We start from the raw sequence: 72,089 nt of genomic DNA, 5'->3' as shown, positions 1-72,089 counted from the left end.
ATTTGACAGAAATCACAAGTAGGCAGAGAAGCAGGCAGAGAGAGGGAGAAGCAGAGGCTTTAGGCAGAGGCTTTAAGACTGAGCCACCTAGGTGCCCCCAGACAGTGTTCTATATCGCCTGGAGCATCTGGGGTTTCATTTCTCTGAGTTAAAAGTTCCTAATCTGTAAACTGGGAATAAGAAAGTTTACCTCACCACGCTGATAGCAGGATTCAGTGAGACAGTCTGTAAAGTGACCTCTTAATGTCTTGCACAGAGGGCACCCACTCCCCAGGTGTCTCCTTCTGGTATACACACCGACACATACACACCACACACACAAGTACGCACACGCGCGCGCGCGCACACACACACACACACACACACACACACACCACAGTCACCAGATTCATCCCAGCCGGGCTCTTCTTCATTCTTTCACTTCCATCCATCGTTTTCTGATATTCCTTTAGTTTTCCCCCTCCTCCTATATTTTCTTCCTTCTTCTCTCCCCCTTTCTAGTGTCCTCACTTCATTTGGCTCCTTGACCTTATCCTTTTCATGAAGTTTACTCATCTGGGCTCTACTCAATGACAGTGAGTCATGTGGTCTGGGGCCAGTTAAGAAACTTCTTTGGGCAAGTGCCCCTCTTTCTTCAGAAGCACCTTTCCTAGCAGTGTTAGCCATGCCTGTGCCCTCCTCGGACCCCTGGCCCCTTGAGGTAGGGATTGTGGCTTAATGAGCTAGAACATAGGGGAGACTTGAAAAGGGTTGATGGGGGGGAAGGAAGGAAAGGAGGGAGGACGAGAAGAAGGAAGGTAGGAAGGAAGGATGGATGGACAGGAGAGAGGGAGGGAGGAAGGGCTCTTTTTATGATCCAAGGTGGTCAGTCCTATGAATTCCAGAGGCTTCACATGACTACCAGTAGCCTCTGCCTACCTTTATGCAAGTTCATAGAAGTGATTCTTGCCTCCAGCCAGGGGACTGGCTGCTGAATGCAGCTCAGGCTGGGTTTCAGACCTCGTTTGCCTCCTTGGCTATAGCTCAGGGCACATCGTATAGCCCGTGAGTCAGCCGCAAAAGGAATCGAGAATACAGCATAGGCTGCCCGGCACTGGTCTGACTCACGTTGTCAGTTGAAGTGGTTCAGACTTCTGTTAAAAGAAGTCCTTGCCATTGGCCTGCCCCATGGTCATATAGCTGTTTCGCACAGAGCTGCACTGGAGCACGGGGAGCTCCTTCCCAGTGTGACAGAGCTACATCAGGCTTCCTAGACATGCAGTCATTTGGCAATGGCTGCCACCCTCATGACGGTGGGAGAAAGGAGTGCCTCCTTCCCTCACGTACCCTGAAGTTTGCCCTCATTGGGTGGCCCTCCTTTAATATGACTGTAGACAATATGTACAGCTAATTTTATTAAGTGCCTATTCAATACTAGTTAATACTAAAGCTAGTGTAATGTTTTTTTACTCCTCACAGAGCTCCATGGAATAGGCAGAAATCTCCCCATTTCACAGACCTGGAAATGAGGTCTCAGAGAAGTAAGTGGTGGAAGTGAGGTAAGTAAGTATGTGGGTGGAAGACAGGTGAGTAAGTTGGTGGAAGACACTTTCCAGCACAATGTGATCTCATCTCTCCAGGGATGGGATCCGAGCTCCAGGGTCTCTGATCTGAGAGTTCTCTTGAGTGGCTGCCAGATGTCTTGGAAGAACCTAGCAGTAAGGTGGGAAAGGGCATCTCTGAGCTGGAGGGCAGATATGGTTCAAGGAACTGGCTAGGTGACAGCTTTGTTTGGCCAGAGCCCGGCCCATATCAAAACCACATGGACACTCCTCTTTTCTTCTTGCCAAAGAACAAAAGAAGAGATTAAAACGTTGAGCTCCCAGGAGGCGCACACATTTTGAGGGGCTTCTGCTAATATAGCCTGCAGGAATATGAAACACTTTTGTCACTTTTTAGAAGCAGAGGCGGCAGAAAAAGGTCATATTTTCATCTCTTCAAGTTTCTGGTCATAAAGTGAACTTTTTTTTCCCTTAATCTCCTCCCTTTCAATAAGTCTCGGTGCTCTCGAGTTACTCGTTTTTCCACAATTTCCTGAAATTTCAAGTCTCTCCTGCACTGAGACTTGGTGTTTGCCACAACCTCAGACTGTGTCTACTGGCAAGTGAGTTTTTAGATAAGTTTAAAAATCAAATCCATTAGGAATGGCAGCCTTGGGGGACTGTAGGTGAGGGGGGGTGTACAGAGAGCCTACTCCACAAATCTACACCAAAAACACAACAGAGACCTGAGTTCAGAAGGCTGTCCTGACCCTTGGGCAGCGATTCCTCCATCTCTCCGAGCCTTAGTTTTCACATCTGGAAAATGGCGGCAGCTGTAAGTGCCTCCCAGGGCTGCCTTAAGGAATGAATGAAGTGACGTGAGAAGGCATGGGGCAAGAGCTGCCCCTTGGTGGTCCCTCCCTAGACACTTACCATGTCCCCTCCAGTCATTCTAGCCATGTTGTTTCCCACTATTTCTGGCTCCCATGCAAACTTCTGTAACTTAGCTCTAGGCAGCTGCCGTGGGTTTTATGCCGGAATTATTCAGTTTTCATTTTGATTGGTTTTTCTCCGAGTCTGCACCACAAGTGGGCTTCCATCCGGGGTCAGTTTGCTTTGTATCTCTCCCACCAACATGGGCATCTTGGGTGTTGCATTGGGCTTTAAACTTGCAGCTGATAGGGAATGGACGCTCTGCTCCACTTTCTCTGGGTCTCATGCCATATGACCACTTGATGCACTTGTCGTTGAGCCACATAGGTCCAATGTAAACATTTGACAGGGGCAGTTTTGCTTTGTGGTTATGAGCAGTGAAGATGCCTCTGACCCGAGTACGTACCTGTTGACAAATCCCTCAGTCCCTCTGAGCTTCAGATTGTCATTGGTAAGATAGGGACAATGGAGAGCGTCTCTCAGGGCTAGTGTGGAGATTACATGAAATCACAGATGTAAAGAGAGAGGTCTATGCCTCTATAGAGTAATGGCCTAATATATTTGTGGTTGGTATTTTTATTCTTAATGTGTGAAGGCTATGTATTTATCTACCTACTTACCTCTGACCTGCCTGCCTACCTGTCTACTTCTTCTACTTATCCACCTATCTACCATCTATCATGTCAAATATTCCTGGTGATTTTCATTACAATCTCTCAAGAAATGATTCTTCACAAAATAATGGCTCCAAGGTTGAATTGAAATAGTGTTGCAACCACTTCACGGGGCATGGTCCCCCACACAGGTTATAGACTAAGTACATTTAATTTGCTTACTCCGCCTTTAAGAGAAATTGCTTAATGCCACTCAAATTTAGGATTTTTATCTGAACTTTGTAAAGCAAACAACATAATCAAATGTATTACTATAAGCACACATCTGATTAACCTTAAAAAGTGAGTTTATGCATGTGGTGATGATGATTGCTGTTCTTAAAAACAAAGGAGCTGTTGTTTCTTTGAGAAATTCTGTTAACTATCTAACTTCCTTGGGTCCAAGAATACATTGAAGAGGTTCTCATCTGTTCATTCTGTAAATACTTGCTGAATCACAGGATACGGAAAAGAATAAAAGATGGCTGGTTCCTGCCCTCCAAGAAGTCTCTGTCTGGTGGGGAGACCAGCCTAGGTCAGTACCCCTATGCTCCAGTAGAAGTAGACAGAGGGGTGTTCTGGAGGCAGAGGGAAGGAGTTTTCAGTCAGGACTGGTAGAGGAAAAAGGGGTACCCAAGGAGGCTCCATGGAGCAGCAGAGATATCTGACTTGGGAATTTCACAGAAGGGGGGAGGAGGTTCCATATATTGGGGAAGAAAGAATGAGTATGATGATGGGGCTGCAGAAGGGAGGGGAGACAGAGAGGCAGACGGGCTGAGCTTCAAGATGTTCACTGTGACCAGAGTCAAGCCAAGGAAGTATGGATAGGATCCCAAGAGCCGTAGGAGCGGGAGCGATGTGACCATGTTAGTGTGTTAGAGTACTGGGAATATGGAGGGCACGCTTGGGAGTCGGGGAGGCATTGTGCTGAAGCAGGGTTAGAGTCAGAGAATTACTTCCCTAGCATCTGCCCCACCTGGGAGCCTGTGAGAAATACAGATTCTTTATCTCCACTCTAGACCAACTGAGTCAGGGTCAGCATTTTAACAAGGCTCCAGGGCGATTGATATTCACCCGGCATTGGAAGACTCCTGAGAAGTTCGGGACTGAACTAGCATGGGCCTGCGGCATTAGTGATAGAAGGGGAAGAATTTGCATCCTGTGTGAGTCTCTGGTTCCACTGAAAAGTGGAATGACTTAGCAGAGAATAATTGAAGAATTTTTTGGCAAGTTCTCTCTAGAAGCTGCCGTGTAAATGTGCATTTTGTGCCATCAGATATGTAAATGAGTTAGCTGCCCAGAGTTTATTAAGAAGTCCTGAAATGTACTAAAAGAGACTGTGACAGATGAATTGCTTATGCAGGGCTGTGTTCAGAGAGGGTGCTAGATAAATACTATTTGAGTAGATAATTTAAAGTGAGGGGTCTTCCTTACCTTGTTGGAATTAGGGGCATGTAACATGTCTGGGGGTGGGCAGCAGCAACCATGGACAGACGAATGGTATTGGACCAGTGTATGGCTGGCTAGACCTGGGTGTGTATGGGGGTGACCTCTCTTTTAGAAAAACTCCATTCATTCAGACATTCATCTGCTGAATGTTATGTCAGACACTGGGAATACAGAGATGAGCCAGAGAGGGTTCACAAACTGAAGGTGTTTGAGTGGCCCTGTGCATGGATGTGAAGTGTTCAGCAAGGACAGAATGCTCAGCACCTTGCCAAGCTTTGGCACAGAGTAACATGCTGGAGCGCCTGGGTTCTGAGCCAGAGACCCCCAGATGCCAAACTCTTCCCTACCCTGAGCAAGTGCTGTGACCCTTTCGTGCCTCAGCTTCCACACTGCAAAGGGAGAAAGGTAATACTTCTTAGGGTGGTTGTCAGGAAGAGATGAGCGTCTGTGTGCAAAATGCTCAGTAAAGGGTAACAATCCTCCGTCATCACCACCACCACCACCACCATCATCATCATGGTTGTTACTGTATTATCCTTATCTTTGTTTTGACTCTTTCAAGAAATACAGAAGAAACACAAAACATATTCTCAGCTCTCAAGAAATTTCCTAGCTTGTTCAGAGGAGCCTGTGACTCTTGATCTCAGAATTGTGAGTTTGAACCCCATGTAGGGAGTTGAGATTACTTAAATAAATTCAACTTAAAAAAAAAAAAAAGAAAAGAAATTTTCTAGCTAGTTGGAGAAAGATTACATACCCATGGAAGAGGGATTGCCAATGACAAAAGTTGGTTCAGGCCCTTCCATGGGGTAGGGGGCTGTCGATTTTGAGAGGCTCTGCAGAAGGTGCCCTCTGTGGGCTGGGACTCCCAGGAAGATGCTGTTGAGACACGAGTGTCAGGGCAGAAGAGGCCACTGGGAGGACAAGAGCAGTGGAACCCTATGGATTTGGAGAGAGAAGGACCAACAACAGCCTTTTGCCCCAAGGCTCTTATTGTACACAAAGGAAGCAGATCAGAGAGGGTAGAAGTAGACGATTCTTCCTCCTGGTCACTCAGCTGAGGAGCAGTTGTACTGTGTCAGGAACCCCATCTTCTGCCCCTGAACTAATAGGCTATCTGCACAACACACCACAGGAGCTCACTGGTGCCAGGCTTGGCTGAACTGTGAGGCCAGGTATAATAGGGTGCACACAAAGGGGTTGGGGTTCTGAGTCTGGTCAAGGATGACATCCAGCCTCTGCCCCAGTCAGCAGAATCCCCTCTTACCTGGCTCTTCCAGTGGCTCCTTCTGTCCCCTCCCTCTCTTCCTTGCCTCCTCAGATATGTCCCCAGGGCAACATGCAAGGCCTTGTTGGAAACAGGACTGGGAGAGACTCACAATCTCTCAAGCAGCAGGGGTGGAGAAGGTATTTCACTGAGAATGGGACTCCACTGATTGACAGTGGCAGCCAGTGTTGTACTGAGAGCTCTGAGGCTCCACTGGGAGCCTGTGGGAAAGCATGCGATGATTGATTAGCAATGCCTGTCAAGGGTGCAAGAAGAGAAGAGTGGTTGCTCCAGGGTCTGTGTTTATTTCTCCAGAAACAAGGTCTGGACCTGGCGAATGTTTTCATTTCTGACTCACAACCCTACAATGTCATGATCACTAGTTCGTGCAATGATGCGATTTGGTACTAGAGATAAGAAGAAAAATCCACAAACTAACCAGCCCCAAACACAAACAACATACAATCCAACAAATAAGTAAACAAACAACCTTTCTTTGCCCTTAAGAATTCTTGGGGTCTTCAGAGCCCTAGACTATCCAAAGGGTAGCTGTGTTTAAGATACCCTCTATGTGAACCTTTGGAGCATTTTCTTCCCTTGAACCCACCAGCTGATCACTGGATTGCATGTTATATTTAAATAGGCCCAAGTTTCATAGGGTTTGTATCTGGAAACACCCTGCATGGTATTCGCTGTGGCCTCATCTCCAATCTAGCCCTGCCTTTTGGCCAGAGCCTGCACTCCTTTCCGTCCCCCACCACAGGAGACTGTGGAGTCAGTATGCCCCTTGAAAAGAGAGCACCCCGAGTAATGCAACCTTTACAAAGTAGGGTGAATGTGACATGTGGTTGTTCCTGGCCAATGCGTACTCAGGTATGGGAGCAGCTCTCTTTCTAAGTCACAGGTGTAGGAAGAAGGCCTGGGTCTACTTTGCTGACTTTTATAGAAGCACCCATAGTCTCGGAGCCTGGTTTCCCTTTGTTACCACAAGCATACGTCTGCAAGTTTCCTGGCTGCTCCTAGCTGTCCAGCCTTGACCTTGGATTAAAGCTAAGGCACCTGACCTTTATAGGAACCAGACTGAGGCCTTATTGAAAAGTAAGCCAATATATATGTGACAGTTACTATTAAGTTTGCTTTGAGTAAGAGGGACCCCAAATAGCAGTGCTTAAATAGATAGCAGTTACTCTCTGTACAGTTCTCATGTTTCTACTTTCTTTTAGTCACTTGTCCACTGTTCCCAAAGTTTGTCCCTTTCCTCATGGTCCAGTCTGATTGCATCCACATCCATGTTCTCGCAGAAGACTGGAGAAAGGTCTGAAAAACCACTGGCAAAGGGCATGAACTATCCATCACTTTCACATACTCCCACTTACATCCCATTGGTCAGAACTGAATCACATGGTCACACCCGGCTGCAAGGGAGCCTGGGAAATGCAGTCTTTATCCAGGGGGCCATGTGCCCTACCAAACATGTATTATTTATGGAAAGAGGGGAAGAATAAAATTTGGGGTCCAACCAAACCCTGCCCCAGTTTTTGAAACACTTAGAGCTGTGCTCGGCTAAATGATAAGTCCTCCCCTGTTTTTGCTCATTGCATGCATGGACTTAGGATGGCATGAGTGTGGGTTTTCCTTTCAGTCTGGTTTGCTACCAGCACATGTCACTCCTGGTACTGTTTTCTAAATTGACCACCCAAAGAATTTGTGCCAGAAGAGATTCCTTTTACTGCCTTCTTGCAAGGGGGCTGGTGAGTATTTGATGGGTAGGTTCCTTGCTTATAAGTTGACGAAGTTAGTTCATGTTTCCTCGAAAGTCAGAAACCTTTCAGTGACTTACACAGCCACCTTTGCATACCAGGGGGAGGCTGTGAAGGTGGAACCTTGGCATATCACACTGCAGATATGACTGATCCCCTCAGCCTTTCATTCTTTTAAGAAGAAAGACATGTATGGTACCCAGACCCTCCTTCTTTTGTGTTCTGGGGCTTAAAGTCATGTGGTAATGAGTCATTTTTACCAGTATTTACCCAGGGTGGGCAAGTGCCCATTGTGGGAGAATACATATTGCACTTGACCTCGTGGAGTTTTCAGTAGTTGGGAAGACAGATATTAGACACACTATTACCCAAATCATTCTTTAATTATAATAATGTCTAGAATTAATCTCTCTTAGTAACTAAAGAGTCATTTTCAATACCTGCTTGCTTCTCACCTGCCACATCTGAGTAGGCACTAGGTCCTGAGACTTCTTTCTTGGGATGGCTCTGACATGATTTGTCCCTTTCATCTCTCACTATTGCTGGCCTACCCCTGGTCTTCGTGATCTCTTCTGACTGCTAGGTTCATGTGGAATTTGAGTGTGTGGGCTCTGGAGGGAGGCTGCCTCCCCCACCACTTACTGGTGTCCTGGTACCCTGGGTTTATTTGACCTCTGGGTCTCCATTTCCTCTTCTTTAAAGTGAAATGATAACACACAGACTGTATTTGTTTGCTAGAGCTTCTGGAACAAAATACCACAAAGCGGATGGCTTAAACAACAGAAACAGATTGTCTCTCAGTTCTGGAGGCCAGAAGTCTGAGATCGTGGTCTCAGTGGAGAAGGTTCCATCCAAAGACAATGAGAAAATTTGATTCTGGGAGTTAGGACTTGAACATACAACTTTTTGATGGATACAATTCAACCCTTAACATTGGCTCTATACCACTGAGTTCAAATGTGTTATATATGTAAAGCACATAGAATAGGGTGTGGCACAAAGAAGGCCTCAGGATCAGGAACTATTGTTTTGAATTGTGACATCTTTCCAGCTGGTCCTCCAGCTCCAATTCCTGCTCTCCTGTGTAGCTGAAATGGTAGATCAGTCAATACAAATGTATCACATTATATCCCTGCTCAGACCCCAGTCCTTACCATGCCCTTCAAGCCTCTGTATAATCTGGCTCAAATTAACCCAACTCTTCTCCATCTCCCCACATTACATTTATAGCTTTATCATGTAATTTATCATCTGCTTTGCATGGCGCTTGGCTGTGAATGCTAGCAGCCTCCCAGGTGAGCTTCTTAGGGCCAGGACCATGATTACTCAATCTACTCTCCACTGTAGATCTCTTCACGTTCAGCTTAACTCTTGTGTCCATAACAGTGCCAGGGCTCCCCCCAGATTTTCTGCAGTGCTGACTGGTGCTCCGTGCTGCTGCTGTGTGTGTGTGTGTATGAGAGAGAGAGAGAGAGAGAGAGAGAGAGCGCAATGAGTGAGTTTGTCTTTCTCACCATTTTGGAGGCTGGAAAGTCCAAGATCAAGTTGTTAGTCCTTGGGTTCCTGGTGAGAGCTCTCTTGCAGATTGCCTTCTAGCCATGTCCTCACATGGAGGAGAGGTCATCTCTCTTGTGTCTCATAAGGGCACTAATCTCATTCACGAGGACTCCACTCTTAGGGCCTAATTATCTCCCAAAGGCCCCACCTTTAAACAGCATCACAGTGGGGATTAGGGTTTTAACATAATAATTGTGGGGTTGGGGGTGGACAGAGACATCCAGTGCTTGGCATGTACCACATCTGCTTCTTATCTGGCAAAGTGACCTTTGTCACACTGGGCTCACCTCCTGGACTCTTTTCTCAACTCTGGACCCAGCTAGTTCCCCTCCTATCCTCTCCCAGAACATCCTTCTCCTCCAGCCAAAGTCTGAAGTTGTTTGTGGGTAGAGAGGAAGTTCACTGGCAAGAGTGGCAGATGTCTGGAAGAAGAGGAGCCTGAGGCTCCAGGCAGGCTGGTGGTGGCTGTGAGATGCTGCAGCTGCTGTCCTCCTAGTTTGCCACTCTGGTTCCACCTCCTTGAGTGCTAGGTTCAGGCTCTATGTGTATTGTATTGTATTGTATTTTACCTCTTTCAGTGATGCCCTCGTCTTTTCTCAGGTATTTTGTGTCCTCATGCTCCTTGACCTATATCTAAACCTGTCTTGAGAAAGAAGACACTCTAAGATCTCCAGTCCTTAAGACAAACAGAAGTCACAGGATCCTACTTCTTAGTCTGGCTTCTGATGAGGGACTGGAAGGCTTTTTCCCTATGGAAGTGCGTGGGGGGAGAAGGCAGGAGTATAAGTAGAGGGAGTGTCTACCCTAGGCAGCAGCAAACCCTCCCTGGAGAAAGCACTTCCAGATCCAGCTCTCGGCACCTACCCTACTACTGCACTTCCAGGGATGTATTTCCTTTACTAGTGAGTCAGAAATGGCCCTTTGGGGTCAGCTCTGTAGAACTGTAAAGGGGCAAAAAGTGTGCTCTGGGACCTGAAGGCATGTATCCAGATCAATAGGCTGGGCAGACGTAGGAAATAGGAATGTTGGGGATGCACATGCCCCCTACATGCAGGAGACACGCATCAGTGCAGACTGCAGGCTGACCAAGGGGTTGAATGGAAGGCAGTGATTAGTTCTGGTAGGGGATTCTGGGAAGACTACCTGGAGAAGGTGGCAGAGGGACCAACCATGGCTGGAAGAAGAGAGTGGATGGTCAGGAGTGGTCCAAGAAGGGAGAAAGTTATGTATTGGAACTAGAAACTAGGAGTCTTGGTAGAGAGACATGTTTGGGGATGGGGAGAAGAGTCCAAAAGTCCACATCAAGGAAAAATGATAATGAAGCTTCTCAACGAATTTCCTTTGCCTTCCAGATCTCATTTGCCTTCCCCATGAGTCCTGCCTATGCAGGGCTTCTCTAGCCCACACAGAACCTCTGTGCAAGTTAAAAAAAAGTGTCTCCTTCTGGGCTGACCCAGCCCTGCAGGAACACAGTTTGACCAGAAGATGGCGCCTCTTTGTGGCTTGGGAAAGCCAAGGCTGATGGCGTGGTCAGCCTAGAACTGACTGAACTTTAGATTCCCTCATGGCTTTCAGCAGGGCCTCTTTGCGCAGGGAAACCTGGTCTACACCCCTTTAGCCTCTTGGACCCTCTGGACACATCTATAACTTTGTCAGGTGCCGTTCCTTCCACCTGTAAATTCCAACCCAACCCCCTCCCCCACAAACACTGCCAAAGATAGTGACACTGTCTGACTTTTTGAGGCACAGGGGATGATCTGTATTTTGAGTTTCTGCATGCAACACTGGGCTGGGCACTGCAGACCCACCAGCATATCCCAGACTGGTCCTGGCCACCCAACAGGGCACAGGAACGTCTATTGAGCGAGTAGGTGAATTGGGCCATATTCTTCAATGCATCTTCCTGTGTCGTCTCTATATTCTCTGCTACCAGAGAGGTGAGCTGGTTAAATACCATTAATTTCATTTCGTACAAACCAGACTGATGGTCACAGAGGGTCAGCAGCCTGCTGGAGGTCCCAATCTATCTCTGCACTCTTATTTCCTACAGGACCCCTACCCAACTTTCCTTGCAATGTGCTCCATCAAATCCAATTACTCCCTGCCTCTTGAAGAGGCTCTGTATTGCACTGCCAGTTCAAATACCATCTTCTCCATGGGGATACATGCAATCTCTGGGTTCTGAAGTCTGCTAGGCACCCGCTCAGTATTTGTACTATGCTTTGCCTGGTGGGCTTACGTCTCAGCTTTTCTGAAAGCTGAGAGTGCTCAGTTCTGGACCCCATTTGCTATTGTGTCTTTTGAACTGCTGGGGCAGTGTCTTCTGGATAACAGGATGCAGAAAGGGTTAAGGCAGCTTATTCTGAGGTAGTTAAATCAGTGACTCTCAAACTTTTCACCCAAGACCCACAGAAACAAATGCATTTGGTATAATGATCCTGTGTATTTATATGTATACATTCTTTTTTGAAACTAACTTTTCCAAAACAGCATCTCCCCTGGTAATGCACAACACAATCTTTTTCTCTCTTTTTAAAAAAATTTATTTTAAAAAAAGATTTTATTTATTTATTTGAGAGAGAGAGAGAGAGAGGGAGGGGGTACAGGGGCTGGGGGGAAGAGCAGGGGAGAGGGAAAAGCAAACTTCCAGCTGAGCAGAGAGCCTGACAAGGGGCTCGATCCTAGGACCCTGGGATCATGACCTAAGTCAAAGACAGATGCTTAACTGACTGAGCCACCCAGGCGCGCCCTAATATTTTCTGTCCAATGCCATTGTGCTTTTATTTTTTTTTTTTTAAGATTTTTTTTTTATTTATCTGACAGAGATCACAAGTAGGCAGAGAGGCAAGCAGAGAGAGAGGAGGAAGCAGGCTCCCTGCAGAGCAGAGAGCCCGATGTGGGGCTCGATCCCAGGACCCTGGGATCATGACCTGAGCCGAAGGCAGAGGCTTAACACTGAGCCACCCAGGTGCCCCGCCATTGTGCTTTTAAAACTGCTGGTTGTGACCTATTAAATTGAGTTCACAACCCACTAATGGATCATGAACCTCAGTTTGAAGACACTGATTGAAACTATCAAGAGGCAGGATTCCGAGAAAGCATTGGCCAGTGGGCTAACCTGAATTCTGTCCTTGGATAGGCATGGGAGGTAGTGGTGGAGGCTGAATTTAGTGAGGACGCATCTGGACCTGGAATCAGATTTGTTGCCCTTTTATGGCCATGGGCAAATGTCCTGACCTCTCATTCTGTTCCTTGTGTGGCACCCAGGACCCTCCTACTGCCTCCTGGAAGTCCCCCTTGATAACCAAAAATGGCAAGGCTCTTCCTCTCTACCTCTCCATGTCTATGTCACTCCTTCCACTATCCCAGCACTATTGTCCCTGTTTGTCCCCCAAGACAGAGGAGGGGAGAGAGTGTTTTGTCCATTCTTACACTCTAGGTGCTTGCAGCAACCCTGGCCTACAGGTACTCAGTGAATGTCGGCTAAAGAAATGGGTGAGTGAATAAAGAAATGGATGACTGTAGCATCAGGGTCCTGCTGAGTGGGGAGTCCCAGGGGTTGCCAGCTTAGATGCCCTCAAATCAAGATGTTGGCAGAGCTGGTTTCCTCTTGAGGCTCCAGGGTAGCATTGTTCCTTCCCTCTTCCAGCCCCTGGTGGCCGCTGGTGAGTTCCCTGCAGTGCAGCCATATCCCTCCTGTCTCTGACTCTGTGGTCACATGGCCCCTTCCTCTTCTGTATCAAATTGCCCCTTAGTTTCCCCCTAATGAGGATCCTTGTGATTATAGTTAGGGCCCACTCAGATTATCCAGGATAATCTTCCCATCTCAGCATCCTTAATCATATCTTCAAAGTCTTCTTGCCACATAAGGTGACATTCCTAGGTTCTGGGGTTAGAACCAGGATATCTCTGAGGATCATTCTTCCATCTACCATACCATGATTGAGCGGAGCAGATGGAGTTTTGAGCTAAGAGGAACCCCATTTTCTTCTGGCCTAATCTTCTTACTGTAGACACAGGAAAGGGAAGACTATATGGAGGAAACAACTTGCCTATGGTCATTGGCTGGTTAGGAGCAAGGCTAGGCTAGCATTTTGGGTTTTTGCCACTTCCATGACAGTTGCTGCTCTGAAGTATTCTGTGGTTCTGAGATAATATATATATATATATATATATATATATATATATACACACATACATACACATATATATACACACACACAAACATACACCACACACACACATATGCATATATATATATATATATATATATATATATATATATTTTTTTTTTTTTTTGGCAAGGTATTCTTGGCAGTGATATCTAAAATGCCAAAGATTCAGCACTTGTAGTTTCCACCCTAAAAGTCAGACATGTTGTCAGTTATTTAGGGAGTTTTGGAGTTGAACTAATAGATGAAAAGCTGGTGTTACTTTCCACAGAGGTGATGCATCCTTAAAGTCTTGAGGATTTTTAAAGCCCCCGTGAGCTGCCCGTGACACCTTAAAATAAATGTAGGTACTCCTTCTTCTTAATCCCATTAATTATTCATGTCTTACTTTCCATTCAAACTACTCATATCCCAAGTACTCCATACATTTTTTTTCCTGGTTGTAATCATGCAATTCAATAAATCCAAAGAAAGTTACAGCTCTTGTGTTCAGAGGGTCCAATTCCTTTAGTTCTGCATAGGGGGGGACTAGGAGATTTAAACTTTTCCTTCTAAATTGAACTCATGTCAGAAAGGAAATAGAAGAAGTAACTGAGGAAAAAGCATCAGGGAAGGTGTGATGGATCAGTTGGCCCCATGGGATCCCCAGCCCAATGTGACCCTGGATATATGTGAGGGAGAAGGGCCTTCCTAATGGTGTCTCTGAACACGCTCAGACATTCTGATCTACCCTTAAGAAACAAACATGGCTTCACCAATTTCTTTACAGGGAGTGAAAGAGGGAGAGAGAGAGAGGACTCTTTATACACCCTACATATATGTCTATATAAATGTACAGATATATGTATAGACACGTTTGTATGTGTGTGTGTTCTTGTACGACCCTCTTAGAATAATGCATTCCATAACTTTACCCTAAACAGCTCTGTGTAAAGTAGAACTTAATGCTTGGGTTTCCATCACTTTCCAAGGGGAATGATGTAAGTGGGAAGTCCATTATAATGTCCTGATGTGGGGAAGCACCTCTGTTTTCCTTTGTGGTTCTTGTTCTTAAGCTCATCTATTGACAAGGCAGATGAAGGCAGGCTATAACTCTTGGCACATGTCTGGATGGGACAGAGAACATCCTTACCAAGAGTTACGGGTTTGAAACACGTGTCTGGCTGTCCAGCTGATGAGGAAGATCTAAAATGTTTGGACTCCATTTCTGTAGAGAGCAGAACCAATCACACCCTTAAGGGTACCATTATTCCTTTGTGCATCTCATGCAGCCCTGATCACTTTGAACATTTGTGGTGATTGTGCCCTTACCTTTTCTTTCTGCTAATTTAGAAGCTCCACATCTGACTTACATCTGTTTCTCCAATCTAAGGACCTGGCATCCAGCACTCAACAAATATTTGTTGAGTACATGTTTTGGTTGAAATTTTTCTGTTTTGAGGTTTTTATGTTTTGTCTTTCACAGTAGTTTAACTTGGAGGCTTTCTGTAGCAGCAAATACTAAATAAATATCCATAAGAGCCAGTGTGACAAATCAACCTCGGTGAGGAGGTGGTGAAAGACAGCGGGGAGCACGGTGTCATGGGGCAACAGGCAGCCCTACTCAGCCTCAGCCTACGTGGACATTTGTGACTATGGACTCAGTATTTCTAGATCATCCCTTTTTTCCAAAATAAGCTGGGACATATGGATTTTAATATGAGACTGTCTGGCTGCATTGGGTCTGAGAACTTGCCTGTCCAGAGTTACTCTCTGACTAATGAAATGATCCATTCTGTGCATGGAATAGTCTAGTGAAACTGAACTAACGCTCTCTCTTTCTCTCTCTCTGCCTGTCCTTCTCCCCTTCAAAAATACTTCATTTTGTTCTAGGAATGTTAATTATTGAGTAATTTCCTTATGTTGTGCTACACTCATAAGTAGTTCTGGAATGACTTCATTTCTTGCGAAATCATCATTCAGGAGACTCAAGTGAAATAAAATTAGAAATAACATATCGCTTTGCTGTTACCTCAGTCAAATTTGCTGAATATTACTCTCTTTCTAGATGGATAGGTGGATTCTGCGCAGGACCCAAAGATGAGTGAAAGCGCCATTCTCATCCTCTATAACTAATGTTGCCTCAGACTCAGGGAAAAAGGCCCTGCCCTAGTCCTGTGCCTAGGACAGTGCTGCTTAGACTTCAAGTGTGCACAGAACGCCCAGGAAATCTTGTTAAAGGGCTCATTCTGATTCACGAGGTCTGGGCTGAGGCCGGAGATTTTGCATTTCTAATAACCTCCAGAATGAGGCTGATGTTACTGGGTTGAGTTACATTTTGAGTAAGAAAGCTTAGAGACTCTGATCTGGCCTGGTATTCCTCCTCACAAGGTCAAGAATCTTGTGGAGTCCAGGGGTAGTGCCTATGGGGAGACCATGCCTTCTACCTTCTTGGCCATATTCTGAGTGCTGGGACCCTGAGGTTTCCTCTTGAGTGGCTCCAAGCCCTCATTCAGGACCTGCATGATTTTCTTTTCTAGATCGTCCTCCCAAGGGTAGGCTGTACCACTCACCCTCAGGCCTGAGCATTAACTGAGGTGTTTATGGGAGGTGCAGAAGGGACTTGATGTGAGGCCTGAGGTGTCCACGTCATGCACACAAGGTCTAGCAGTCTGTTTTCCAAGCCCTCCAGGGGATTCTTCCACACATCCACTACTCTAGATGATGCAGGTCCAGAAGTAAAAACAAGCTGCTTGGAAATCCTACAACGTAATATGAGATCAGCAATCCTAAGACAGTATCATTCCTCTGGCAACATTAAGAGGAAACTTCCTCTGTCTTTTCCTGTTAACTGTACCACTGGCTTTGGACTGTGGACAAAATCATTCCCTTCTCTGAGCTTCCAAGTTTTTACCTGCAAAATAAGAGCTGGACTATAAATTCTTAAAGGGTTTCCGGGTCTAATTTTAGGATTTAGATCTTCCAGATCTAAAAGGCAGTGTATCTGAAAATATTTTCCTTAAAATCTGTGAAATAGCTTCAGTTTTTTTTTTTTAAAGATTTTATTTATTTATTTGACAGACAGAGATCACAAGCAGGCAGAGAGGCAGGCAGAGAGGCAGGCAGAGAGAGAGGAGGAAGCAGGCTCCCTGCCGAGCAGAGAGCCTGATGTGGGACTTGATCCCAGGACCCTGAGATCATGACCTGAGCCAAAGGAAGTGGCTTAACCCACTGAGCCACCCAGGCGCCCCTAGCTTCAGTTTTTATTCACATTCCAGTGTCACTGATTAATTTTGTAAACCTTTCTCTTTTAAAATATATCTACTCCTGAGTGAAATGAAGGGCAAAGAGCTTCCCAGGATAATTACTCTCTAGCAGGACACCTTAAACTTGTTCTTGTTAGAAATGCAGATTCTGGTTCCAGAAATCTGGGGTAGAGCCTGAGATTCTGCATTTACAGCAAGCCCTCCAGGTGATGTCCATGCTCCTGTTTGAGGGGGAGGGCACACTTCAGTAACAAGTTTCTGTAGTGTCAATAAGTTCATTCTGAACTTCCTTCTGAAGACCTGGGATTAGTCTGAAAGAGAAATGGTGCATTATCAAGGCAGGGAATAGAGGGAGAGTAGCACAAAAGCCTGCACAAAAGCCTGCCATTTGGTAGGTAATGTAATCAATGAACTGTAACTAGTTATAAACTAGAGAGAATGTGCCCCATTAAAGGGGGTGGATACTACTCAGCTCTAGCTGATTGGTCCCATGGAGCAGTGTGACCCAATGTGGCCAGATTTTCCAACTTTTTAAGAGGGTCACCAACTGAGTTCCATGCAGTATTTTGATTTTCAGATCCCATCAATTAGCTTACATTAAACTAACCAACTAAACCTCAAGTATTGAACTGACATCATGTAAGCCAAACAAAACTAGTATGAAGACCAAATGGTCTGTGAAAAGATAAATTCAAGGAGGGAAAGAAGTCCACCTTGGGCTTTGGGGTTGGGGGGAAAGTAGGGAAGGAACATCAGACAGTCAGAAGCCTGCCTGGGTCTAATCAGTGCAGAAGAAGGGGAGAAAAAGGTGAATGGTTGAAAAAAAAGGAAGTGAGAGAACTCAGAACAATTTGACTACGTTCAAAGATAAACCTACTTAAAAAAAAAAAAGATACACCTACTTTTTCTATCTCTTCTTCTTAGAGTTGCTGCAGAATTTCTCCCCCTGGAAATTGGGGTAGGGAAAAATTAGTGGAAAGGGGCTCATGGCTGAATCTGAATCATGAGTGATGTGTTTCAACTCCAATGTAGGTAGGGGCCCCAAACCTCTCCCACCCCCCTAGAAGCGATGCTGCGCAGTGAGCTCGCTGCTTCACTGGGGAGGCTCCATGACCACAGGTTGTCCAAGTCCTTGTGGGTAGATTTTTGGATGGGAAGATTCCAGAGGACATTCCCAAAGGAGACTTGGACACAATAAGTTGGAGAGACATCATCTGGTTCAAATTCTCATTTTGTCACATCTCACATCTCACTGAAGGCACAGACTAAAACCAAATCTTTCAAACTAAAGTTTCAGTGCCCTTTTCAACTTTGCCTCTGGGTTATTGAGAAGACTAAATGTGAACACATGTGAAAAGTGCTTTCTTTGTAAGCCATAAAGCATTGCAAATATGTTAGTGATTGTTGGGAAGAAGCAGAAAGCCAGTTAAGCCTGAGTTAGCATCCTTTGCTCTTACTATCTTTGTAAACAGTCAAGTGATTTAACTTTTCCAAACTCATCTCCCCACCTGTAAAATGGGAACAGGTAAAGCCTATCTCATAGAAGTCAGATTAGTAGCTGTAAAGCACCCACTGTTTTGTCTGATACAAAATAGTTGCTGCACAATTAATAGTAGCTAATATAATTAATAAGGGATTTGAATATATTCGGAATGATTATTATATTACTATAATAGAATTAATATAAAATATTATATTTATATTATATTATTATATTATAATAATATAATACAATATATTAATAATATATATTATATCTATAATATAATAATATTAATAATAAGATATATATTATATATATTAGATATATAAAAATATATATAATAGATATATTATATCTATAATATATATTATATATAAGATATTGATATTATATTATATATTATATATTATAATATTATTATAGTATTACAGATATTATTATATTATAGATATAATATATCTATTATATATATTTATATAATAATATCTAATATATATAATATAGATATTATATATAAGATATATATAAGATATATATATAGATATATAAGATATATAATATCTTATATATAAGATATTATGTATATCTAATATCTATAATATCTAATATCTTATATGCAATATAAGATATTATATATATAATAGATATATTATATCTATAATATAATATTATTAATATATAATATTATTAATGTTATTATTATTATAGATATAATATATCTATTCTATATATTTATATATAATATCTAATATCTATAATATCTAATATCTTATATATAATATATATTAATATTATAGATATTAGATATTATATATAAATATATAGAATAGATATATTATATCTATAATAATAATATTAATAATATTATATATTATAATATCTAAGATATTAGATATTATATATATCTAATATCTATATTAGATATTATAGATATTAGATATCTATTATATTTAATATCTATAATATCTATATAATATATATAAGATATAATATATATCTAATATCTATAATATCCATATATAATATCTAAGATATTAGATATATATTATAATATATCTATATATAAATATATATAATATATATAGATATTAGATATATATCTATATACTATATATCTATATATATCTATAGATCTATAGATAGATCTATAGATATATATATAGATATATATATCTATATAGATATATAGATCTATAGATAGATATATAGATATAGATATAGATCCATATCTATATATGGATATTATAGATATTAGATATATATTATATCTTATATATATTATATAGATATTATAGATATCCATATATAATATCTAAGATATTAGATATATATTATAATATATCTATATATAAATATATATAATATATATAGATATTAGATATATATCTATATACTATATATCTATATATATCTATAGATCTATAGATCTATAGATATATATCTAATATCTATATATATATATATATATTTATATATAGATATATTATAATATATATCTAATATCTTAGATATTATATATGGATATTATAGATATTAGATATATATTATATCTTATATATATTATATAGATATTATAGATATTAAATATTAGATATCTAATATATTAGATATTATATATGGATATTATAGATATTAGATATATATATAATATTTAGATATATATATAATATTAGATATTATGTATATAAATATACATAATAAATATATAGATATATATAATAGATATATAATAGATATAATATACAATAATAATAATAAATAATTATAATATAATATAATATAATTGTATTATAATTATTTATTATTATAATATTACTATAATAGAATTAATATAAATATAATATAAATATAATATATTTATATTAATTCTATTATAGTAATATAATAAATATTCCAAATATATTCAAATACCTTAAAATTCCTATTTCTACTTTGAAATGTTTTACAAATTTATTTAAGTATTTAAATTAATTTAATAAGTTTAATAAATTTAAATAAATAAATTTAAATAAATACTGATACATAAAAAGAAAATCAGGATGATTTCTATATCTGGAGGTTAATTGCTGATCCACCTCTAGAAATTCTTCTAGACTTTGGTATAAATATTCTTCTTGTAAAAATATAAATATAGTCTTTTGCAACTTTTAAATTGACTCAAAAATGTATTACAGGTGCCATCATTAATTATATTTTTACATCATTTAAGAGAGCTGCAGAGTACTTCTATTTCTGGGAAGATGGAGTAGATGAAGTCTTCCCTGTTCCATCCCTAAGTACAACCCAAAACCCTGAACATTATGCATAAAACATAAGAATACTCTGAAAGGTGGAAAGAAAAGGGACAAATCAGATCAAGGACTTCAGGACCCAAAGAACAATTCAGTGATGAAATTCCTGGGTTTTTGTTTTGCCTCAGATATCCCAGAATTGGAACTGGAGAAGCCAGCAACCTGAAAACACCAATGGGTGGACAAAAAAACAAAAAACAAAAGACTACTCTCAGTCAAAGACTACTCTCTCTAACCAAAGGATTAGGAAAGGGGCATCCTAGGAAGATTGAAAACTTTCAGACAGTAAACATTTTATTCTAGACTAATGCCACAGAAAAAAATTGTTTTCCTACCCACATCCATGCCTGGAAAGACCAAGTGGGGAACCTAGATTTATACCTTCACAAGGCCATAATGAAGCAGCCCAACACACAAACACAGTGGAGTGGTGTCAGGGAAGGTGAAGTAGGAAGGCAGGATTTTTATCTCTACCAGCGGGTAACAAGTTCCTCCCAATCCCTGCATGATGATGTTGGGGGAGACCACATGGTAAGCCTGGACTTCCATGACCACTTGACAGTAATGAGACCCTTCTCCCCCTCTCCACTGGTATGATAACAGAGGAGGCTTAGGAAATCAGAACTTTTCCCGTTACCCAGCGGTAATGAGGCTTTCCTCACTATGATGTTAGTGGGGACCATGTGGAGAGGTAGAACTCTCACCCTGCCCAGCAGGAAAGAGTGCTCTTTCCCTGTTGGTATTAAACAGAGGCCTGGTGGAGAACCTGAACTTCTACCATCATACTAGGAATAATGGAGTGTCCCTCCTCTTCTTCTTGGAGTGATGTCAGAGAAAACTAAATAAAATAGAAAATCTAAATATCTAGAGATTTATGTGATAATATAAAAATGTCCGGTTTTCAATGGAAAGTCACTTTTCATACCAAGAACAAGGAAGATCTCAAAATGAATAAAATAACATCAATAGGTACAAACACCAAAATGGCAGAGATAGCAGAACTATTTGACAAAGATTGCAAAGTCACCATGATAAAAATGCCTCAATGAGCAATTCTAAACATGTTGGAAACCAATGAAAAACCAGGAAACCTCAGAGAAGAAATGGAAAGTATCAACAAGTAAATAGGAGATATGAATAAAAACCAAAAGAACATTTTAGAACTAAAAAAATACAATAACCAATACAGGGAGCTCGGTGGTTGGGTTCAACAGCAGAATGGAGAGGGCAGAAGAAAGAATCAGTCAGATGAAACAAAGAATAGAGACTAACAAATCTGAACAGTAGAAAGAAAAAATAAACTTTGAAAAATCATCTCAGAGACCTCAAGACTATAACAGAAGATCTAACATTTATGTCATTGAAGTCCTGGAAGGAGAGGAGGTAAAGGATGGGCCTGAAAAAACTTGAAGAAACGGTGGCTAAAACATTCCAAATTTGGCAAGAAACCCAAACCAACAGATTCAAGCAGCTTAGTGAATCCCAAACAGAATAAATCCAAGAAATCTAGGGCACGACAAATTATAATTAAGCTTCTAAAAACTAAAAACAAAGAAAAAGTATTGAAAGCATCCAGGAAAAAAGGACACTTTGCCTATAAGGGGAAAATAATGACAGTGGCAGCTGATTCCTCCTTAGAAACCATACAGATCAGAAAGAAGTGGCACAATATTTTTCAGGTGCAAAGGAAAAGAACTCTGAACCCAGTGAGAGTGTTTTTCAAGAATGAAGGGAAGGGACGCCTGGGTGGCTCAGTTGGTTAAGCAGCTGCCTTCGGCTCAGGTCACGATCCCGGCGTCCCGGGATCGAGTCCCACGTCGGGCTCCTTGCTCAGCAGGGAGCCTGCTCCTCCCTCTGCCTCTGCCTGCCATTCTGTCTGCCTGTGCTCGCTCTCCCCCCGCCTCTCTGATAAATAAATAAAATCTTAAGAAAAAAAAGAATGAAGGGAAAATCAAGACATTGTGAGATGAAGAAAAACGAAGTAAACTCATTGCCAGCTGACCTACCCTGAGAGAATGGCTAAAGGAAGTGCTCCACAGAGAAGGGGAAAGGTAAAAGAAGGAACACTGAGTGCTTCTGGGTGGCTCAGTGGGTTAAAGCCTCTGCCTTTGGCTCAGGTCATGATCCCAGAGTCCTGGGATCGGTCCTGGGATTGAGCCCCGCACTGGGATCTCTGCCCAACAGGGAGCCTGCTTCCCTTCCTCTCTTTCTGCCTGCCTCTCTGCCTACTTGTGATCTCTCTCTGTCAAATAAATAAATAAAATCTTAATTTAAAAAAAAAAAAAAGAAGGAACACTGGAGTGTCAGTAAGAAGGAAAGGCTATAGTAAACAAAAACATGGGTAAATTCCAGAGACTTTTCTTCTCTTGGATTCTCTAAATTATGTTTGATGGTTGAAACAAAAATTATAACACTGCCTGATGTGGTTCTAAGTATATGTAGAAATATTTAGGACAATTATATTATGAATGGGGGAGGCTGAAGAGATTAAATGGAGATGAGATTTCTATATTTCACTTAAACTGGTAAAAATGTCATCGCCAGTAGATTGTGAGAGAATATAGATATGATGTGATATTTAGAGCAGCCAGACAAAACCTGTACAAAGAGTACATTTAAGAACCTACAGGTAAATCAAAATGGAATTCTAGAAGATGTTCATGTAAACCACAAAAAGGCAAAAAAAAAAAAAAAAGAGAGAGAGAGAAAAAGAAACAGAAGAGAAAGAAAACAGAAGAAGCAGAAAGCAAAAAATTAAAATGGTAGATTTAAACACTAACAAATCAGTTTATAAATTTCATGTAAATAGTCTGAAAACACCAATTAAAAGGCAGCAATTGACAGAATAGATTGGAAAGTATGGTCCACCTATCTGCTGCCTAAAAACAAACAAACAAACAAACAAACCCCACTTCAAATATAATGATATAAGCAGGTTGAAAGTAAAAAGATTGAAAAAGAGACATAATACAAACATTAATCAAAGGAAAGCAAAAGTGGCTATATAAATTTTAGATAAAGCAGATAAAATAGACTTCAGAATGAAGAAAATTGGGCGCCTGGGTGGCTCAGTGGGTTAAGCCGCTGCCTTCGGCTCAGGTCATGATCTCAGGGTCCTGGGATCGAGGCCCGCATCGGGCTCTCTGCTCAGCGGGGAGCCTGCTTCCCTCTCTCTCTCTCTCTCTCTCTGTCTGCCTCTCTGCCTACTTGTGATCTCTCTCTGTCAAATAAATAAATAAAATCTTTAAAAAAAAAAAAAAGAATGAAGAAAATTACCAGACAGAGAAAAACACTAGATAATGATGAAAAGGTGAATTTAACAAGAAGATGTAGTAATTCTAAATGAGGATACAAAAAACAAAAGAGCTGAAAAATATGTGGAGCCAAAACAGATGGAAGTGAAAGGAGAAATAGACAAATCCACAGTTATAGGTGGAGACTTCAACACTGTTATCTCAATAATTGATAGAACAACTAGACACAGAATTGGCAAGGATATAGAAGACTCAACAACACCATCAACCAACAGGATCACATTAGCATTTATAAAACACTCCATTCAACAATAGAAGAATATATATTCTTTCAACTGCCCGTGGAACATATGCCAAAATAGATCATACTTTGGGCCATAAAGCACCTCCACAAACTTAAAACAGTTGAAATCTTACAAAGTGTATTCTTTGATCACAATGGAATTAAAGTAGACACCAAAAACATAAAAATAGCAGGAAACTATCCAGGCATTTGGAAACTAAACAACACAATTCCAAATAATCCATAAATCAAGGAAGAAGTCTCAAAAGTGATGAAAAACACAAATCATAGAATTAAAATGAAAATACAAAATATCAAAATTTATACAATGGAGGTAAATCAGTGTTGAGAGGTAAATTTATGGCACTAAATGCATTCATTAGAGAAGAGTAAAGGTCCACAATTGATATATAAGCTCTCACTGCAAGAATCTAGATAAAGAAGAGCAAAACTAAACAAAACAAAAAAAAAAAAAAAGGAAAACTAAACCCAAATCAAACAAAAGGAAGGCAATAATAATGATAAGAACAGAAATCAATGAAGTAGAAAACAGAAAAGTAGAGAAAATGAAACAAAGAGTTGATTTTTTAAAAGATCAATAAAATTGACAAACCTGTAGCAAGAAAAAAAGAGAGGGCACAAATTATCAATATCAAGAATGAAACAGCAGAAATCACGACAGATTCTGCAGACATCCAAAGGATAATAAGAGAATGCTATGAACAGCTCTACCTACATAAATTTGACAAATTAAATGGATCACTTTCTCAAAAAATACAAACTATCACAATGTATCCAATATGAAATATATAATTTGAATAGCCCTGTACCTATTTTGGAAATTGAATTCATAATTTTAAAACTTTATAAAAGAAATCTCCAGGAGATTGTTTCACTGGAGAACTTTACAAAATGTTTAAAGAATAATTACTACCAGTTTTTACATATTCTCTTCCAGAAAATAGAAGGAGAAACACTTCAAATTTATTTTATGAAGTTAATATTTCTTAATATCCAAACCAGACAAACAAAGTATATTAAAAAAAACAAACAAACTACAGACCAATACCTCTCATGAATATAGGTGCAAACTCCTTGACAAAATATTGGCAAATAGAATTCAGCACTACATTTTTAAAAATTATAAACCATGGTCAAATTGTCTTTGAGAGGTACAGATTTATTCAATGTTCAAAATTCAGTCAATGTAATCCACCATGTTAATAGGTCAAGAAGAAAATCACTTGATTATATCAATTAGTGCAGAAAAGCATTTGACAAAATTCAGCTGATTTATGATAAAACTCTTAGAGACATAAAAATAGAAGAAAGTTCCTGAACTTGATAAAGAATGTTTATTTTTAAAAACCCTATAGGTTTTTTATAGGGTGGCTGGGCTCAATGGGGTAAAGCCTCTGCCTTCGGCTCAGATCATGATCCCAGGGTCTTGGGATTGAGCCCCACATCGGGTTCTCTGCTCAACGGGGAGCCTGCTTCCCCCTCTCTCTCTGCCTGCCTCTCTGCCTACTTGTGATCTCCGTCTGTCAAATGAATAAATAAAATTTTTTTTAAAAGCCCTATAAACAACATCATGGTTAGTCATGAAGGACTTACTATTTGCTCCCTAATATCATGAATAAGGTAAGGACATCAACTCTTACCACTCTTATTCAAGATAGTGCTAGAAGTTCTAGCTAGGGCAATGAAGCAAGAAAAGGAAATAAAGGCATACAGATTGAAAAGAAGAAACCAAACTGTCCCTATTTGCAGGTGACATGATTGTTTATACAGAAAATCTCAAGGAATATAAAACAGAACCAAAAATACTCTTTGAATTGATAAGTAAGTGCATTAAGGCCCCAGAACACAAAATCAACAAATGAAAATCTATTACACTTTTGTATACAAGCAATAAATATGTGGAAACTGAAATTAAAAAATATAATACCATTTACAATCACTCAAAACAATAGGTGTGACTCTAACAAAACATGTACATGACTTGTATACTGAAAGCTACACAACCATAGTGAAAGAAATTAAAAGAAATATGAATAAAGGAAGAGACATACTGTGTTCATGGATTGGAGGAGTTAACATAGTAAAGAAGAGATTTCTCCCCAAATTGTTAAATAGGTTTGTTGTAATTCCTATAAAATCTTGGCAAATATTTTTGTAGATATAGTTAAGATTATTCTAAAATTTATGTGGAAAGGCATAAGAACTAGAATAACTGAGACAATTTAAAAAAACAAAGAAGTTGGGAGAAATGAGACTACCTAATTTCAAGACTTATTATAGAGCTACAGAAATTAAGACTGCAGTATTGGCAGATGCATAGACACAGATCAACAGAACAGAATAAAGAACTCAGAAACAGACCCAGACAAATCTACTGAACTGATACTTGAGAAGGGTGTAAAAGCAATTCAATGGAAGAGTAGCCATTTCAACAAATAGTGCTGGGATAGTTGGCACTAAATCGATCTTTGACTCAAGTCTCACACCTCCTACAAAAATTCACTGATTATGGACTTAAATGTAAAACATAAAACTGTAATGCTTTTGTTTTAAAAAGCAAGGTAGCTTAATAAAATTGATTTTACTTATGAAAAAAAAACCAAGGTAGAATTTTCTGGATCTAGGACTAAGTAAAGGTTTCTTGATTCCAGAAACATGACACATAAAGAGAAGAAAATAGATAAATTGTACTTCATCAAAATTGAAAACTTCTGTGAAATACCCAATTAAGAGGATGAAAAGACAAGCTATAGAGTGAGAGAAATTATACGCAAACCACATATCCAACAAAGGGCTAGTGTGTAGAACATATAAAGGACTCTTAAAACTCAACAGTGAAAGAGTCCCAAAGAATCCAGTTAGAAACAGGACAAAGGACCTGAGCAGATACCTCATCAAAGAAAATATACAGATGGCAAAGAAGCATAAGAAAAGATGTTCAACATCCTCTGTCATTAGAGAAATGCAAATTAAAACAGCAATAAGATGCCTCCACACACCAATCAGAATGACTGAAATCTAGAACACTCACAACACCAAATTCTGGTGAAGATGTGGAGCCACAAGACATATCATTCATTGTCTGTAGGAATTCAAAAAATATAGCCACCTTGGAAGATAGTTTGGCAGTTTCTTACAAGACTAAACATAACTCTTACCATATGACCCAGCAATCAAGCCCACTGGTATTTACCCCAAAGAGTTGAAAACCTATTCCCCCAAAAAACCTGCATACATATGTATAACACATTTATTTGTAATTGCCAAAACTTGGAAGCAAACAGGATATCCCTCTTTTTTTTTTTTTAATTAAAGATTTTATTTATTTACTTGTCGGAGAGAGAGAGCACACAAAGCAAGAGCAGTGACAGGCAGCGCAGGCTGAGGAAGAAGCAGACTCCCCACTGAGCAAGGAGCCTGATGTGGAACTCAGTCCCTGGACCCTGGGATCATAACCTGAGCTGAATGAAGGCAGACGCTTAACAGACTGAGCCACAGAGGCATACCCGGGATATCCTTCTGTAGGTGAATGAATAAATAGACTGCATGTATCCAGACAATAGAGTATTAGTCAGCACTTAAAGAGCTAGTAAGTCATGAAAAGACATGAGGAAACTTAAATGCATGTTGCTAAATGGGCGAAGACAATCTGAAAAGACTGTACACTGTATGATTCCAACTATTCTGACTTTCTGGAAAAGGCAAAACTCTGGAGACAGTTAAAAAAAAAGTGTTTTCCAGGGCTTAGTGGGGAGAGGGACAGAAATCGGCAGAGCAAAGAGGATTTTTAGGGCATCAAAACTATTCTGTGTGAGAATATAATGGTGGGTGTGTGTCATTGTATATTTTTCAAAACCCATAGAATGTGCAATACAGGGAGTGAACTATGGACTTTGGACATGAACGATGTAATTTGAACTATGGGCTTTGGGTGATAATGTGTTAATGTAGGTTCATAGATTGTAACAAATGTATCACTCTGGTATGGGATGTGGATAGTGGGGGAAGCTGTACATAAATGGTAGTAGGGGATATATGGGAATGCTCTGTAATATGTGTATATATATATATAATATTTATTATATATATTCAACATCTAAATTAGCCATTAGGGATATATATATATATATATATATATATATATATATACACACACATACACACACACATATGTGTGTGTGTGTGTATTCATTCAACATTTATACGTTTGTGTATATATATATATTTTTTCAACATCTAAATTAGCCATTAGGGAATATGACAAATCATATGAAACTACAATGACATATCAGAATGGCTAAAATAAAAATTAATGACAACATCAAGTTCTGACAACGATGCAGAGAAAAATGGATCTTTCATATATTTGCTTGTGAGAATGTGAAATGGTACAGCGACTCTGGAAAACAGTTTGACAGTTCTTAAAAAACTAAACATGCAATTACCATACAACCCAATAATTCACCCCTGGGCCTTTATCCCTGAGAAATGAAGATGTATATGTTCACACAAAATCCTGCAGAGGAATGATTATAGCAGCTTTACTTGGAATAGCCCCAAACTGGCTACACCCCAGCTGTTCTTCGGTGGGTGAATTATTAAACAAACTTTGATACCATGGAATACTAGTCAACAGGCAAAAGGAACAAACTATTGGGATGCCTGGGTGGCTTGGTTGGTTAAGCGTCTGCCTTCGGCTCAGGTTATGATCCCAGGGTCCTGGGATGGAGCCCCACATCAGGCTTCCCGCTCAGCAGGGGGCCTCCTTCTCCCTCTCCTCCTGCCTGCCACTCTCCCTGCTTGTGGTCTCTCTCTCTCCCTAATAAATGAATAGATTCTTAAAAAAACAAACAAACAAACAAACAAACAAACTATTGATTCAATCTGGATGAGTCTCCAGAGAATGAAGCTGGGTGAAATAAGCAATCCCCAAAGATTGTATACTGTATAATCACATTTACATAACATTCTTAAAGTGACAAAATTATAGAAATGTAGAAAGAGACCAGTGGATGCCAAAGATTTCAGGAGGGGAAGGCGGTGGGAGGGTTGTAGGTGTGTCTTTAAAAAGGCAACATGAAATGTTTTTGTGGAAAACGTTCTGTATCTTGCCCTATTGTTCTCTAGCTTTGCAAGATGTTACTATTGAGGGAAGCTGGGTAAAGGGTATAGGAGCTCTCTCTGTATTATTTCTTACAGCTGCTTGTGAATCCACATTCTCTCAAAATAAAAAGTTTAATTAAAAACACAATTTGATATGTTAAAAAAAAAAGGACTGCAAACTATGGCATGCTATGAATGTATTGCAATTTATTCAGCCAGTTTCTTAGTGTCTTACATACAGGTTATTCTAATTTTCTTATTTCAGAAAGCAATGGTGTGAATGCCCTTGCTGTGAAAATTTGGCACATATCCTTACTCATTTTCTTACCAGGTATGCCTGGAAATGGAATTGCTGGTCAAGGACTATGTATTTTTTTAACCTTTCCGGACCTCTTTGCCTCCAAAGTATAGAAATATTCAGTATTTGGAAGCATTGAAGTTATGTGAGTATTCAAGATGTGAACGTGAGTATTCAAGATGTGAACAGAAGGAAACATTTTGAAAGATGCCAGCTGCCTTCGTGTTTGTCTTGAGCGGTCTAGGCATGAGAAGTTGCCAGTGTGCTATAACCACATTGTGATACACATTTCAAAAGGTTTTCATTTGGAAAGTGTGGATAATAATAATCTCTACCTTCTGCGGTTGTTGTGGCGGTTAAACACATGGAAAGGCCTTGGAGTAGTGCTTGGCACATAATAAAGTCTCAATAAATTTTAGCTGCCATTCTGATTATGCTATGATTGGAATTCAGAAGCGATGCCAGGATTCATACCCACTGGTAGCAGGAAGCCCTTTGCCTCCCATCCTTAGGATGTCTCTGTTGCTTTGAAGGAATTTTTATGTAGTATGGTTCTTAACTTGTACGTGGTGAAAATGTTTTTTATTAATTTGTTTGGCTTTTAATTCTTTAAAATATGTTTCTTGATACAAAAAGTTTGAAAAGTTTTAGGTAGTCATATTTACCAATAATTTCTTTATGGGTTTTGCTATTGATGGTATATGTCTATAATAACTTTTGTCATAAGAAACTGTTCAAATTTTTTTATTTAATTTAATTTTTGTTGAATCTTAGGTGCAAAGAATTGCTGGTCCATGACTTGCTGTTGTCATTGGTGCAAGTGTGGTCCTCTTTGATTTTAAGAATGTGATAAGCACCTATGAGCCCCCACCCAAAAACTAAGATCTTAAAGTAATTTACATTCTTCTATGGGTCCTGCCCCCAACTCTATCCTTTCCACTTGAGAAACCTAATATCTAATATCTCATTAAGACTAATCTCATAAAACTATCTTATAAAAACTAATATCTCATTCGGAAGTCTGTGTTTATCCTTTTCTTTTATTGGTGATTAGTCAATAAGACTATGTCTTGTTTTAATTTGACTGATGAATATATTCAGTTGTGTCCCTATACTACTGTGTTTTTCAGATAGTTCCCCGTTTATGAACATTTTAGGTAGCTATTATGCGTGGAACTGTTCTGAACACACACTTTTTTTTTTCTGGTGTACAGGCGAGAAGGTTTCAGTTGGGTATGCACTGGAGTAGAATTGCTGAATTATATGTGTCAAGCTGTTTTCCTTCCAGAAGCATTGTTTAAGAGATTTGTGGGACCACATCCTCTCCAACACTTGGTATTGCTCGACTTTTTTTCCCAGTTGACTAGTATAATGGTATCTGCAAAATAATATCCATATGGGTATTAGACATAAAATGGTATCTTATATCTTGGTTTTGTATGTCTCTGATTTGTTCTTCTATTTATTAGCTTATGTGTTTTCTCTGCCAAGATGCCTGTTTGCCATGTGTTCATTTTCTTTCCCCAGTTTTAATCCTTGCATGTAAATCTTTGGCAACAGTCCATTTATTTTCGCTTAAGGTGTGTGTTGACTTACCTTTATGACAAATGGCTAGTATGTTTTCACAACAATGATTTTATTTTGGAATATTCCTCAAGAAAGTTTACAGTTTTCTCCATGTGGTTTCCTCACAATCTTAAGTTTGTAATAAAAAGCTTAGGTTACACTGATGAGAATATAATTTTGTTCCTTCCTTGATGGAGCTGTCTTAACATTATACAAATTACCAGACAGTCTTGTCTGGGTGGATGCCCTGAGCACAGTTCTGCTGGAGGGCCCCTGCTAACTCAGGAGGAGACAATTTTACCTGCTGCACAACTAGCCCATGCCAGCCAGCCTGTCGGTTTCAGCTTCACAGACCTGGCATACGTCGGGAGCTTGGTAAATGCTTGTCAGTTAACATAAGATGAATAATTCAACAAATGATTCCACTAATTTCACCCAATTGCACGTCTTTTTCTCTGAGCTTGGTTGTGCAGCAAAACATTTGGGCCCTTCTTTACTGGAACATGGTCTCAATTTTCTACACAGTCTTGAAAGTACATCAAGTTAATTTTCTCCTTGAACAAGAGACCTCCATAGAAGATGGTAGATAATAACCCACACATGTATATGCATAATATTGGATGTTCTTATTTGTAAAAATCCATTTTGGCTTTGAGGGGCAAGATCAACCTTTGGACCCTGTGGTCTTTATCACCATGCAGGAAGGCCATGAAAAATGCTCTGTATTTGAAGGCCATGAAAGCCCTTGGCACCCTAGTGCTGACCAGCACTTTTGAGAGAAACAGCAGATCCAGGGAGCTGGTAATGTGTACTAATGAGCTCTGTATCCTGAAATCCATATTGCAGAAGGGATTGAAATCTACAGAAAGCTACATCTGTGTGCTCCTCGCCAGACCCCAGCAAGAAGCCTGAATACAGCATGTCATTATGATTAATTGTGGGTAATGAGGGTCTTATGAACCCAAGAAAGAGAAGCGTTTGTTTCTCTCTGCTACAGTTAGAGCCTCTGATTTGTTTTCAAGCACTCTACAGAAGGAAGCCAAAATAGAACTGGACTATTCTATAACCATTCCTTACTTTCTTGCCAGGCATTTCGTAAATTAACACACAAGAACCAGTTAGAAACTTTCTAAGCTCTTTCAGGGATGTGATTTTTAAAAGGGGGGGGGAGGGTTTCCTGGTTCAAAGAATTTTCATAAAATCAGGCTGCAGTAAATCTGCTGTGAGTTCCCAGAGAAGCTTAGTGGTGCTCTGGGTTCAGATAAAAATAGGACAATGTTCATAGAAGCAGCATGGAAAAAAAATTCTTTTATGGAAGCATCGGTATTTTCGTCATTCTCGAACCTACCAGAAGGTGGTGCAAATTCACTGCCATACAGTGAAAGAGGACGTGGCTTTCCGGAGCTGTTTTGAGAACGTACAGTAAAACAGAAAAACAAAACAAAACAAAACAAACAAACAAAAAAACCCAAACCAAAAAACAAACAAAAACAAAACAAAAAAAAAATAAAAATCCTCCTATTTAAAAAAAATAATAAAACAGACTGAAGATTTCATCTTAAAAAAATACAAATAATAATTCCCGTTCATGTCATATAACATCTGTCAACTTCTTTCCTGCTGGACTCAAGTTGATGTGGTATGTCCAGCTAACGAACAAAACAAAACAGGGATAGGATGAAGATTTGAGGAAGATAATTTTTAATATCTCAGTGTAAGAGAATTAACAAGGTGGGATTTGTAATGGCGTCAGACTAAGGAAATGGCCTTGTTGGAGATTCTAACAAACAGCAAAGAAGCAATTCATCAGACATACGTTTCATTCCATTTAAAAATATTTGTTATTGTATTTTAACGTTTCGACATTTAAAATTATCTTTAGGATGAAGCACTGTGATTTTCCTTTGGTGTGGCAGTTTGTGCATTTTTGAAATGACGAACTTTCCTTTATGAAGGTAATATAGGAGGCAGAAGACCCAACAAGAGTGTTTAAAAATTAAAAATAATAATAATAAAAAAGAAAGAAAACAAAACCCCACCATTAACAGCCAAAATAACAAAACCTTCTTTATCGGTGTGAGGCTAGCGCTGGAAGCAAGCCCTAGCTTGGAGCAACTTATCAGTGCGCTGATGCCCACTTTTCCAAAAGTTAAGAGCATTTTTAGAAATATGACATCCACCTGAGAGGGAGAAAGGTTTTTTTTAAAAAATTATTTATTATTGCAATAACATATCAATTGAAGCACTTTCCAAAAATCCTTTTCTAAATCCTACCAGTTTTCAAGACCAGCGGGGTCTAAACAGAGAGGGAGTATTTTTGAATAAAAACAAAACAAAACAAACAAACCCCAAAGCCCCAAACGTCTCTGTTTAGGAATCAAAACAAAGACCCAAAAGAAGGCTTGAACATTTTCAAATTAGAATTTCTAAAGACAACGCAGCCAGAGAGTGACCTCAGAGTTCTGGGTTAGTACAGATTTTTCAGCCCGAAATCAACCATAGTTTTAACAAATGTTACCAGAGAGAACAATGTATTTTTTTTTTCCTAACTAAAATCTTAAAAAATTAATTTGCTCTCCGCATTGCCGGATTACATTTTCATTTAACTTCGGTGCCGTGCCTTGCAATTAGTTTTTCTTGATCTGTTTCTTGGAAGAAGGGAAAAAAAAAAAGTAGAAAGAAAAAAAAAGGAATAAAATGCAAGCTTGTGGGTTGCAGTTAAAATATTTTCCTTTATCACGCCTGGAGGGGAAAGAACCAACAACATTGAACCCTGGGCGACGGAGGAGTCACAGGTCCCCAAGCCTCAACATCTTTTCTTAAAATCTTCGGAACTTAATGTGAAGCCAAGGGCGCTTGGCGTAGGAAGAGTCATTTGTGATTTATTTGGGAGAGGGACCGGGTCTTGGAAGGGAAAGCGGGGCTTTTCGGAGGACGGGTGGGTTTTCTTGAACAACTTCTTCTGCAAGGACAGGAGGGGAGTTGTCATCCCTCCCCGGGCTCACCTGGAAAGTCCCCCTCCTGGCACCCGCTTTGTTTGGCGTTTCCTGCGAAGCCTCGGGTTGGCAGAGAGACCCACAATGAAACAAATTCTCATTTTATGATGTCTTTCCCCCCCGCAGGAGTCCGAACAATGTTTGGGGGGCTCGGCACGCAGGGACATAAAGAGTTTTATTTTAAATGCGATACATGTCAGGATTAGACAGCGTTTCCTTTCAGCCAAACTACAGAGCGGATCTTCATTTCCTATTTCACTGCTTCCCCCGAAAGAAACTTTTCTTTTTCCTTTTTCTACCCCCCTCCAACCTCCACGCCCATGCCCATGGAGTCAGGGCGAAAAGTCCTCGGCACAAAGCTGGTTCCCCTAACCCCGGGAATCCCCGCGAAGTGCTGGTGGGTGCAAATCTCTGGGCAACGTGTAGGGAGCTGGGCCACCGGGGCCTCGGCGGCCGCGCCGGCTTTCGCTTTCTTCCGAGAAGCTGCGGACCGGCTCGCGCTGGCCTGAGCGGGAGCGCCGACACGGGCCGCGCTGCACACCCCCGGGCGGCCCTCGGCGGGGCGCGGGCTCTCCCCAGACCCCGAGAACCGGCGCTCGTGGCCGCGTCGGGCCGCCGGGTCACGGCCTCCAGGAAGGGGCAGGGCGGAGACGAGATGCCTCCGCTTCGGGGATCCCTTGCTTTTCCTTCTGCGGCCCCGGCCCCCCGGCGGCCCGGCCCCGAGAGCGCGCGGCGCGGGGCGCGGCCTTTGTCGGCGCGGGTCTCGGGGCCACCGGGCCCGGCGGCCACCCCCGCCCCTCCCGGCCGGGTCTCCTGGTTCCCGCGCAGACGGCCGAGAAAATGCGCGCAAACTGCATTTTGCACTTTTGCGCCACTTGAGCGGGAATCGGAGGAGCCCGGCCAGAAAACCCGAAAGGAGAGGCCGTTATTTATGGCCGGCGAGTTGGAGTCTGGCACCATATGGTGGGATTTATCAGGCCCCGGGCCGCCCCTGGCTCCCCGGCCCCCCCAACGTCGGGCAAACAGTGCCCGGCTGACAATGTCGCCGGCCCAGCCCGCGGGCTGGGAACGCCTCATGGGCTCCTTTCCCCTTCACACCCCCGCACATTTTTTTCCCCCCTCCAGAAGCTGGTATTACACTTGCTCATAGTTTTGTTTTGTTTTTCTTAAGTGGTATTCGTCATAATTAAACCAAAATGTAATTAGCGATCTTTGGGCATCAGCACTCAACAAGGACTAGTGGCACCCTCCCTTCCCTTTGGAGGAGGCCGCGGTGGGGGCTCCCTGGGCCAGGTGGAAGGTGGTGTAGGGTTAAGAAGCGTCAGACCTCGGAGAAGGGCCTCACTTCCTCTTCGTTTTGTAGCCCTTTGTGTTACATACGGGGGCAAGCAAGGTCTGCCAATCACTACCATTTCTCTTTCTTGTTCTATAAAGACAGGGTCGTCACAGCAACAGGGACATGACAGGCTGGTATCTCTCTCGAGCTCCAGGGGGCCCTTAATAGGATTGAAGCAAAAGATCAAGCGAATGGTTTCCTATTTTAGGCCGGTAATAACTCCCAACTGCTTGCATATACATGGGCCTTACAGTATTATGAGGCAATTTTTAATCCCAGCAAAGAGTAGCCTGTTTTCTAGCAGAGTCTATTTTAGAAAACCCTATGGGATCCACCCTCCCTCCCCACCCTCCATCCTCATATGCCCCTCTTGTCAGCATTTGAGGGGCGGGAAGGAAATCCACCCCCCCTTCCTGATTTCGCTTACCACCCCTCCCCCAGAATCTGAAGGTGCCACTTCCTTTCATTAATTCATTTTACCAGCTCAAAGTAAATACTCCGTTTAGAGGGAACAAAGACACCCCTTTTTGGTATTCAGTTGAAGTCCCCGGTGGGAACAGAAGTTTGCACATCTTTTGGAGAAATTGGCCTTGGATGTGGCTAACCCTCCATCGCACACACCTACACAAAACACAAAACAACCCAAGGAGGAATGAAAAGGTTTCTTTCCCCCAGGCCATTTATGTTAAAAATGCAAGGAAAAATCACACGCAGGTGGAGAGTGGGTGTGGTCAGTGGGTGTCCTCCCTGTGCTTGTGGAGCAGGGAGGACACAAATGCGTGGGATAAGCCGGCTGGTTTGTTTTCACCCCCAAGACCTGGGGAAACCCGTCAAACGAGACTGACTTCAAAAAACCAAGACTGCTTGGGAAATCTGAATGCAAACAGCCCTAGAATAATCAGCACCACCAACATCTGTCACCACAGCTGTTTCCTTTCTGGTTGGCGAGAGAACCTGTCTCTCTCCTCCTGGCTGACAGTGAACTCCAAGCAACGGGCCAGTCTTTCGCTTCCAAACAGCATCTTGCAGGTTTCTGGGCTCTTAGCCTCTTAGAGATAAAACACAGAGCAAAACAAACAAACATGACATCGCCGCCTTTTAGGGGAAAGTAAGGAACTTGGTAAAGTAACTTTGAGAAGCGCTTCCGTTATGTTGTCATGGGTAGGGAAACTGAGGCACAGGGGCAGCCAGTGAACTTTCCGATTCATACCTGGAGAATAATCAGAATTGATTAATTCAATCCCTAGCCTACTGGATTCTGCTGGGTGTCTTGGAAGGCACTGGGTAAAAAAATACAGAGAAGTGAGTGTTGTTTGTTTTCCTTCTCATTTGATCAAAATGCTTATTTTTCCTTTCATTTGATCAGAAGATAATTATTGAGCATCTAGAATGTGGAAGACAAAATACTTTGTTATGGAGGGGTGAAGAATGAAATCTGGTCCCTGCCCTAAGAGAACATGTCTTCTGGAAGGAGCACTGTGATAACCATGGGCATGGATACAGTGGCTTGGTCTGCGGTTACGGGAGGGAGGTCTGACAACGGAACCTGGAATGTCTGGCAAGGGGTTAAGCAGAAGAGACTTCACTGGAAGAAGTGGTCTTGGAGTTTCCAGGAAATGAAGGCTGGCTGAGGTTCTGATAGGTAGAGGGAGAAGGGGACATTGAAGATGCAGAGAAGAGCGTGTATTCACAGGCACAGCGGTCAAGCACATTTGTTGTTCTGGGGAGGAGATGAGGCAGGAAGGAGAAGACAGACTACCGCCGGGCTGAGACTTTTGGACTTTAGCCTGTGGACCCTGGGAGCCCTGAGATGATGGAGCTTGGGGTGCATTTGTGGAGGGTGAAGCCAGGGTGGATGCCCAGGCAGGGTTTGGGATTTGGGGAGGCTGTGGTAGGCCTGGAGTGGGAGGGCTGTTGCAGGACAGTGGCTTGGGGATGGAAAGAAAAAATGATGGTGCAAGAATTGGATAGACATAGGGCTCAGAGTCCAAAGGCAGGTCAGAGGTGACTGAGCCTTCAAGCTTGGGTGACCAGGGAAAAAAGACAGCCTCGTTATGTGCAAGGAATTAAAATAACATTTAAACCCAGCATTACATGCAGAGTGTTTAGAACATCGAGAGCTTCATGAAATCAGAGAAATTCAGATACTGACACTGATAAGCTTTTATCAGCAGTGGAGAGCTTTTCTTTGTCAAAGCCACACACTTGGTCTCATGGCTGAGCCTCAGCCAGACTTAGAGCCAGCATCTCAGAGCTTTTGTGCCTTTGGAGGGGGTGGACTGAGAAGCAGCCTGTTAAAAAAAAAAAAAGCGTATTTTCCCTAAGATACATTATTCTTCCTCAGAACTCATTTCAATTTTTATGCCATTATTGAGAAAGGAAGTTAGAGAAAGATATCTCAGAGGCATTTTCCTCTGCAACACCCAGGGACGAGGAAATGTTCAGGTGTTAAAACTGGTCCGGCATTTATTTACTTATTTTTCAGTTACATCCAATGTTTGCCTGAGAATCTTCCAGAGGGCAGATCCTTGCATCATCATGCAGCCAATACAGGCCAGAGGATGGAAAATAGGGAAAAGGCACTGGGCTGGGGCCTCTAGGTCTAGAATTCCCTTCGTGCTTATGCCAACAAGGTTGTTGTACTCTCTGTGCTCTCAAAAGAGCAGTACTCCCTGGACCAGATTTCTGCCCCCAGGAAATGAGGTGCTTGAAAGATCAGGAAGGTTCTTACATGTCCTTTCCAGCTCCAGGCCAGTGGATCACTGAAGCTATTCTTCCTCTGAAATTTCCTAGCAATTTCTTCCTTATTGTGTGTATTCTGGTTTGCAGGTGCAAACAGAAAGGATATTTATGTCGGATGATTTAGTCTTTATTCTGGATTTTAATAACTTCATTTGCATTGAACTGTATAAATATTTTGAAAGCAGAATGCCATCCGTTCTCACTCGATCCACAAAACTGCCATGCGAAGTGAGTAAGCCAGGGATTTTATCCCCCAATGTACAGCCAATGATAATCATTCCCTTTCATGCAGCGCCTACAGTGCCAACCTATGCCTTCCATTAAATGTCTCATTTACTCACCACAATACCTGTTAGACATTGTTATCCCCACTTTACAGATCAGAAAGCCAAGACTAACAGGAGCTGGGGGTTAGTGAAAGCCACCTGCTCATTGATGGCTGAGTCAGGATTCGACTCTGGGTCTGTCAGCACCAGCTGCAAGCTTTCTAAGGCCTGGGCAAACTATACAAAGGTTGCTGACTCTCTTCTTCTCCAACACAATATTCCTTGCCAATATTTATCATCTGTATGTTCAAAGGATGCTGTTAGCCAGTGTGGCCTTCCATGGTCCTGCCATGGGCAATATAAGGTTGTTGACAAATGTTTATGGAGCACCCAATACATGTCTAATATTCTACCACTGGCTTCGGGCCCCTGAAGAAATATTAGAAATGTCTCATTCCATGAGGATTTTACAATCGGAGATGATGAGACCAACAGAAATGTCAGCCAAATGTCAGTAAAGGGGCAGTATGCTGTATTATAATGGAAATGACCCAACTGTATAGACCATTCACTCTGCTCCCACTGTAGCCTAGAAATTAGGTGTGATTCTCATGCCAAGTCTATGCATTAGAACTCTTCATACCTCTTTCAGGGAGGCGAATGTTGAGCTAGAGAGTGAGCATGGTTCAGTCACCGCTGGAGGTCTCCACATTAGCAGGTGACAAAGCCAGGATTTCATCCAGGGCCTCTGACCACAAAGTGCTCTCTTCCTCCCTCTGCCATGTGGCTTCTCACTCTTGACACATTCACATTATGCATTAGGTCAAGGTGGTATATACAGACATCTGAAAATAGGAAAGTTCAGGGTCTAGAGATGTGATGAGACCACCTGCGATCAGGAGTAGGGTCCCCTGGTTTTATAGTCTTGCCTCGCAGTAGAAAAGAAATACCATAGGAAAATTTAGAAGTCCTGTGGGAGAGAGAAGAAATCGATGGGCATTGGGATTCGGGGAAGATGGGCTTTGGGTCTAAGGACTGGGTTCAGGTCTGGCTCCATGATTTACAAGGTGGAATTACTGTCTCTACACCTCAGTTTTCTTGTCTGTAAATAGGGTAATGGTATGTCTGTGTTTAGACTTACGATATGGCATTTGAAATGTCTGACAGGATGACTGGGCCCATGGCAGATGCTCAGGAAAATGACAGTTACCCGAGGCAGCGGCACAGTGAGAGCCTGTTGACGAAACCTACAAATAACATGTTGATTCAGAGCGAAGACAGTTGGAGAATTTGTTATTTAGCCAAGGGCTTCCTTATCCTGGATTTTGATTCATTTCCTGGTGGTTTTCATGCTGGAATTAATAGGTGAGCCAAGAAGACCCAGTTCTGGCTATCTATTACTGCATAATAAACCACCCAAATCAGTGGCTTAAGGCAACACTCATTTATTTTGCTTATGAATATGAGGGTTGACTGGGCTTAGCTAGGCAGTTCCTGCTTGGAGTTCCTCAGACAATTATCCTCAGATGGTTCCAGGGCGGGGGTCATCCAGAAAACTTCTTCACTCCTGTGTCTGAATCCTGGCCTGGAAGACTCAACAAGTTGGGTTTCTTTCCTTGGGCATCTCTCTCTAGGTGGTGTCCCCACGAGGTGTCTCTGTAAAAGTAGCGGAAGACCAGGGGGATTCTTCAGTGGCCTGCTCGGGTCCTGTGCCCATCCTTGAACCAATCACTGTGGCCTGAGGGAGACTGTGCTTGGATTGGCCGAACAGGGAATCACGTGCTTCTCCTGGACCAATGCCAGGAGACTGAGAGCTGTGGAAAATGACGAGCCACACCACTCCAGAGCAGTAGTCCTTATCGAGTGGTCTGGGGCACTACCTTTGGCTCTCAAAATGCCTCGACCAGACTTTTTGTCACCAGAGTGTGGGTCTAGGAGAGTCCAGAAATGAGCCCAGGTGGTGTCCTGGATGCCTGACCACCGCGAACAGTGGAAGCACCCAGGGGTGGTGGAGCAAGCCAGACATTCGGGTGCCAGGACCAGAATGCAGGTGATGTGGATGTGGGTGTCTCCGCAGGGGCTGGGGCTCCTCTGCCCCTTCTGGAACTCTGCTCACCCGTCTAGTGCTTTCCGCGTGCTCCCTGCCTGTACTCAGTTCTTTTTCTCAGCCATGGGAGGAAATTTGCACTCTTAACCATCCTGATTTGTTCCCCAGGAGGAAATAAAGCCTTCCTGGGTGACTGTCCCAGAGACACAACGGTGAAGTGGCCGATCTGCCCCTTTGGAAGACCTGCCACTGCTTCTGCCAAATCCCTCTGGATTGACTTTGCAGAGGGGCTACATTTATGCTCCTCCTAGTGCCTGTGCAGTCTGATGTATTCACTGAGAAGGGTGGTTCTAGGGCTGGCTTTTTTTTTTTTTTTAAGATTTTATTTATTTGACAGAGAGATCACAAGTAGGAAGACAGGCAGGCAGAGAGAAGAGGGGGAAGCAGGCTCCCCGCTGAGCAGAGAGCCCAATGCCAGTTGATCCCAGGTTCCCCCTAGGGCTGGCTTTTGGAATCAAAACTCCTTCAGGCTGGGCTGCAGTTTTTCCCACCCCTTTCCCTGCTCCTTCCCTACACGCTGACCCCTTTAGTCTTCCCTTTCTCCTTCCTCCTCTTTCTTTCTCACCTCCGCCTCCTCCTCCTTAGAAGATTTTGGAATCTTAGCAAGTGTTCTATAAGAGGATAGAATCTTCCCTTTCTAGGGTTAAAAGCATTGCTGTTCCCAGTGCAGAGATGTTCTGGGTAAAAGCCCGCACTGCCCCCACCATGTCTTCCTTGGCACCCTCACCCCAGAAATGGTCAAAAGCCACTCCATAAAGGGCAGCTCACCTCTCCCCTCCCCCTAGACTCTTGAAATATCACATTCAGAATCCACAGGGCTATGTTTCTACGCCCCACTCCATCCAAGGCAAACTGTCCATTACCCAGCCTTAGGGACTCAGGTGGGGGGCCAGGGAGCTATGGAGAAACCAGCTCATTGAAATCCGGATAATCCCTAAACCTCATTTTCCCTATTGCATATGACTGCCTCTCTGCCCTGCCCCCTTTTACAGGATCGCCAAGAAGCCACCAGACTGCTTTGCCTGGCACTCCTTTTATCTTTCTGGCCTGAGGGGGCCATGGGCTAATGATCAGTGAAATCGGGAAAGGCCAAGAGGCCCAGCTAATCCACAAATTGGATCATCCACCCCTGAATAATCAAGAGTTGCTGGCACAAAAGTTGGTTTCCCTCTTTGATCATCGGCACACTCAGAACACACCTACATTTGCTTCTTGTGGGAGTCCTCTGGTGAATTAAAGGCTAGTTCCGTTTGACCAAATAACATTCAGATGTAGGATGAAAAGAATCCCAGTGTCCCAGGGGGGACTGTTTCAATGCGATACCAGGGAGAGGATTGAAATTGAAAGAGGTCGTGTCAATTCACTAGATTTGATGGGTCAGTTCTACTTGGTGTGGATGCTTCTCCATCAGGAGGAGAGGGGGTTCAATTGTAGGTAAACCTTATCAAGCTGTAGCTACTGTTACGTATCTCAACAATGGTGACCTTGGGCAATGATGTTGACACCATAATTCAGGCAGCCGTTGCTTTAAGAAAACTCCATGTACAGAGATTAGAATTCTGGGGGAAGAAATTAGGAAGTCATTATTTTATATTACAAGATGAGTCTCTTTTCTTAATTAAGGATTTCTCTCCGGTTCTTTTAAATAGCAAGCCTGTCAACAATTTTCAAGTGATTTAATTGATAAAAATTGCATTTACCCATGAGTTGTCATAAACGGCTTTCTATACAACATGCTCCTGGACAACCAATGTTTAATGATTAGGAAGGAACGTTATATTTGATCTCGGCCAAAAAGCTAAAGGTAATAGATGTCCCTTTTTCATCCTGGGAAGTTCCCATGCACTATGGTATTATGAGGGTGGGTCCCAGAGCAAAGAAAAACCAAGAATTTTGTTGAATTCTTTGGTCTCAGAGAACTTTCTGAGAAAGAAACATTTCCGTGTTGGGTCCTGGCAATGGCATTTGCTCTGCACTCTGTTTGGAGTCAGATAGATAAGAGATTTAATTCTGACTGTGCTACTTACCGGCAATGTTATTTACTGTCCCTGACCCTCACTTGCCACCTGTATGTTCATATCCTGGTCAAAACACTCTGACATTTTCCTATCTCACCCCAAATAGTATCCAGAAGCTTCATTATGTCCTACAGGACTCTCATAATCCAGCTACTGTCTACCTCTTTGACCTCTTGCTCACCCAGCTCTAACAGCACAGACAAGCCACTGACTTCTGCTTCAGGACCTTTGCACATGATCTTTCTGACCCTGGAAAGCTATCCCCCTAGGCTTTGTAAGCTTCCCTCTCTGAAGAGGGACCCTCATTTAGGGTCTTTGGTCAAATGATCTAAAAGGGAAGGACACAGCCAGAGGGAATCCATGCCTAGGCACCTTCTGCTTTCTACCCATGAGGGGCCACATGGCACCCAGTGGTCCCCCAGCAACAAAGTATAATGATGGGAGTGTGACACTTCTATGCAAGGAAGCCAATGAGGGACTCAGTGCTCACAGCCCTTATTGGGTGCTGGTCACTCTGCCAAGCACAAACTAAAACTTCAGGCTCCCAAAGGAGAAAGCAAGTGTCCAAGAGACATAATATTGTTTCACAGGCTAGAGACAGTGAGCTGCTCTTCTAGGGAACATTTTCTCTCCATGTAAGGAACTTCTTACCAGCCAAGTTCCCAGCCGGCACCCCAGGGCCAACCCCACAAGCAGGCCTTTGTAAGGATAGCTATTTCGGACCTGCTATGCAAACTCTTGTACAATTATTAAGTGAGAAATGTTAAGCTTTTTATTATGGACTGTTCCAAACATATACACAGAAAAAGAAAATGCTAGAATGGACCTGTGTGTACCCATCACCTGGTTGCTGTAGCTAACCCGTGCCTTGATTGACTCATCTGTGTCCCCACACACATCCACTCCTGTCCTGAATTATTTTGAAGCAAATCATATTCCATCTGTAAGACTTCGGTAGGTGTGTCTAAGTGGTAAGGACTCTTTGAAAATGATCTGCAGTGCAAGCTGCCAATTTACAACCTTGGTCCTAGCCCCATGCAAGAACCACTGGGCACCTTGCCAGACTTCTTCCCCGCCTACTGCCAACGTCACTAGCACAGGGCCTTTGCACATTTATGGAGCCCCTTAGTGCCCCCGGTGGTCAGGGCCAAGCAGCCTGGCACTGAATTTTCACAGGATATTTCCTCTGCACAATGATTCTGGGGGCTGTTACTGTGTGGGATATGGGCTTCTTGGTCTGGATTGTATGTGCTGGATGGCCGTAGAGGGACCTGCTTCTAGTTGAACTGTGTTCAGGGAGGCCCACAAGAGGCTCTGTTTACAGAACCTGAGAGGTGACTCTGAGCCTCAGCGGAGCAAGGGAGAACAGAATAAAGTAGCCACTTCCTGTGAACTAAAAGACTTTATTTCTGCAGAGAGAGCCCTGTCTTGGTGCTGAGAGACTGGGTTGAGAGATTCCTGGGATGCTCTTCCTCGGCTAGCTGAGTGCTCTTGGCCAAGTCACTTTACTTCCTCAGCCATAGTTTTCTTGTTTGTGCAGGATTAGGGTCTTCATTCACTCACTTACTCACCCATTCATACACACACTCATTCATTCACTCACTCATCTATCCATCCATCCGTCCGTCTATCCATCCATTCATGCATGCATGCATGATTTCTATAAGCCGTATATAGTATGTACTGAGCTTGGGAGCTGGGGTATGAAGGTCAAAAAGTCTTCAAGGGACAATCCCTGCCCTCAAGGGGCTTACCTTCCAGTACAGAGTGTGTGTGTGCATACTCACATTCAGGCTAGATTACAAGAGTCATGTGTGACATGTCCTGAAGGAGAGATGTAGCGTATTGAGGAGTTGAGAGGGACACAGCATTTATTGAGTTCCCTCTGTGTATGAGTCCTGACTTTCTCAGACATCCCTAAACACATGGCTCTTCCTCGAGCTTCACAGTGCACCTGTCCAGGAGATACCCCTATTTCTAACTGTGTTTTTGTGTGAGGGCGGCCATAACAAATGCCACAGACTGGGTGGCTTAAGCTGAACAGAAGTTTATTTCCTCATAGTTCTGAAGGCCAGAAGTCCAAGAGTAAGGTGTTGGCAGGGTTGTTTTTTTCCTGAGTCCTCTTTCCTTGGCTTGCAGATGGTTACCTTTGCCCTGTGTCTTCTCTTGGCCTTCTGTCTGTGTGTGTCTGCATCTTCATCTCCTCTCCTTCTTCTTCTTTTTTAATATATTTATTTGACTGAGAGAGAGAGAGAGAGAGAACAAGCAGGGGGAATGACACCAGAGGGAGAGGAAGAAGTGGACTCCTGCTGAGTAAGGAACCCGATGCGGGGCTCAATCCCAGAATCCTAGGATCATGACCTGGGCTGAAGGCAGCCAATTAACCAACTGAGCCACCCAGGGACGCCTCATTTCTTCTTCTTATAAGGACACTAGTAATGTTGCATTATGACCTACCCTATGACCTCACTTTACCCTAATCACTTCTTTAAAGGCCCTCTGTCCACATACAATCACATTCTGAAGTACTGGGGATTTGGGCTTCAATGTATGAATTTAAGGGTACAGTTCAGCCCATGAAACCATCCTCCCTCTCCACAAACTGTAGAATGCACAATTAAATCTAACTGATGGCCTCCTAGGAGCTGGGGAGCAGGCCAGACCTAACTTTTGGCAAAGCCAGATTGTTTACTACACACCTCTATTCTTTCCATCCAAATCCTCCCAAACCCAGCTCTGGGCCTTCCTGCCTGTACCGTCGGAGCCCCTCCATCCTCTCATCGACCATGGCACGGACTCTTCTTAACACGTAGCTTCCCAGACAGGAGTGGTGGCTGAGAGCTTGGCCAGCTTTGGGACAGATACTTGGGTTCAAATGTAGGCCCTATTAGGGAACACCTGGGTGGCTTAGTCGGTTGGGCATTTGCCTTCTGCTCAGGTCGTGATCCCAGGGACCTGGGATTGAGCCTCACGTCTGGCTCCCTGTCCAGCAGGGAGCCTGCTTCTGCCTCTGCCTGCCACACCCCAGCTCGTGCGCTCTCTCCTTTCTCTGACAAATGAATATATAAAATCTTTGAAACAAACAAACAAATTCGGATTCTATTACTTACCAGCCATGTGACTTTGAGAAAATTACTTAACCTTTATGCACTTCCATAAATGCTAGCTATTTTTTAATTTAATTTTGGGGGGTAATAGATCCCATGTTATTGACAACTTATGTGGTTTGTATGATGGGCTGACCCTTTGTTTTATGCTATTGTTTACACCTCTTTATATCTTAATTTCTATGTTGCAAACTCTTTGAGGGGCAGGACTTTAGCACTCAGAAGGCAGATACAAAGGCATTGATGATCAGAATAAATGGCACATTTTTTATTCTATAGGAACTTCTGGTTTCCCAGTGGAGGGAGAAAGCAGATAGGTAGATTGACAATGTGACACAATGCAATTTGTTTGAAGATAGAGGTGAACTAAATATGTTTTGGGGACCATAGAGGAAGAAGAGAATCTAGTTTGGGGCTTAGGGAGAGGGGATGGCAGAGGTCAGAAAGACCCCATGAGAAAGGTGATGCTTTAGCTGGACTCTTGTTACGCTATGGTGGTCCGTAAATCATTGGCATGTGTTATAATCACCTGGGAAACTTGTTAAAAATATAGATATCAGGCCCCACTCCCACCTACTTACTGAGTGTGCAGGGATGGGGCCCAGTCATCTGTTTTTGTTTTTTGTTCTTTTAGGTTTTGTGTACCTGCCTGGTTTTTATAGATATTTGTGTTTTTGAGGCCAGCAAAGAATAGCAAATTTGTTTTGATAACCTCTTAGCTGAGACTAAGCATTTCACAGAACTTCCCTGGGCATCAGCAGAGCCTGTGCTAACCCAGGGAGGACTTCTCTCTGTTACCACAGTCCAGCTTCCAGGAGCACTGAGTCGATACCTACAATGGCCACCAAAAGGTCTAGGATGATGGTGGAGCTGGTGAGCTTTTGGGTCTAAACAAAGAAGGCGCACACCTGCTCAGGTGATGTTGGGTCCTAGGTCCATGGAGGGGTGATGGTGATTGGTTAGGTTTGGGATCGCGTTCTGCGGTAGTTGTTGCTTAAAGAAAACAGGGTAGGAATTCAGAGACCCAGGCCTCGAGTCGTGTGTCTCATGCTAACCTCATAATCTGGAACAAATGTCTTGACTCTATGGATCAACAAGGGCCACAAGGCAAGGACTGAAGTTTATTTGCAGCATGGAGCATGGCACCCAGCACGTTGGACATTTAGAGACCCGAGATAGCTGGGCTTAGGAGTGCTCTTGAGCTACCATTTGCGGTAGAAATAATCCCCACTTTTCCTCTCCAAGAATTGTCATTCCCAGTCCCAGCGTGGTCATTTTCTCTTTTCCTCACTCACTACCATGTCTCCTTACCCAGTCACTAAGGACACCCTCTCTCTCATTCATTCAGCTCTGTCCTTCTTTCCACTGAAGGGGTGATGGCTCTATGAATGAAAGAAGCATAGCGTACGGGAGGGAGAGAAGGTCTGTGTGGATTTTATCCAAGCATGCAGGATGCTGGTGGAAGAACGTGGCGGGCGGGTGGGGAGCAGTCTGCTGAGGCTGAGTGTGTCCTGCATGCTCACCAGTGGGCTGTGGCTGGACAAAGCTGTGCATACTCTAGCCAATAGGCTGCAGCATCACTCCACAAGCACCTCTGCTGATGTCCTAGGCACCCTGCACGGCAAGGAACAGAATATTAGATACCTTACCCTCCAAAGGAGTTCAGGTGCAAATAGTGAGATACACCAGAAGAGCTCTGTTACAGAAAGCAATCGTATGTGAGGGGCCCCATGAATGGAGAGGCTTAGCCTGGATCTAAAATCATGTGATCTGAGTAGCTTTGTGACTAGTCACCTGTGGTTGGGGACATAGAGATGAGGAGCACACAGGCATGCTATTGTCAGTGCTTGTGGAGGTGTGAGTTATTACTAAAAATAAGTACATGAAAGCAGAAGGGCACACATAGACCAATGCTGAGATTGTGACATGAACCAGGGGCCACAATTCATCTAAATCTGTGCATTGAGGCTGGACAAGGGGCAGGGGTAGGTCACAGAGAGCCCCTACGGATGTATAAAAGGATGTGGCCTTGAAAACAACAGAAGAGCCCTGCTGTAAATTGGGAGTGACATGTTGGATTTGCATGGTCTTCTCTTCTTTTTTTTTCTTCTTTTTACGTACTTTTCTTTTTTCTTTTTCTTTTCCTCTTTCTTTCTTTCTTTCTTTAGCTAGATCATTGTGATCACATGTAGGGGAATGATCAGAGGAACAGGACTAATTTGGGAAACTGTCACGGCAGGCTTCTAACTAGTGCATGATGGTCAGGGTGGAAGAAGGGAGACAGACTTGCGACGGAGCAGGAGGACCTTGGCAGGGCCCTGTATCTGACAGGGTGTACGAGGCTGAGGAGAGAGTAATGTTCAAAGCTTATGCCCAGGTTTGGTTTGATTTGGTTGTTCCTTGAGTTTTTATTCACCGCCCTAGCAGGAATTATTAACAAAGACTCAAGTTTCCTATGAACAATACTAACCCCCCCAAAATGATTTTGTTTCTCTAGGTGGTGGGGAAAGTATAATATTCTGAATTTTCACTTGGAATATGGCCTGAGTTAGAGGAACTCAGTCATATGCAAGCCTGTGTCCCACTGTCCAGAAGGAGCTCAGGACTTCCTAGGTAATTGGAACCCTGGGGAGAGAGACCAGAGCTTCCACATCTCACACAGGCTCTGGAGTTTCATTGTAATCTGCTCTTCTTTTCCTGCCCTTAAGAGCTGCCTTTCCCACAATGGGAAAGGAATGCCTCAGGTCTTGGTGCTCCGGGCCAAGGGCCCAGATGCTGGCTGTCTGACCCCCAGCTGAGGCCTCCTGGACTGCTGGCCCCAGCCAGAACCAACCCTGTGTGCCCTGGAAAGAAGCCCAGTCACCAGTGGTGTCCTGGAGCCCATGGAGGCCCCTACTGGAGCCTGTGGTCTGGGGAGCTTGGGAGAAGGTAGAGATGCTGCTGTCAGGCTGAGGACAGGTGGGGATGTGGTACTGGCCATGGATGGAGAGGCAGGTGAATGTGCCACTTTCAAGACCTCAGCACACTGAGGACCACTCAGGCCCCTCGGAAATAGACCCACCTCCACAGAAGCCACCTGGCAAAAGCAGTATCTCTTTGTGATGTCTTAGCCAATGTGTCCACCATGGGGAGTCAGCCTAGCTTGGGTGAAGGGATAGATTTTTAAAGCAACTGACTGAGCTAGAAAAACAGGAGGAGAGGTCAGATCAATGATAATAGATAGCATCTATGGAGCCCTCACTCTGTGCCAGGCACTGTGCTAAGAACTCAGTAAGTATAATTACACTTAGTTCTTGTGGGAATGCTTTATATCGCTTCCATTTTATAGATGGGAAAACCAAAGCTCTGAAAGTTAAGTTACTTGGTTAAGACCTCAAAGATTATCCATGGTTGTGGTGGCTTTGAATGAGTCAAGCAGAGAAAGTTAATAATCATATGGTTTCACTTATTTGTGGCACATAAAGAATAGCATGGAGGACATTAGGAGAAGAAAGGGAAAAATGAAGGGGGGTGTATCGGAGGGGGAGAAGAACCATGAGAAACTACGGACTCCAAGAAACAAACTGAGGGTTTTAGAGGGGAGGGGGATGGGGGTTAGGTGAGCCAACCCAACCCCCAACCCCCTCCCCTCTTAATGGGTATTTAGAAGGGCATGGATTAAGGTATTAAGAAGGATGGGTATTAAGATGGGTATTAAGAAGGGCATGGATGGGTATTAAGAAGGGCACGGATTGCATAGAGCACTGGGTGTTATACACAAACAGTGAATCAGGGAACACTACATCAAAAACCAATGATGTACTGTATGGTGACTAACATAACTTTAAAAAAAAAAAGAATGTGCTAACTTCACTGGGCTAAGAGAATGTCTCAAAGTTCTTGTTCTTGTATGTGAGTTAAGGTGAGCTTGTGGGAGATTTGGGTGGAAAGGAAGTGAGAGCCCTTTTGTGACTCACATGCATTATCTCTGACCTGCTGTCCCCTCATTGCTGGGAGGCCTGCATCCACATCACTGTCCCCTGAATCCTTCCTCTTCTTTCCCGACTCCTGGGCCATGTGTTTGTTTAGGTTGTCATAAAGGACTCTGAGTTCTGCCAGACACTCACGCATGAGGGTCAGGGGAAAAGTAGAGCAGACGTGAGTTTGAGTCCATCCAGCAGGCTCCGGCTTATACTTGTGGGTTCCTCCTCACTCTTCCTCTCCCTCCTCCCTTCCCAACTGCCTGCCCCACAGATGTCAAACACCAGCACCAGATGCAAAGACACATGTTAGCATTTTAGAGAGAAGCTCCCATAATTGTTTAAGGGCAATTTCCTATAAGAAGTTCCTTTGTGTAAGTATTTAGGGGTCCATAAACATCTATGGTATGTGTGTGTGTGTGTGGACACATATACACATGTGCATATCCTACAGGTTTATATATGCTGTATATCCAGAAAGATCTTCCAGTGGTTCTGCTTCTCTGGTTGAACCTTGACACGGTGATGCGACCAGCATCTGATCGAGTAGTTTTACTGCAGGACCCACAAACACACTCTCAACCACTCAGATTACATGGCAGTTGGTGGGAGGTGGCTTCCGCTTCGGACAGGCTGAGAGTGAGAGGCCTGTGGGATGTTTGCGTGGGCGAGTTGCGTGCTGTCGGGGGTGACTGAGAAGCCCCATGTGCAGTGGGTGATCAGGGAGGGAGGGAATCAGTGTGGGCCGGCTGGAATTGGAAACAAGTTTTATGGTGGTGAGACCTGATTTTAGTCTCAAAGGTAGACAGAAGCTGGTTACACAGACGGGAGGGGGTGGGCATTGTGGATGGGCAAATAGCACAGGAATGGACTGTACAAGATCAGCCTGGATGGCCCAGGAAGGGTGTATTGATTATACGGCCATTGCAATCTATACAGGCTGGTGAACTGCATCTCCCTGAGGACGTGGTAGGCTCTAGGCATTGTGTGTTGCCCTGGTAGAGTAAGTTTCTAGCTTCATTAATTTCCACTTGCCTGAAACGTTTTGCGAGCACCTACTACATGGCAGCATTGTGTTCAGTATAAATATGAATAAAACATGAGCTGCGTCCTGGAGAAATCTGTGGTCAGATTATAGATAGTGAATGTATTTTTGTTAGTTTGGATTGAATGGAAATCTGGGGCTAATAATCTTGGGCTGACTGTGGACGGCAGATTCCCTTTTGGACTAATTGTGTGTATGAAGTGTGAAACTCAGGTCAGTCTAACCACCCACCCCACCTCTCCCTCCATTCATCTGATGCCAACTTGCTCTGCCTACCTACCTAACTCTCTTTCATCTCTGTCTGCCAATCATCTGTTGTTTCTTCTTTTGTTAAGTGGAGGCAAGATCTGAGCAGTCTACAAAACTAGCCGTACACAAAATGACAATTAAAAGAAGCACATAAAAAGAAAGTGGGGAGAAACAGATGTTGGAGCGACAGTGATTGAATCAGTGTCACCGCTGAGTGTTGGATTTGGGTCAGGTTTAGTGGAAACTAAGGCAAAAAGAAGAAAGACAAGGTCGTCCAGTTGGTGATATCCAGAGAGAAGGAATGCAGGTAGGGAGCTAGACCCTCCCTGCATTGGGTAGAAGGTGAATATATTATGTCAGGGCTACGTCCGGACATCAGGGAGCATAATGGCCTCCATCTCCCCGTACAGGTCTAGAACAGCAGGGAGATTCTCCTCAAATGTTTCTCCTATCTACCCTCTACAAAGGCTAAGGGCATAATGTTAAATCTTATTTTGGCCAGGCCTTCCTCTGGTGAGCTAAGATAATAACATCTGCCACATTACATTCTGCTGATCAGACTCAGAACAGGGATGGAGCCTAGGGTACTGAGGTAACTATGGGGAGGCCCTTGGAGAATGGTACCTGGAGCTAGGGTCCAGGGCTGGTACCTTTCTCCACCAGCTTGTTGGCAGTGGGGCCGGTCCAGGGCACGGCCCATTCCCAGGTGGGCACCTGCAGCTCATGTGTCCAGTATGTGGACAGTATTAGGACAGTCTTGGCTGTCCTCATCCCCAGAATTTATCCCATGCTCAGGGCCAACCTTGGGGGAAGTGAGGTCCTGGAATTGTGAGTGGTCAAGTGAGTGCTCCAAGCATGAAGGTCACTTGGCCATGGTTCCAAGAAGAGCTGAGAGCACCTGCTGGATAAAACCTCTGAGTTTCAGGGACTGGCAGGAGAAGGAATACAGAAGAGGCAAAAGAAATGAAAGGGACGGGCCTGGGCCTTCAGGATTATTCAGAGGGGTCTAGAAAAGGCTGCATGCTGTCAAAAATGACAGCCCAATTACAAGTGCGCAGCCTTACACCTCAGACCGCCTCTGTGACTTTGAGCAAATCACAGAGCTCCTTTGCTCTCATTTTCCTCATCTTTATGAAGCAGGAAAAGCAAGACCTCTCCAACTTTACTGGGTGGAGGGGAGAGAAAGAGAAGACTACAAGTATGAAAGTGCACTGAGAAATAAAAACGGGCCACACAGAAATGCAAGTTGATGCCTTCGTTAACATAATTAACCATAGTGATTTCAAAACAGAACCTACGAACTAGAACTGAGCGGCTGTGGCTTCCAGGGTTAGACCTGGCCGATGATGCCAGGTTGAGTGGGGGGGTCCCCTCCCAGGAGGCGGCCCTCCCCTCCCCTTCCTCCCCAAAAGGTTCTCAGGCAATTACCATCCTCCATCCGCCTTCATTTGTGCCTCTCTAGACTCCCACGCACATTGTCCCACCCTCACGTTTCGGGGAGCAGCACGCAAGTCACCCTGCCTTCTTGTCGGGTAGCTGGCTGCTGCTCCCGCGTAGAGTGGGGGTCACAGCTCTGGGGATGCTGCCCGGCTCCCCGCTGGTCCGAGAAATCCCTCTTGTCTCTGCTCTGCTTGGCTCTCCTTTTCACTTCAATACACAAGATATTCCCATTTACCATGAACACTAAAATTAATATACTAATGTGTTAATAACATAGTAATATATAACAACATAAACAGTATATCATAGGCTATATTTATACTATGTGTTATACTATAATACAATACATATCTATGGTTATATATGTTATATGTGATAGTGCTATACAGCCCATTACAATTTATTCCATTTTCAGAAAACCTCACTGAGATAGGTATTATTATTACCCCCATTTTGCAGATGAGGAAACTGAGAGTCAGAGTGGTTTAGGTCATTTGCCCAAAGCTCTTCATGAAGGAAATCGTGAAGCCACGATCCTGACTTGGAGACTTCTCTGTTAGCCACTGTTCTTTACTGATTTCTCACTGGTTCTCATAATTTGGTAATGATAGATTATGCACTTTTGTAGTAGTATTTTTGCATTGGTATTCACTGCCTTTTGGTGATGAGATAGCTGGGGGAAGCTGTGTGTGTGAGTGTGTGTGCGCGTGCGTGCATTTGTGTTTGCCTCTGATTATCTGTCCCTTTCTCAAAGGCAGGAACCAAGTCTCAGGACAATAGATGGGGGCCTCTCTAAGGGCCACGTGTGCTCGTTAAGGCTGGACTCTGGGTACACAATACGGAAGGCAACAGTCTAAAGGCAGTTGCAGGCGTCCTCATGGGAGTATCCACTGACCATCCTGAGCCTTCAGCTCTGTTGTTTTACCCAATGATCCTCAGCTATTTTTGCAGCTTCTTAAAAGTTTGGCAGTTTGCGGGGCCCCTGCATGGTTCAGCCAGGTCAGTGTCTGCCTTTGGCTCAGATCGTGATCCCGGGGTCCTGTGATCAAGCCCCCATTGGGTTCCCTGCTCAGCAGGGAGCCTGCTTCTCCCTTTCTCTGCCACTTTCCCTGCTCCTTCTCTCTCTCTCTCTCCCTCACTCTCAAATAAATAAATAAAATCTTAAAAAAAATGTTTGGCTGTTCTCTCTGTGGGAGGCAACTGTGAAATATGCAGCATGGAAAAAAGATGGTGAAAGACACATTAACATCTAATTGAAAAGATTGCCTTTTGTGACAAGAGAACTGAATGTTGGTTGAAACCAAAGAGAGCTGGTGTGTGTGTGTGTGTGTGTGCGCGCACACACATGCGCACACATTTGGGCAAGATCTAAAACTAAGCTTTTGTACTGACAGCAATCTCCCACTGTTTTAGTAGTGAGTTTGCTTTCCTGAGTCTCTCTGGGCCAGTCTGTGTGTCTTAGCTTTCACCAGTAAAAATGCAGAAATAACAGTTCCTTCCCCTTCATGTGGTGTTACATCTGAAAGATTAAAAGCACTTTATAGGCAGTAAGTATTTTAGAAATCATCTCTCCAAGAAATCAATGTTCAAAAGCTCCCTCTCCCCATCCGAGCCAACCACGGAACAGAGATATGGGTGGAAACGTGACCCCCTCCTCTCCTCTCAACTTCTCCTGTGCTCATCTCCCTCAGCCCCCTGCTCCGACCTCGCTGGCTTGCCCAGGTCCGGGCCTCTTTGGCCCTGCACCAGGGGGTCTGCCACACCTGCCTGATCGCTCAGTTTCTGGTTCTCACCGCTCAAACCCGTCCTACACTCCTGAGTCAAAAATCGTTTGCTCAGAGCATACCACGGTTTATTCCTTTACCACCTTCCCTGGCTCCCCATCATGTGCTGAATAAGGCACAAGCTCCTACCGCAGACCCTAAGACCCTCCCCAGAGAGGTCTCCCATTTTCCTTTTAGGATTTCTCTCCACGATTTCTGTTCAGTGATCCAAACTGGTCCCCAAAACATTTAAAAAATATTTTGGGGGAACATAGTGAATGTCAGGAATTATGTGGGAGTCACCTAAAAAACCAAGTTTAAAAAGTGACTTGAGTTGGCTTCAAGTTGCTTAGGTTCTCGCAGGGCAAATATGTGACACCGCGTTCTGGCTACTGCTACAGTTGGGAGTATGGTCAGGATGCTGATGGGGCACTGAGGAGGAGGTATTCAGCTAGGCTGGAGCAATCATAGAGGGCTTTCTGGAGGAGGAGATATATCAGTTAGTCTTTAAAAAAATTATCATTTACTGCCTCCCAGGCAGAGCAATCTGCCTCCTCTTCATGCATGCATTTTCTCTTAGACTGAATGACCTTGCCTTACCTACACCTCCGTAAGTGTATCCTTCCTTCAAGACTCACTCAGAGGCTACTTTCTCACCCGTGAATCATTTCTAGATTCCCCCATTTAAAGAGGCTTCCCTCTTTTGCCCCAATGGCATTTTGCACATTACCTCTCGTGACTCTTTATCTAATTCGTCTCTGCTTTTATTATAGTTACTTGACATTATTATCTCAACACCCCCTACTTTATGTTTAACTCATTATCTTTCCCTAGCATAGAGCTTTATAGGACTATTCTGATAATGTTTGAATTAATTGCTTTGTTTTTAATGTTCCCCAAGAGAGGACCAGGAGCCTCCCAGGGTGGATCTGAATGAAAGGCGGAGCTGGGCTCGCTGAGCCTGGTGAATAGTGTGTGTCCCATTCGCTCAGCACATGGGCTTCTTCAGGCGGTGGTCATGGAGGGTCACGGTGTGGCCTAGTGACCTTGGACATGTGCTCGGGCCTCAATCTGAGTCCCAGCTTCCATCACCAAGAGATCCATCTGCAAGGGAAGTACTGAATGGGGGAAAAAGAAACTGGGGGGGGGACAAAAAACTGGGGTTCCAGTGCCACCTTGCCACTCCTGGCCGAATGGCCAAGAACAAGTCATACCATAGATCTGTGCCTCGGTTTCCCCAGGTGCAAAAGGTTTCCCTGGACTTAGGAAGTTTCCCAACTCGAAATTGTAGAAACTATGATGGAAATTGCCAAAAGCATTCATTTCTATGTGACGAAGGGAACGTATATAAATCCTAATTGGAAAAGTGGCTGCCATTGCGATGACACAGCAGAGGCCAGCTTTCTCCATTCTGTAACCCAAGCTGGAAATATCTTCCCAGTTGTTGACGGGGAACTGTGCTCTTTTGGTCAGAAGCCGAGAGAACGGCAATATGAAATGCCACATTTTATAGCTTCCATGACTTTACTGAGAGCTCATCCCAGCCTGCTGGTCATTTGGCTCTGAGAAGAGGCCATAAAAGGCTTCAATTCAATATATTTCAGGCTACTTTACCCAGAAAGAGTTTGTAAGCAGGGAAGACATGCATTTTGAAGAGCATTAAGAGCGGCTGGAATTGTCATTAACAGCTCTCCTTGGCGCTCCACATTAATGAAATGAGTGGCGGTGACATAAGAAAAAATAGCAGCCCAATCTTTGTGTTTTGTAATGAATAATAAAGTATTTTAGCCTCTTTAGGGACTTAACACCACGGTAATCCTTTAATCCCTCGAAAAACCAATTTTGTTGACATGAAAAGGGGATATTTAGCTTCATCCAATTAATTTTCTACCTTAGAGATGCCATGATTGTGAAGACTAGATTGAATTGATGCATTCGAGCTACTGTATTGGGTACCGAGTGTGGCCTGGACACCATGAAGCGGCATCAAAAAGGAAAAACCCGTCACAGTTTTGTTGTCGTGTGCCCACTTTGAAATACCAGAGCTTTGAGGCCTTCCCATCTCGGCCCTGTTGCTTGCCCCGAAGTGCTCTCACATCTGCAAACACTCAGCCTCCCCGCGACCATTAACCCGGGAACTTGGCTGCCATTCCTGCAATGCCAGCTCCCTCTCTCCATGTGAGCTCCAATTTAGGACTGTCCTTGGGAGAAGGCTGAACTGCGTGCCGCAGAGACATTCCCAAACAGTAGAAAGTTAGCTAAGTGTGAACTCGATTTTAAATGACACAGCGGGGGAAGCATGCCATTCAAGTCATCCTCCAGATAATGGATTGGAACTGGAGATGGAAAATAAATAATGGGAGATTTGATTATTTTTGCACTGGACTTCCACATGCCCACACAGGGAGGTTTTAATTCCACCTTCCTTGCCACCGCAGCCAGAACTGAATTTGCAGGGAAAAAGAGATGATGGGGAGCCACAAATATCTTCATGGTATCCTGGCTGAAGATGGTCCCTCCAAGAACGAAAAATGGGACCTGGGGAATGTCAGGGTGACCCTTCTTCATTGGCCACCCGCTTGTCACCCAGGAGCATGAGGTTGTGTCTTGACACCTGCTGTGTCTCGCTCTGTGCTTGGTATGCAAGTAGTGTGTCCAGAACAATGCTGTCCACAGCGGAAAGGCATGGCACAGCACTGAAGAAATGACACTGGCAGTGTTATATGGCCTATAGGGGAGCCTGCTCCATGGAGAAATGGGTGGCTTTGGAAACAGAGTCTGAATCTTTGTCCTGCCACCCTCCATCTCACAGGCTTGGACCAGTCGCTTGACTGATTTAAGACTTGGTTATCTCATCTGTTAAATGGGGACAATGAAGCCATCCTCTTAGAGTTTTGATGGAGTTATGCAAGGCCAAGTCATGAAAAGCCCAGCACAGTGCTGAGCAAATCGTAGATGTCAGGGAGATACTAGTTTCCTTCCCTCCCACTGTGTGACATTATTCTCATTATTTGATGGACTTTGGCATCAATAGTAGAAGTCTAAAGGACTACTGCAGGCACTTAGTTTTTCCCACTGGTTTTGCACATGAGAAGTGAAGTAAATGCTCAAGGTCAGGTGGCTAACTGATTGTAGAGTAGACCAGCGCATGAATCCTGACTCCAGCATCAGGTCCATTTCCATGACCTTGCCTAGTTTGGGTTGGCCCACTGGTTCTTGTTTGAGGGGGGCATGTTCCTCATCCAGTTCCTCTTATCCCAGGTGATTGAGTCCAACCCTTTCTCCCTTGAACCCTCATTTCTAGGCTTCCTTCTAATCACCAGTATTCCTGATTCCTTAACCTCCCTTGGGATCCCATGTTGCGTATGCCTCTATCCTGAAACTTCCATTTGTGTTTCCATTTTGTTTCAGGGGAGATACTGGTTTTCTCTTTAGAAAGTCTTCTTTGCTGACATTTTGCCTTGAAATGCCATAGCCTGTCAACTTGATACTTTCTTTGGAGAGTTTCTCAGTCTTGAATAAGATGTGCTTTTCTTTCAACTTCCAAGCTTCCTAAGCAGGAACCAGAGACCAGGCATCCCCTGGTTTGATAGGAATGACTGAGGTTCCGGTCCTCAGGTGCAGCTCTGAGCTGAGAGCAGCAGGAACCAGGTCCCCGTGAATGTGACAGTGGACTTGCTAGTGACTCTTGCTTTTATGTTTGCTCTATCAGTTCTAGGATCTCAGTGGTGAGACTGAAATGGGGTCCACTCGGTGGTGAGACAGCAGGCAGCAAGGGCAGCCAAAGCAGGGGCTTGGTGAATATGTGGTTCAGGCCAGGACACAAGTCATCAGGCTCTACTACATTCCCTGGAAGACTACTGTGTTTATTTCTGCCAAAGACCAACCTTCTGGGCTTGTCTACCATCTTCCTGAAGGTCCACAGCCTTCAACAACAACAACAAAAAAAGGCGGCTTTTAAAGAAACCATTTGTTTAAGTGGAAGTGTGCAGAAAGATCTTGGCAGCAGGCAAATCTGTAGGGACTGAATGTGGACTGAACAGCTCACAGAAAGGAAAAGGGAAACACTTCTCAGCAAAGGCAGCAAACAGGAAGTTGGTCCACGTACCGCAGGCCAGCTGCTGCTTCTGCTGAATTTCTTTGTTCATTCAACGAATATTTTAGTGTGAATCTTTTCTGTACCAGACAGTAAGGATACTGCAGGGAGCAACTTAGAAATGGTACCTCCCTTTATTGTCCTTCCTTTTTCCCAGATGTATTTGTTAGACTCCCAAGTTTGCACAGTGAGAAATTTTCTTACTGTTTGTAAAACACTTTACAACTTATTAACCATTGGTAAACTGCCTTACTGACAACTTGGTGAACATATTCTAATTCTCATTTGATTGTAGAGGAAACTGGAGTCTAGTGACATTAAATGTCTTGCCCTAGATTATATAATAGTTGGTTTCTTAGTGCCCATTTCTTACTAGTGAGTTTGCCCTTAACTAGAAAGTGGGTGCAGGTGTCCCTATCTTGTCCTAGGTTGATTCTAGCCATCTCCACTAGCACTCTCAAGAGTTACCAACTCTACAAAGACCTCCTTGCAAGCTAACGTGTGCCCAGTTGCGTGTAGCTGGAGCAGTCCCCATCCTTGCTTACTTTCCAGGTAAACATCACTTTCTGACCGGACCCTCTCTGGCCAGCACACTATCTTCTCAGAGTAATTAAAGCTTGCAGACTCTCACTACCAAATTGGCATACTCAAACCAGGTTGTACAGCAGACCGAATATAGGTACCAATGTTTTTGGCAATAGAAGTTGATTTTAGCTATGTACTTTTTAAAAAAAGACTTTATTTATTTATTTATTTGTTTGTTTGTTTATTTATTTATTAGAGAGAGAGACTGAGAGCATGAACAGGGAGAGGGGCAGAGGTACAAACAGACTCTGGGCTCTGTGGGGAGCCTGACACGGGACACAATCCCAGGACCCCGAGGTCATAACCAGAGTTGAAGGCAGATGCTTAACCAACTGAGCCACCCAGGTGCCCCTTAGCTCTGTATTTTTAAATGGTTGGTGTGATTTATTTGCTGACCACCTTGATGTACCCAAGGAGGACTTGAACCCTGTCTCTCAATTCATTGCCACTAAACCAGGTGATGTTCATCTCTAGCTCTGGTCTGGCTGCCTGGGAAGCCTATAGCCTGACAGAAGGGCACACTCTTATTCAAGTACAGACACTGAAACATGGTCAGCCTTGCTGCAGACAGGCTGCCTGCCCATCCCCTCCTGTCTACACATACAGTTGGGATCTACTAACTCTGTCAGAATCAAGACCCAGGGGGACAGCTCGAGGGAATGCAGACTCACCTGGCCAGTGCTCCTGCCATACTTTGGGCACTCTCTGATGCTTGTGCTGCCCTCCCTCAGCTGCCTATGAAAGGACCCCTCTCTCTAAGATCCATGGCTCTCAGGGCAATGGTGTCTCCTCAGTCCCACGGTCAGCATGGGCTATGCTCCGCCTGTAGCGGGGAGCGACTCTAACCCCCAATTGCCTACTCTGGTCAAGCTTTTCTGCTTTCTTGCTCCTTGGGTCTCAAGAAGAAGGGAGACAGCTTTCAAGCTTATGTATCACTCCATCTCTGCATGATGACCCATCTAGCTGGAGACAACGAATCCACTCTGCTGACCTCTGGAACGAGAAGAGTCGTCTCTCATGAGAAATAACAGCTCCAGTGGACCCAGATCCCTGCTAAGTTATATTCTGAGGCACACAGAAGTGTCAGATCTTGGCCCATATCAGCTTAGGAATGGAGGAGAAAGACCCGAGTGTTTAAACAACTCTGAAGCATGCTGAGCCCAGAATTAAACAAAGGCTAGGCTGTATAATTACCCAGAATTTACTCTCCCTCAGTCACCATGTCCACCTGTAAATGTGCCACATTATTCCATTAGCCCTTCCTCTTGGAGTTACCCAGACTCACCCTGAGGCATATTCTCCTCTACCCATTGCTACGTGGGGTTCCCTCTTCCTTGCTCTCATCGGTTCCCAGGGCTATGCCATGTCGATCAGGGTGAGCGGTGGGGCTGGCCTCACGCTGCAGTGAGGCCAGAGTTCATCCAAGAAAGACCCCAGGGAGGCTACACAGCCGGTGCAAGCCAAAAGGAAAATCCATTGAATTCCTCATCCGCTCCAGGCCCTGAGCTGGGAACCAGTTCCTGAGCCTTACCAGACTAAAAAAATATTCATTTTAACACCAGTGGTTAGACTTCCTCTCTTCCATCCTACTCCTCGCTTTCCCCCATCCATCCCACCCAATTATGGCAGAATTTAAAATATAAAAGGCTGAGAGCTACGGTTTAGGCTGTAGGCATCCTAACTGCACGGATCAGAGACCTGAGGATGTGTCCGGGAGGAGTGTTCAGGTGCTCAGCGTTCAAAGGACTGGACCAATTGAAGGGGAGGAAGGCTGGGTGTGGGGCCATCCTGAGGCTTGTTCTCTTAGCCCTGACCCAATACCAGGTGAGAGCTTTAGAGATACCACAGTCTACCCTATCATTTGCAGATTAAATTTCCCTAAATAGGACTTCAATCTGCAGACTATCAGCACTCACCTCTGCTCGCTCTGTCAATAATCCATCAGTTAAGGGCTGCTAGGGATATGCATTGACAGCAGATTAGCCAGACCAGACCAGGGCCCTGTTGGCTGGCTCTTCAAGTCAATGGTTGTAGGATTATCAACCCAGCCATTGACATTTGCTTCATTCTTCCTTTCCAGTCCCTTGTGAGATGCCAGAGAAAGCTGGCATTCAAACCCAAAGGCTCAAGACACAAGAGAGTCATCTCAGCAAGAGGGCTTGAAAAGCAATTCAGATCAAGAGAAATCAGAGGCAACCCAGTGCTTTCCTCTCTCTCATTCCTGCCTTCTACTCTCTTTGTGCTGAAATTGTCATTTGTAGAGTTTTGCTCAGAGAACCAGAAACATCAGAACCCTCTAAGCTTTTAAACCCGGAGGCTGGGGGAAGAAGGGCAAGCTACTGTGGCCATGTCTTTCTTTTCCAGGTGTAAGACAGGCTTATGAGGACCACACTGCGTTTCTCCCCACCTGTGTAATGAACACATGGTGGTGAGTGGGGAATGAAGGCTCACCAGAGCTCCGGCCTTTGGCGAACAGGGGCACTGACTTGTCCGGGGTAGGGGAGTTGCGGGCCTGCTGGCCTTTTCCTCTCGGCCCCCTTCTCTTTAGGTGTAGCTTTAGCCTGTTATCGGGCAGGGATGATTGGAACTGCATGGAGGGTCTGCAGCTGTGCCGGTGGGAGCCTGAGCAGATCTCGTGCCTGAGACTGACGTTGGGACTAGGGTTCTGCGATGATGCCAACCAGGGAAGCAGCCCCATCCTAGACAGAAGGCGCAGGTACATGGAACACTTAATTTTGCATACCTGGCAGGCGGGGAAGGGAGTGAAAGGGAGGGGAGGGGGGCAGCATGGGAACCAAGTAGATGAGGAGCTCCAGGAATGAGAGGCTGAAGACAGGAAGGGAAGAGGGTAGCAAGGGCCAGAGGCGGCTTCAGTGCCCACTTGCTGCAACTCGGGACACTGACCATAGTGTGCCTGCCATTGTGGGCCTAGCATTCCTGATTCTGCTGTAGGCGAGGCTGGGGGTGGGCAAGGGTGCCCCTTCTACAAACTGGCAATGATTGTTCAAGTAGTCAGTGCAGGCTGCCACCACAGATACCACAGACTGGGGGGACTTGAACAACAGAGATCTATTCTCTCACAGCTCTGGAGGCTGAAAGTCCAAGCTCGAGGTGTCCGCGGGGTTCCGAGACCTTGCGCTTTGGCTTGTAGGTGGCTGCCTTCTGGCTGCGTCCTCTTCTGGTCTTTCCTCTATATGTATGGCCCCCCGGTGTATCTTGGCGTGCCCAAATTTCTTCTTCTTATAAGGACACCTGTCAGATTGAATTAGGACCCATTGTAGCAGCCCCATTTCTGCTAATCACCTCTTTATAGGCCCTGTCTCCAAGGAAAGTCACCTTCTGAAATACTGGGGATTTAGATTTCAACATACGAATTTTGTGGCGTGGGGCGTGCAATTTAACTTCAAATAATCCCCGAGGATAGCTCGGCTATGAGCTGGGAGGAATTAGGCCTCAAAGGATACTTTGCCCAAAGTAGATGCTTACCTTCAGGAAGGGGATGGCTCCAACAAGCATTTTCTTCTGGGGCAGTACCCAGCAAGGAGCTCCCTTCCCCCAAGAGGGGAGGAAAAAAAGTTTCAAAGGATTTAGGTTTCAGAGGTACACTCTAAAAAGACTACTTTTCCTAGATTCCATCTATCCTGACATTTGCGGTAGCCGCCAACAGGCGGATGGTGGTGGGAAGGCCACTGCCAGGGAAGTCTTTCCTGCTGCTCAGCGCACACCGATCTTTCTCTATCACAGCCTTCCAGACAGTGTGGAAGATGGTACGACCAAAACGTCACCCCTCCCTGCTACAGAACCACGCACCCAGGCCCACGGCCACTTGTCCTTGCTGGTCCTTTTATGCTGCTGTGTTCTGCAGAGAGAAGAATGTAGTTCCAGAATGAAGGGGTGGGGAGCAGATTTACACCTGACCCACAGCCTGACGCAGAGCCGGCCCGGCTGAGCTGCAGAGAAGAAATGTGTGCTGTTGTAAGATGCTGAGACTCTGCAGCCCAAACTGACTCGTGCCCATGGTGTGAGTAGGAGTTGGCGCCCCTGCTCAGGTCAACCTTGGAAGGCTGACCTACTCTCCCAGGCCCTTCCTTTGGGGAATCACTCCCCTTCTGCATGAACTGTTACTACAGCGGCTCTTATAGGTGGTGAGCCTTGGGATCCTCGAAGCCACACAGACATCTTGGCTTTTCTTACTAGGATTCCCTTGGGATTACTTGTGAGAAAAGTGTTTTGTGGCTATACAAGTATGAAAACCACCAATCCGGTTTAAGCATCTTGACCCTGGGACCTAGAGGCTGCCTGGTAATCATGGCCAAGGCAGAAGGCTCTGCCTCACACCCTTCCTACCTGGCCATCCTGGCTCTGCCCCCAGCAGCTACCCAGTTCCTGATGCCTTGTATGCTCTCAGTGGGTATCTCTGTGAGCGATTCCTTAGAGAAATTAGGGACGCTGGTGAAGGCCACTTTTCTAAGTGTAAAACCAAACATGCAAATATTAATAGATTATTTTTGGACTTCCAATTGGACTGAATTGGACTAATCATTCCCTTGGTAAATAACACTGTCGTCATCGGTGCCGGACAGACTGTCGTTTATTTGATTTTTTAATTCAGCAATATAATGATCACTGTGTTCATTCCTTTTTGCTGCTGGAGTGAATTACCACAAACTCAGTGGCTCCAAGAATAGACATTTGTTTTATCTTACAGTTCTGAAGGTCCGAATTTGAAATTTGAAATGAATCTCCCTGAGCTGAAATCGAGGTGTCGTCAGGGCTGCATTCCTGTCTGGAGGCTCTAGGAAATCATCTGTATCCTTGCCTGATCCAGTTTCCAGAGCCTGCCCACAGCCAAGGCCCGTGAGCTCTTTCATGTTCAAGGTCAGCCACGGCCAATGAGTCTTTCTCATGTGTATGACTCTGCTGCCTCCTCCTTTCACATTTAAGGACCCTCGTGATAAACCTGGGCCTGCCTGGATCATCTAGGATCATCTCCCATCTCCTGAATGTAATGAATGGTCCTGAATGTGATCACACTGCAGAGTCCCTTTCTGCCATGTAGTGTGTGGCAAGTTCGCCCGTTCTGGGCATTAGTACATGGACATCTTTGGGAAGCTATGATCCCACCTACCAGTTATCCAACCCTTGAACTGGGCATAACCTATGTGCTCATCCCCTTTGCCGATCAGGGTACCACTATTCTGAATCATTTATTATTCCCTTGGCTTATTTTACATAGTTTTATTCTATATATGAAATTAAACTATATGTGATATATGATGTATATATGATATATGATAAAACTATACATATGAACTATGTGACAAAACTATATATACATACACATATATACGCACAAACATGTATATACACATCTACACACATGTGCTTGCTTCGGCAGCAGATATACATATGTACGTATATTTGTAAATATATGTATGCATGTATCACATATATGTAAATACATGTAGCACATATATGTATACACATATACATGTATCCACGTATATTATATGTGTATATAGATATGTGTATCTCTACATACATATGTAGGTATGTATATATCACAGGTATATGTATGCTGAATGTATTCCCTCATTATGCTTTTTTTGCAGTTCATAGGAAGGATATCATACTTCATCTAGCATTTTCAAACTTACTCTTATCCTTAACATTTGATTGAAGTATTCATCAATATTGTCATGTGTAGCTGTAGTTCATTCATTTTTCTTGGTATCTCAAATGCGATTGTAGGACTATACATATATACTATACAAATATAAGTATATGTAGATATATATATTTATTCATAAATATATACATTTATTCATTATTTGGGGTCTTTCTAGTTTTTTTACTATTATAAACTGGTGCTGCTATGAACATTACTACACTTTTTTGTGTGTACATGTACAGATTTTTCTCTCGTATGTTCAGGTGAGGAACTGCTGGCTCATAAAGTATGTGAACATTCAGTTTTGGAAGGCAACTCCCAGTCCCGTCTGCAGCATCTCAGAGATCCTGTCCATCCAACCTCAGTCTTCCTGTTTTTGTCAATTGTGGTCCTGATTTGTATCTCCTTCATTACTGATGAGTCTATCTCTTCATATGTTGATTGTTCACCTATATATTTTTTTAATATGTAAAATATTTGCACTTTACCCATTCTTCTATTGGATTGCCTTTTTCTTAATATTTTATAATTCTGCACACTGTAACCAGTAATCTTTTGTTAGGTATGCTGCAAATATCTTCTCCCATTTGCTGGTTTGCCGTTTCACCTTTTCAAGAGTTGCTTTTATGAATTGAAATGTTTTATTTGAATATGGTCAAATTTATCTATGTTTCCTTTTAAGGTTTTTGACTTCTGTGTCTTGCTTGAGAAATCTTTCTGCCATCCCCACGTCTGAAAGATATTGACACTTCTAAAACTTTTAAGTTTTGCTTTTGACATTTAAGTCCTTCAATCATCTGGAGCCAATTTTTGTGAGTGGTGTTGGGTAAGGATTCAATTTCTTTCCTGCCGTACATATGGCCACTTTTCCTAGTTCCGTTTATTGAATAGTCCCTCCATTCCTTACTGATCTGGGCTGCCACTCCAACATATATCAAATCCCATATTTGATGGATCTGTTCCAAGGCTCTCTTTGTCCCATTGGTCAGTGAGTCTATCGTTTGCCAATACCACCCTGTTTTTGATTACCTTGGCTCTACAAGAAGTCCTGATATTTGTTATGGTGAGTGCCTCCCTGCTCTTATTCTTTTTCCTATCCTGTTGAACTTCCATTTTGTAATAACTTTGTCAAGTTCCATAAAAATTGTTGTTGGGATTTTGATTGGAATTACATTAAATTATGGATCAGCTGGAGAGATTTGACATTTTTACAGTGTTAAGTCTTTCTACTCATAAACATGGTGTCACTCTCCATTGATTTAGATCTTCTTTAATGCCATCTTGCTGGAAAGTTTGAGAATTTTCTGGGTGCAGGTCTTATACAACTCTGGGTAGGATAATTCCCAGGTGTTTCAAAAGTCTTGTTCCAAAGATTTTTTTTTAAACTTTGTTTTCCAATTATGAGCTGATGTTGTATAGAAATGGAGTTAACTTTTGAAAATTGATGTAATATCCATCATCTTGCTAATTTTCTTTTTTTTTTTTTAAAGATTTTTTATTTATTTATTTGACAGAGAGAGATCACAAGTAGGCAGAGAGGCAGGCAGAGAGAGAGAGAGAGAGAGAGAGAGAGGAGGAAGCAGGCTCTCCATGAGCAGAGAGCCTGATGTGGGACTCGAGCCCAGAACCCTGAGATCATGACCTGAGCCAAAGGCAGAGGCTTAACCCACTGAGCCACCCAGGTGCCCCCATCTTGCTAATTTTCTAAGTTATTTCTAATTGTATGCCTATAGATTCTTTTATAATGCTTTCAAATAAAGGCAGTATTTTCCTTACTTTCCAATATATCTTTATTCAACTGTTTTTGAGACATAATTTACATATAATACAATGCATATATTTTAGGTGTATAGTTTTGACAAATGAAAATACCTCTATAATCACCACTCCAATCAAAATCTAGAACATTCCTATCACCCAGAAATTTCCAAAATTTCCCAACCCGTTTATATCCACTATCCCTTTCCCCACCCCTTGCCCTCCCCCCAAACAGCTGATCTGATTTCTCTCACCACATATCTTTGCCAGTTCTACGACTTCATATAAATGGAATCATGTCAGATGAATATCTTTCGTGTTTGGCTTCTTTCACTCAGCACTGTGTCCATGAGATTACATTGTGATTCTGTGTATTTGTTGCTGGTGCATTTTAACTGCCCAGTAGTATTCCACTGAATGAGTATATCACTATTTGTCCATTCACCATCTATTGATGAACTTTCCAGTCATTTCTAATTTGGAGCAAGTATTTTAGAGACATTTAGTTTCAACTCCTGTAGACTGGAGAACTGCATCTGGGCCGGAGAGTACATTTGTGTTCAATTTATAAAAACAAGAAACAAACAGTTTCTATACCCATGTAACTACCACTGTAATCTAGATACGGAGCATTTTTATCTCCCCCAAAAGTGGTCACATGCCCCTTTCCAGTCAATCCCCTCAGCCCAGCTCTAAGTAATTACTAATTTGCTTTATGTTGCCATAGATTAGTTTTGCCCTTTTTTTTTTTGACGTTTTTATTTTTAATTAATCTGTAAACCCAGAGTGGGTCTCAAACTTAGAACCCTGAGACCGAGAGGCCTGTATCCTACCAATTGAGACTCTAGGTTTTTTGTTTTTTGTTTTTTGGGTTTTTTAAAAGATTTTATTTATTTATTTGACAGAGAGAGAGAGATCACAAGTAAGCAGAGAGACAGGCAGGGGGTAGTGGGGGGGGGCAGGCTCCTTGCTGAGCAGAGAACCTGATGCAGGACTCGATCACAGGATTCTGGGATCATGACCTGAGCTGAAGGCAGAGGCTTAACACACTGAGCCACCCAGGCACCCTGAGCCTCTAGTTACGCCTTCATTTGTTTTTTCACTTTTAGTCATTTTGGTGAATGTGAAATCCTGTGTAATTATAGCTTTAATTTGCATTTCCCTGATGACTAATGATGTTGACCATCTTTACTTATTGGACATCTTATTGGACTTACTTATTAGACATCTATATATATTTTTTGGAGGTGTCTATTCCAATACTTTGCCCATTTAAAAAAAATCAGAATGTTTGTTTTCTTTTCAAAATTGTTTTGGATAAAATAATACAAACTTAATGAGACATGTCTTTTGAAAACTAGGAAGTGAGGAAAATGTGTTATGTTTGAACTGTTAGCTTGGGACTAGTAGCTCAAACTCACAAATGTGTAAAAACCAATGACCATTATTTAAAGCAAACATCAGGTGTATGGCTACCTAAATCTGTGAACAATGCAGTAATTGTACTTCTGTGTTAGTTTGCTATCTAGGGGATTGACTTTATACATTAAAATACTGGGCCACTTGGAATAAGTTAAAATCATTTAATAAAAATACATTCTCAAGACTAAAAAAACCCTTTTTTGGCTATTCTAGATCCTTTGTAGTTTTATATAAGTTTTAGAATCAGCTTATCAATTTCTTAAAAAAAAAAGGCCTAGGGCAATTTTGATTTGGATTGTGAATCATAGATCAATTCAGGGAGAATTAGAGCATTAAGGATATTGAGTCTTCCAATCCATGAATTTACGATATTCTCCTTTGATTTTTCCCATCAATATTTTATAGATTGTACTCTAGAAGTCTTACATACTTTTATAAATTATATTTCTAAATATATTTTGTATATTTATTTCTAAGTGTGTGCTATTACAAATGATAATGTTTTAAAAATTTTATTTTCTTAATGTTTGTTGTTAGTAAATAGAAATGGTCTTGGTTTTTGAGTATTGGCTTTATATCACACAACCTTGCTAAATTAATTTGTTAATTCCAGATTTTTTATTGATTCCTTAGGATTTTCCATGTTATTAACCATGTCTTCAAATAAACACAGTTTTACACTTTTCTTCACCCTCTTAATGTCTTTCAAATCCTACAATATGCTAGTTCTCTGTCTTGCAACAGCATTGACTAGAATTAAAAGTGGGTTGCCTTGTGTTCTTCCTGATTTTAAAGGGGATATTTCTAGTGTCTCCCCATGGAGGATGGTGTTTGCTGTAGGTCTGTCCTTTTGTAGATATTCTTTAGGTTTTGGTGGTTTAATTCTATTCCTAATTTACAAAGAGCTTTATAAGTAACAGAAATTAATATTTTCAATGCTTTTCTGGGTCAGGAGATTTTTTTTCCCTTTAGTCTTTCAATAAAATGAATGATATTAGAGATTTTTAAATATTAAACCAACTTTACATTTAAGTAATAATGGAATTTGATCATATAGTATCCTTCTTATACAGTATTTTATTTTTGGTTTATTAATAGTTCTATAAAAACATATTTGCATCTCTATTTTGACTAAAATGATCTTGTCATCTTTCTTTCTCCTGCTATCCTTCACTTCCTTTTATATCAAGACTATAGTGGCCACATAGAATGAATAGGGAAGTCATCTGGGAGAACTTGTAAAAGATTGGAATGACGTATTTCTTGGGATTTATGTGATAAATAGTGGTAAAACCCTTCAGTGTTTTATGTGTGGGAAACTGATTAACCACTGCTTCTATATCGGTATGTACTATCAGACTATTAAGACATTCTGCATGAATCAGGTTTGGAAAACTTTATTTTCCTAGAAATATGTCCAGTCCTTCAATTTTTTCATTTTGAAATTTTTTATATTGGCATAAATTAGTTGATAGTATTCTCATATATTTTAATAGTGCTTAGACTCTATGTTCTTTTTCAAAGATTTTATTTATTTATTTGAGAGAGAGAGATAAGCCTTTCATGCACATGAGTGGGGGCAGGGGTAGAGGGGGAGGAAGAGGGAGAGGAATCTCAAGTAGACTCTACGCCCAGCACAGAGCCTGATGTGGGGCTCAATCTCACAACCCTGAGATCATGACCTGAGCCAAAACTGAGAGTCACATGCTTAACCAACTGAGTCACTCAGGTACCCATAAACTCTATGTTTCAATCCCTTATTTCTGAAGGTGCTATTAAGAGAGGAAAATATTGTCTCTTTTAGGAACTATTAGGATGTTTCTGAATGAGAAATGTTCAAAAACTGAACGGACAAAATTAGATCTTGTGCAAAACAGGATCTTGGAATGGATGAATCATAGAACTCACCAGGGAAAAGAAATAGGAGGCCTGTGTAGTGTGTTTGTGTGTACATATATGTACACATGTATATGATACTGGTGGGATTTGAATCCAGACAGTCTGAATTTAGAGTCAGAATACTTAACTATCACATTAATGGTTATACTAAGATGGTAGAGAAGAAGAAAAAAGGATATATAGGACATACTTCTTGTGTGTGTGTGTGTGTGTGTGTGTGTGTGTGTGTGTGAAGATTCTATGTGGAAGTTTCCTCATCTCTTTTAAAATATATGCCAATGCTATGTTGAACAACAGTGGTGAGAGCGGTCATCCCTGTCATGTTCCTGACCTCAGGGGAATAGCTCTCAGTTTTTCCCAGTTGAAGATGATATTTGCTGTGGGTCTTTTGTATATAGCAAAGATGTGGAAAAAGGGGAACCCTCTTATAGTTGGTGGGAATGCAAACTGATGTAGCCACTCTGGAAAAGAGTATGGAGGCTCCTCAGAAAGTTGAAAATAGAGGTATCCTATGATCCAGCAATTGCACTACTGGGTATTTATCCAAAGGATACAAAAATAGTGATTCAAAGGAGCAGCTTCAGTCCAATGTTTATAAGCAACAATGTCCATAATAGCCAAAATATGGAAAGTGCCCCTGTCCATTGACAGATACAGAAGAGGTGGTGTATATATATACATACACATATTTATGTATGTGTGTATGTATACACAGACAGACACAGACACAGATACACACACACACACACACACACAAGAATATTACTCAGCCATCAAAAAGAATGAAATCTTGCCCTTTACAATGACATGGATGGAACTAGAGGGTATTATGCTAAGTAAAATTAGTCAATCACAGAAAAATACCATATGATTTCACTCATTTGTGGGATTTAAGAAACAAAACAGATGTACATAGGGGAAGGGAAGGAAAAATAAAAGAAGATAGAAACAGAGAGGGAGGCAAACTCTAGGCAAACCTAGAGACTCTCAACTCTAGGAAACAAACTGGTTGTTGCTGGAGAGGGGATTGGAGGATGGGGTGACTGGGTGATGGACATTAAGGAGGGCACGTGATGGAATGAGCACCGGGTGTTATATGCAACTGATGAATCACTAAATTCTACCCTTGAGACTAATAATATAGTAATGTTAACTAAATTGAGTTTAAATTAAAAAATTTAAAAAATACATACCCCAGACTTTTCAGTAAAAGGAATTTAGCTTCGATCTAAAGGGGCAGACCAGTCCCAACTGGTGTTGAATATATGGGGGGATACATTTTGGCTCAACATTACACCTGGAGCTGCCCAAGGAGAGCATGGGTTATCTCATAGGTAATAAGTTTATTTTCCCTGGAATTATTTAACCAATACTTGAAAACTGGTTGTCATTGTTGCTTATTCAGTCTCTAAACATTTACTGAGGATCCACTATGTGCCTGGCATCCAGCTAGGCATAGGGAATATAAAGATTCACAGGAGATGGCTCCAGTTCTAGTACAGCTAGGGAACTCCCAGGCAGTCAGAGCCATAAGATCTAGAAATGATGTGGTCCCAGCTATCAATGAATTTACAGTTTAGTTCATAGGACCTGGTTAAGTATATACAAATCTGTGATATAACTATGTACTTTTTCGTGTCATATCCCTATACACACATGCATATATCTGCTTAGGTCAGGAAGTGTCAGGATCTGGTTTCATCTGAGAGTCAGAAAACAATTTATTAGCAAGCACATTGGGTAGAAACTCAAGAGACCTGGGCTGCAGCCTTGGTTGTGCTACTACTTAGCCCTGTGACCCTGAGCAGGGAACATGCCCTCTCCATGTTTCTGCTTTTCTATCTATAAAAGGAGACCACTGGAAAAACTTTGACATGTATTTCTTAGTAGTATTTTTATCTTGGCTATAGAGCTCTTTGTCAAGTGTACTTTTATGAAAGAAGGCTAGCCTACAAAAATGTAAATATGTAGCAAGTACCTGTAGAGTGCTGGAACATTGTGTGGGGGTGTGAACCTCAGCCCCTGGGGACCCCCCTTTTCACTCATTCATAGCCACCTCACCCGAGGTACCCCGAAGGACACTTACTAATAGAACCTGTAGGCTTCCTCAAAACCTAGTTGAAAACCAGCAAACCAGATCTGGTTATAAGACTTGAGTAAGCTCAAGTAAGCTCTGATATTTTAATTCTAAGAGTCTCTTTTGTTTTGTCTAGTCCAAGAAGCCTTCCTAGAAGGGGAGTGTTTTGAGTGGAATTCTGACAGATAAAATAAACCCAGGACATCTGTCAACCAAAAAAAGCAAGACAGCCATGCTAGCCATGAGCTCTAGAGTGTTTTTGTCTGCTCTGGAAGACAGAGGTGGAAGTCTGTGTGCTTGGGCACGAGAGTCTGCATCTCCACCTCTTCTGGTTAGTAATGATGTGACTTTATGTGCGTAAACTTCACCTCCCTGAGCCTCAGTTTCCTTTTCTGTAAAATAGAGCCATTGATACCATGATGGATTGCTGTGAGTATGGGGAGAGTGGGGCATAGATTGCTTATCCTACCTCCCAGTGCAGTTCCGGTGAACCAGGGATTCAGAATGACGCCACTGATCCTATCTATCATTTTCTCCTGAAGACTCCCATGATGGCCTCCTTCCACCCCTCGCTCTGACATTTCACAATGACAGAATCTCTTCTGGCATTTCCGCAGCCTTTGAAATTTCTGCAGTAGCTGTAGTCTGCCCTTCGCCTGTGCCATATTTGATAAACACACATACTTGCTCCATGTGCC

Source organism: Mustela putorius, unplaced genomic scaffold, assembly GCF_011764305.1.
Source record: "Mustela putorius furo isolate JIRA1106 unplaced genomic scaffold, ASM1176430v1.1 tig00003867_pilon_pilon_pilon, whole genome shotgun sequence".
NCBI lineage: Eukaryota > Metazoa > Chordata > Mammalia > Carnivora > Mustelidae > Mustela > Mustela putorius.
The sequence above is the reverse complement of the archived record's forward strand: the minus strand, read 5'-3'. Positions refer to the sequence as shown.